We start from the raw sequence: 72,089 nt of genomic DNA on the forward strand, positions 1-72,089 counted from the left end.
GCAGGTTCCAGATCTTTTCAGCTGCAAAATATACCGTCATTTCAGAGGATTTAGCAGCGACACCATCGTTATGGCAAAACCTGATCTAAAGCCAAGATTGAAGAAGAAAACTGTGTCGAGAACGACGCGAGATCTAAAGATAGACATAGCTTCCCCACGCCCGGACACGCAAAGCAATGCCCACTGTAGCATATATGATACACTGAAATCACATGCGCTTAAAACAAATACTAGGTGGTAACAAAGCACGCTAAGCACTTCTAAAGTGGTCGCAAGGGCTTCCTGTTAATGATAGTCACATAAAGATGTCATTATCACCTTTGTTTTTTGATGAACCGCCGTAAAACGTCCGCACTCCGATTGCCATGCCGCTGGTGCTGGGTGCCGCCATTTTCAAAGACACTTCACTACCACGTGCCGCACACTTTCTATACTTCCCAAACGGGAAAATGTACACGAAGTGTGACGCGAACATTTGAATGCTATTTCCTGGGTCTAATGCAAAAACCACAGAGGTCTTCACACTTCATATCTTGTGTATTATATATGATACACAGGGCATTAGAGGGTTTAACTAAATCTATTTGTGAGTTCACTGTGTGTTCAGTTTTCTGCACTCATGTGGCTATGTGGCTGTTTTTCAATGTCACTAATTTTAGGCGTATTGCTGGTGGCCACATAGTGTTTGTTAGCTTCACATAATTTCTATTGGATTGGATTGGCAGTGTATAAGGATGTTCTGACATGGCCAGCTGCCTTTAACAAGTCATCTCTTCTGTGCCCAGCTAACTTTTGCTTATGGTGAGGAGAGCCAATAGCTCAGCTGAATAATAAAAAAATTACATGTTTTTCTATGAGCATAGGCAAGTGTCAATATATACACTAAAGTATACTGTAAGATATCTCGCAAATGCAGTAGAGTGTATAATGAGTGTGAATGTTCATAATTGCTTTTACATGTGCCATTGAAGACTAGTTTATTCTTTAATGCATTATTTATAGAAGCTGTGCGAAGGAGTTCTGTTGAGACCCACAAAATGGCGGAAGGGTTTTCCCTTTCATTGAGGTTGTTTATCATTTCTTCAATAAAGCTATTTATCTTCTTGAGGCTTCCAGTCTCTGGAAGTTCACTCGGCTTCCCTTTGTTCACATTTGTGAATGGCATGTGCAAAATATTAAGCAAAAATATGAAGCAATTTTAAAGGCTTTGTAAGTTCATCTAACAAGATTTAGTATTAGGTTATGCACAATTTTTTAATCATGACATACTCAATAGCAGCTGCCTCCAACTTGAGTGGTGTGTGTGTTCTCCTAGGTGGCGTCCGATTTTCTTTTCATGCGAAGTGCCAGAACGGGGCTAATGTTCCGTTTTTCTTTTTCAGGTCAATAACACCTTATAGAAGTTTGCCATTTCCTTGCAAAAGAGCCAGTCTTTTGACCGCAATAGCAGCCATGCAATTTTTTTGTTAGCACAGACTTTTTTTTTATGGGAAGCTACATGGAATAATGCAGAATAATGTTCAGACTCGAGGGATAGCTTGTTATTGGCTGTAACATGGCTATGGCATTTTTATGGGTAGGGCCAGTCCACATGTTAGTAGGTTTCCTGGTTGTGAATAATGATGAGCGTTGAGCAATACAATACCCCAGCAGCACAAATGTGACATGGGAAAAAATTGAATATACAACACACTGAGCACCAGTAACAGTCGGCTCAGAGGACAGGTCAAGTTTCTCGCAAGCCGTAACTTCTTGATTCTAGACGCTACTGCGATGGAAAGCACGGCAAAGCATGACATATTTAGGTTTTTATTATGTATCTGCCACAGTGGCATGGGTCACTGAGTAAAGAGTGCAGGCCCGTCCAGTTGCGGTCGCACAGTCGCTGCGCTTGAAGTGTACGCGCAGTGTTTAGCCTGTTGTACTCCTTTCAGGTATCAAGGGAAGAGGAAAGGAATGCCCGTTTGAGTCCGTGCTGCTGCACTCATGACATTTCAGAAGTTCGATGTGTGAATAGGGCATGCCAGTGTGCGCAATAATGCACGTTGGTGCATGCTCGTTTCAGTCTACATTGTGTGCGAAGCGCAAGCTGACCTGCGCTCTTGTGCAGAACACACAAAAGAGCGACCATTGCATGACTGTATTCCCGAACAGCACTTCGGCTGGGAAGGCTGCAACGGTGTCGAGCCTGCGGTATTCTGTACAAGCATGAGGGACAGAGTAACGGAGTGCTTGCCTCTGAGTGCATTACATGGAGGTTGAAGAGTCCGATGTCCGAGCAGGAGGCGTGGCAGTGGGCACACGCACACTCTTTATAGCCTGCGTTGTGTGCAAAGTTCTCGCTGACCTGCACAGCCCACGGAAGAGTGGCCGTCTGCACCGCCCACGGAAGAGTGCACCGTCGCACAACACTGTATTCCCGAACAGCGCCACGGCTAGGAAGTCCACACATGGTGTCAGAACAGTTGTACTCTGTCCAAGCATCAGGGGCAGAAGAGCAGAGCGCCTGCCTTTAGAGCGTGCTGGCACACTGCATAAAGGTGTAACTGTTTGACATTGGGGCAGGGCATGCCAGTTGGCAACACAGGGCATGAGCGAGCCCTCGATGCAGTCTGTGATACAATGGCGGTCAGGGTGCCATCAAATGCGGCTATGTAGAAGTTGCACTTCGACTCACGTGAGCGTAGTTTTTATACCAGTGCCAGGTTGGTCACAGAGGCAATTCCACTCTGATGATTGAAGGTATGTGTCCCAGCTTTGCAAAGCTGTGCACAAGTCCCAGCTCTACACATTAGTGAAAGACGACCTCCCAAATGTGATGTGCTTTGAATGCAGAGCACAGTTGCGTGAGAGTGTGGTGCCAACACATAACTGGCGGTGATGCCTGGGCACATGTATACACTGTCCACAGAAGTGTTGATGTGATAAATTTTGTGGGGTCTCGACGAGGCGAGCGCCTCGCCTTGCTCTTGGAGTGAACGGACACAGCAGACGTGGTCGGTACAAACCAAACAACATACATTTATTTAACTAAATTACAACGACGATATCGTCTGCCGAATGATACATCAATCGTAATCAGCTCACTAAGACATCCTTACACACAATCTCCATACACTCCAAAACATGACAAACACCTAATAACACACCCAAGGCGGCGTCACCAATGCTTGACTTACCACGAGGGCCCCCGAGGCGCAGGCCCGCGGTGCCCCGCGTCGAAGACCTACGCTAGAGACAACCGTTCGCGGCAACCGCCACACGCAAAAGAGACTCGCTCAACTCTCGGCCGTTACTAAGGCTCGCTTCCGCCAAGGGTCACTGCCGGCGCTACCCCATGATGATGGTGACGATAGTGGTGCTCAACGCGAATACAATGCCACCTATCCCCCGGCGGTGATCACTCGAAATGTGGCTTTGGGGCGAGACACGTGCACCACACGGCGCAAACAACTTTACAGGGGGTGTGAGCACCTCCACATTTTCCCAACCTTAAATCAAACCATATCTCGAAAACAAAAAGATGAGCTACACAAGCTTTAACAAAAAACAACAACATCACATGTCCATAATATTCCTGCACCACGACACCGCCGCCTGTCGACACTGCTGCACCTTCCGGCTCGACTTCACCTCAGTACCGGCCCCGCAACATCAACGTTGCCGTCAGCACAACGAACCGTCGCTAGCGCTGACATGTCTTTCAGTTGCGACCAGCACTGGCGAGGGCGCCAGACTGCAGGCAGTTGTGCAGGTCTCGGGCGTCTCCATCGCCCGACCTCACGACCACATTCCTGGCCAGTCGCGTTGACGATGTGCACGAGAGAGCCGGTCATGGATCACATTACTCCCGCTGCATATATTCCAAAACTCGACAGAAACAATACAGCAAGGCCAAGGGAAAGGAGCTTCAGGCTTTTTGCCCACGTGGTACGATGGTTAGTACTGCTAGCTAATACATCGGCGCGACCAATACGCCCATCAAAATAAGATAAAGTTCACTTTTCCTAATTCGTGCATCGGAAGATAAAGAAAAATGTGAGGGAAGCAGAGCGCTACATCTCAACGCGACGATCTACCTAGTTTTGCCACGTGCGACAGGCGCTGCGCAGGGCCTTAGGCCTAATAAGTCGCTCGACAACAACTGGCATCCACCCAGCACCCAGTGTAGGCGCAGAAGCAGCAGCCGCGAGGAGACATCCACTCTGTGAGATGGCCCTATCGCTCGCCGCACACAGCAGCCTACCGAGCGATCGGCATTCATCGCCCCGGGCGGTGTCACGACGCCCCGGCGTCAAGCCACAATACAAGTCAGAAACGACGCCCGGCTCCCTGAGCCCAAAGAGATAGCAGAAGCTATTTACAGAAAATTGGAGCCCAAAGAGATAGCAGAAGCTATTTACAGAAAATTGGACCACCCACGAGGCTTCCGTACTCACTTGCTTCGGGCCACGTGCTCTATGCCTTGCTCACCCCAGGATGCAGACCGCATGTCTCTCGTCCCAATTCAACAACGGTTTTGAAAACTAACACCAACAAAAAAGAACACTTGCGAGCAAAAAAAAAAAGTCAACCTGCCGACAAATTCAAACACGTTACAAAACCAATCTCCTCGCTTCTTAACAAAGCACACCACCAAAGCTAGCAAAGAAGTCCGCCCTAGGCCTACTCTACCCCGGCTCTTAACAAAAGCCTGTACCGAACCGCAAAAACTGTCGTCCGGTACTCCAAGAGCTCCACGTTGGGCAGCCAGTGTGGGGTCTCGACGAGGCAAGCGCCTTGCCGTGCTCTTGGAGTGAACGGACACAGCAGACGTGGTCGGTACAAACCAAACAACATACATTTAACTAATTTACAACGACGATATCGTCCACCGAATGATGCATCAATCGTAATCAGCCCACTAAGACATCCTTACAAACAATCTCCATACACTCCAAAACAAGACAAACACACAATAACACGCCCAAGGCGGCGTCGCCAATGCTTTACTTATCATGAAGGCCCCGGACGCGCAGGCCCGCAGTGCCCCGCGCCGAGGACCCACGCTAGAGACAACCGTTCACGGCAACCTCCTCGCGCAGAAAGACTCGCTCAACTCTCGCCCGCCACCAAGGCTCACTTTCGCCAGGGGTCACTGCCGGCGCTACCCCATGATGATGATGACGATAGTGGTGCTCAACGCGAATACAGTGCCACCTATGACCCGGTGGTCGTCACCTGAAATGCGGCTTTGGGGCGAGACACGTGCGCGACACGGCACAAATAACTTTACAGGGCGTGTCAGCACCCCCACAATTTGCAGTCTAGTGTACGCACAGTCACACTACGAACTGAACGGAAGTTCCGTGGGAAGAACGGCGGCATGGTACTTCCTGGTAGGTGTGAGATGGCGCAGCCCAGAATGCTGTTGCACTCGGACAGCACGCAATGCCAGTGTAGCTGAGCAGCAAATACTTCGCTCAAACATTCCCTGCAAGACATGGATGTCGTAGCTCTAGGGGGCGACCGCTATGAGCTCTGCCTGTCCCCGATGCAGTGAGCGGCAATTTCCCTGCAGTATGCGTGATCTAGTTTTGTGACATTCGCATCCCATTATTGGTTAGCACGTGGGTATAGGAGCTTCAATTTCACTTTCGCGTTTGACTGGCTATGCATTTTAGACTCTTCAATAATCATGATATCAACCTGTGTCATGCAATCGGCTTAGATTGATTTTTCACTCAGCTCAGGCTCGATATGGCCAGACTAGGAGAATCACTTTGCTATCACAGGTGTATTTCGGGAGGTGTCCTTTCCGGTTGTACAATTGTACAAAAGCATAGAAATTCGGGGGGCTTAGCAGGTAAGAATATGTACCTTGAAGCCCCGTGGCCTTCAGTTCCTTTTGATGTATTGTTTTTTACTCAAATTACCTTTGAATGTGATCATCTGTTGATCAATGTATAACTGTTTTGCTAAGATCGTATTGTGCCAGAGTGCCAATGTTAGTCTGGGAGGTGACTACATTCACATTATGTCTTCGCCACAAAGTGAAAGTACCAATTTAGTACATCTATTCTTTCGTGCCGAAGGCATAATCTGAAATGGGGTCACCTCCCTGTCTGGACTGCCAGGAAACCCTCATCATGCATTATTCAAGACTACCCTTTTCACTTTGTTGCACCACGCCTTCCTGTAACACCGCAAATGACATTGAGAGCTCTTTACACTTTCATAACCGCTACAAGTTTGGACATTTTTAGGTAGTCTATAAAACGTTATTCTTTATGACACCCAAAGTTTGTGATGTTAATGTGTATGGTATCAAATTGAACAGAAAGGAGCTGTCTTTCAAAGACAGTTTTAAACCACACATTCATTAACAACAGTTCGAAAAAATTATCCAATAAACAATAATGGTTACATGAACAGAGAAATTTCATAAAACCATCAACACTGCTCTGAACAGAATAAGCATAAAGGAAAACCTAAATATACATTTTCAGCACAAAGAGCACACAAATGTCCTGTAAATATAAGCACTGTAAATACAAAAGGTTGTGTGTAAAAAGAATAACATTACATCTGGCATCTTTCATGCCACCGGGCTAAGCACTCTCGTGATGCGCTAAAACACAGGTTTGGTGTGCATGTTTCACAGAAAACATTTGTTTTGTGTTCTCTTCATTAACTTCACAAGTAAAAGTCGACATCTCTCGCGGAGCGACGTGCGGCACACCGGAGCACAGCTCCAAAGTTCACTCCCGGCTGCCTCCGCGCACGAAACTGCACTCTCTGGGCTGTCGCCGGAAAGGGTCCGAAGTATCTGAAAACCCTGGAGACAAGAGCCCCTAACCTTCAGAACACATCAGATCAACTTACGCTGACACGTGCCGACCGTAACACGACCCGAGCGCAAAGCTGCTCTCACCGACGGAGGACCGCGGATGTTTCGGGGTGGTTTGGCCACGTATCTTCGTCCGTACTGAAATTATAAGTGTCGATGTTGTCTTCCGAGCCTCTGCTGTTGTCATCATTTGAAGATTCCAGCTCAGGTGCACGAGAATCATCCGAAATCCACTGTTTTCGTGAAACAGTCACACGCGATGCCGGCGCCATCATTGAAACTACGCACGCTCACCCGTGCATAAAGACTCTTTAAAAATCCCCAGGAGGTGACAATCAAAAACACAAAGTGAAAATACTATAATACTTCTTCTTTTACTTGTTGGATAGCGTAAGATGTCCAGAAATGCTCGGAACAGGACAAATATTGAAGTTGTAAATATCGACAACATACTATCGATGGAGATAGGCCTAGTCACGAAAGTGTTAAATAAAAAATAGATTAGTGTTATTATCCATGACCTTGAAAACAGTGCAAGGTGCACTGGTCACATACGAACAGATAAAACTGTTCACATGCTGACTGACATGGAAGCAGCACAAAACACCAAAGGCAAACATACAAACATGAACACATTGCCTTGCGTGCTAGTTCTGTGCCAGCCATGCTTGGCTTCGATGTTTCCTTGTTCATGGGCATGAAAAGGAGGCAGCATAATTCCAATCTAGGATGGGTTGTCCCATTGGCTCCTTTTTTTCCCATGACAGTTATTTCAACAAAGTTCACCTTTAAATTGCTCACTTTGCATAGGGCTGAAGAATATGATTTTTATACTTGAAGATATTGTCACGAGGTCGTGACGTGGCTGAAGACAGGAGACTTTATGTTGGGATTTAACTGTTTATTTGGGCGAACCTGTGCCCAGTAAACGGAAAGTCCAACCACAGTAGCAGTATTGCACAGATAGCAGTGAACGGAGCGTCGGCTGTCGATCAACTACTGACAAGCGGCTAAGCGCATTGGCATTTATGCTCTTGCCGTCGAATGTTCTAGCGTTATCGCTGGCGGTGGCGTAGGTTCCAGAATAATCTATACAGTTCGCAGAGTAGGCGTGATCTCATCGAAATGATCTACTACAGTCCGGAAACTTCTTGAAAACTGCAGGCGCGGTTAGCGCTGAGAATTGTGTAGTGTTTTGGGACGATAACGTCTCAAAACACTCACAGTCCACGTCGGCGTATCGGCGTCCACACGCAAACATGTTCACCGGGCTGGTATTCCACGAAGCGTCGTTGAAGACTGTAACGGCGGCTGTCGGTCGTCTGTTGATTCTTGATACGGAGACGTCCGAGTTTTCGGTCTTCTTTGGCGCGTTGAAGGTACTCACTCACATCGAGGTTTTCTTCGTCGGTGACATTGGGTAACATGACATCGAGCGTCGTTGCCTGGATCCTTCCATAGACCAATTTGTATGGAAATATCTGCGTCGTCTCCTGCATCCCCGTGTTGTTTGCGAAGGTAACGTAAGGAAGAATAACGTCCCACGTCTTGTGTTCGACATCGATGTACATTGCCAGCATGTCGACGATCCTCTTGTTAAGCCGCTCCGTGAGGCCGTTGGTCTGTGGGTGGTACGCTGTCGTCCGGCGGTGCTTTGTCTGGCTGTATGCCAAGATCGCTTGAGTTAAGTCGGCAGTAAATGCCGTTCCTCTGTCGGTGATAAGGACCTCCGGGGCGCCGTGACACAGGACGATATTTTTGACGAAGAACTTAGCTACCTCGGATGCACTGTCTTTGGGAAAGGCTTTTGTCTCGGCGTAGCGGGTGAGGTAGTCGGTAGCTACCACGATCTACTTGTTTACGAAAGCTGACGTCGGGAACGGCCCCAGTAGGTCCATACCAATCTGCTTGAAAGGTCGGCAAGGTGGCTCAATTGGCTGCAGAAGTCCCGCGTGCCTTGTCGGCGGTGCCTTGCGTCGCTGACAGTCCCAGCATGTCCTCACATAACGAGTGACGTCGGTGGTAAGACATGGCCAGTTGTACCTTTCTTGTATCCTCACGAGCATGCAAGAAACACCGAGGTCCCCTGCCGTCGGATCGTCGTGCAGGGCCTGCAGGAGTTCTGGTCGCAAAGCAGAAGGCACCACATGGAGGTACTTAGCTTGAAGCGTTGAAAAGTTTTTCTATTGTAGAAGACCGTTTCGCAGGAACAACGACGCAAGTGCGCGCTTGAATTCCTTCGGGACTTTGGCGGTCCTGCCTTCGAGGTATTATATTAGGGCCTTAAGTTCCGGGTCGGCCCGCTGTCGTTCAGCGAAGTCGTCGGTAGTTATCGTTCCCAAGAAGTAGTCGTCATCCGGGTCGTCGGGTGGTGGTTGGTCGACAGGCGCACGAGAGAGACAGTCGGCGTCGGAGTGTTTCTTGCCGGAATTGTAAATGACAGTAATATCACATTCTTGAAGTCTCAGGCTCCATCGTGCGAGGCGATTTGAAGGGTCCTTCAAGGTGGCTAGCCAACACAAGGCGTGGTGGTCACTCACAACTTTGAAGGGCCTGCCGTAGAGGTAGGGGCGAAATTTCAATGTAGCCCAGATGATGGCGAGGCACTTCTTTTCTGTTGTGGAATAATTGGCTTCTGCTTTGGATAGCGATTGGCTGGCGTAACTAATAACCTTTTCAAGTCCGTCAGCCCTCTGCACAAGAACGGCGCCAACACCTACGCTGCTTGCGTCAGTGTGTATTTCTGTCTCTGCGAATTCGTCGAAATGGGCAAGTAACGGAGGCATCTGGAGGCGATGTTTAAGCTCCTGGAAAGCGTGTTCCTGTGGCTTTTCCCACTTGAACTCCACGTCGGCCTTGGTAAGGTTAGTGAGAGGATCGGCGATGCGGGTGAAGTTTTTCACGAGCCGCCTATAATAGGCTCACAGGCCCAGAAATCGGCGCACCACCTTCTTGTCAGTGAGCGGCGGGAAGTCGGTGATGGCCGCTGTTTTCCCTGGATCGGGACGAACTCTAGATTTGCTATTGACGTGCCCCAGAAACAAGAGCTCCTCGTACGCAAATCCGCACTTTTCTGGCTTCAGTGTGAGTTCGGACGTCTTGATGGCTTGAAGTACAGCTTCAAGGCGCCGAAGATGCTCGTCGAAACTCGAGGAAAATACGACGACGTCGTCCAAGTACACAAGGCAAGTCTGCCACTTCAATCCTGCCAGTACTGTATTCATAACGCGTTGAAAAGTTGCAGGCGCTGAGCAAAGACTGAAGGGCATCACCTTAAACTCGAAGAGGCCGTCCGGTGTTAAAAATGCCGTCTTCTCTTGGTCTCTTTCGTCGACTTCGATTTGCCAATAGCCAGTCTTGAGGTCCACTGACGAAAAGTACTTGGTGTTATGAAGCCGATCAAGTGCGTCGTCTATTCGTAGGAGAGGACACACGTCCTTTCTTGTGATTTTGTTCAGGCGGCGATATTCGACGCAGAAACGTAGGGTCCCATCCTTTTTCTTCACTAATACCACGGTGGATGCCCATGGACTCTTGGACGGCTGGATAATGTAATCCCGCAGCATTTCATCAACTTGTCTCTTCATGGCCTCACGTTCTCGCGTCGAAACTCTGTACGAACTCTGACGGAGAGGTCTGGCATTTTCTTCGGTTATGATGCGATGTTTCGTGATTGGGGTCTGCCGAATTTTTGAGGACGACGAAAAGCAATCTTTGTATTGCAGGAGCAGGGCCTTGAGCTGTTCTTGCTTATGGTTCAGAAGTCTGGGATTGACATCGAAAGCTATGGGAGGGGCTTGGTTCCTCTGAGCAGGTTCCGCAGAATCGGCGAGGGCGAAAGCACTGGTGGCTTCGACGATTTCTTCGATGTATGCAACCGTTGTTCCTTTGTTCACATGTTTGTACTCATTGCTAAAATTCGTGAGCATAACCGTTGCTTTGCCTCCCCGCAGCTCTGCAATTCCTCTTGCGACGCAAATATTTCGGGTGACCAACACATGCTTACTGCTTTCAACGACGCCTTCCAAGTCAGGTGATTTCGGAGCGCCGACTGAAATAATGACGCTTGAGCAAGGCGGAATGGTGGCTTGTTCTTCCAGCACATTCAAGACATGGTTTCCTTACGGCGTGCGCAGCGGTAGTGCTTCTTCTGTGGATAACGTTATCGACTTTGTTTTTAGGTTGATGACAGCACCATGGAGGCATAAGAAGTCCATGCCAAGGATGACATCTCTCGAGCTACGCTGTAGGACTACGAAGTCTGTAGGATAAATACGGCCGTTAATGGTGACTCTCGCTGTGCAGATTCCTGCAGGCGTTACGAGATGACCTCCCGCTGTGCGGATTTCAGGGCCTTCCCAAGCTTTCCTAACTTTCTTTAACTTCGCGGCGAACGACCCACTGATGACGGAGTAGTCGGCTCCAGTATCGACGAGACCGGTCACACTGTGGCCGTCGATAAGAACGTCGAGGTCGCTAGTTCGCCCCGCCGCGGTGGTCTAGTGGCTAAGGTACTCGGCTGCTGACCCGCAGGTCGCGGGTTCAAATCCCGGCTGCGGCGGCTGCATTTCCGATGGAGGCGGAAATGTCGAGGCCCGTGTGCTCAGATTTGGGTGCACGTTAAAGAACCCCAGGTGGTCAAAATTTCCGGAGCCCTCCACTACGGCGTCTCTCATAATCATATGGTGGTTTTGGGACGTTAAACCCCACAAATCAATCAATCAGGTCGCTAGTTCGCCGTCTCGCATTGCTTTCCGTTTACCCGGCACCTCCACCAGATGTCACGAGGTCGTGACGTGGCTGAAGACAGGAGACTTTATGTTGCGATTTGACTGTTTATTTGGGCGAACCTGTGCCCGGTAAACGGAAAGTCCGATTACAGTAGCAGTATTGCACAGATAGCAGTGAACGGAGTGTTGGCTGTCGATCAACTACTGAGAAGCAGCGAAGCGCGTCGGCATTTATACTCTTGCCGTCGAATGTTCTAGCGTTATCGCTGGCGGTAGCGTAGGTTCCAGAATAATCTATACAGTTCACAGAGTAGGCGTGATCTTATCAAAATGATCTACTACAGTCCGGAAGCTTCCCGAGACTTGTGTAGTGTTTTGGGACGATAACAAAACTTGGGAAATGGAACGTGGCAATATAATGCCCTTGTAGAAGATTACTCGCACCTTAACTTTGTTACTGACTCTAATTGCAATCGCCTGGTAGGCACTTCTCTCACTGCGCATTTGCCAAGCAGGGAGGGCGGTTTGGGCAGTGTGTGCAGGAGCCTCAAAAGAAGACAACTTGACACATCGGTATTTGTTTCAAGACTAGGTTATTGTAAACTACGTCTAGAAAGTTGGAAAGGGCAGGGAAAGTAATCCGAGACTGTCCCACGGAGGCGCCGTGAAAAAGGTGCAGGCACAACCACTTCGGTCCACTGGGTATTGTGTCGGTGGTAGGTCGGCGTCTCCCTCATGACTCGTGTAATTGGACAGCGATGGTCAGATTTGTTAAACAAGCTTTATTTATTGGAAAGACATGCAGTGGCCTCTGGAGTTCTCAACAGCCCTGCTTCAAAAAAAAAGTAGCAGTTCCCAAGTAGCATCATGAATAACGGCTCTTTACAGCAGTTTTTAATTTTGTTTCACTGCTGTCAATCAGAACACCACTTTTACTGTTGTTTTTAATGCACTGTTGTTCCCAACGGACAACTCTCATTGTTGCAAAGCAGGTCAAAGCATTATGTGTGATGCATGGCATAGACACTGTGATGGTAGTAGCACGAATGTGAACCTATAGACTCACTTTGATCACGTTTTCTGGGTCAGTGAGTGTAAGAAGATCACCCATGTTTTCATAAATGGCGTGGAAGATTGGCTTTTGGTGTGGCTACCATGAATATTTCCTCGAGCCGATCTCTGAGATGGTCACTGTTGGAAAGTGCGGTAGTAGGGGTGGTGGTTGTCACCTAGGAATAGCGCATGATCACCAGAGCTGTGTGAAAGGAGTCATCAAAGAATTTCTCAAATGCATCTGCGAGACTCCACTCTCCGTCCAAGCACACCCGCTGTACGGAAGACGCCATGAAGCCGAGGAAAAAGTAAGTACTGACAATTTATTCACTGTCGAAAAACTTCAATAATGTGTCGACCGCCTCATAAGAGTACGTATATTAACTAGGCTCAGTAGTTTTGTTCAAAAATCGAATGCATCTGCGGGAGTGAGGAAACTTTCATCCTGTTCCTCTGCCAACCACTCACTTTGAGGTAGCTTTGTCTTCAAGTCTCTCTTGTCCCAGTTTGCGCTGGATTTTGCGACCTTTTTGGCTGGCTCACCCTCGTCGTCGTCACTTGATGCATTGTCCAGGCCAACAATTTCCGCTCGAAGGACGCTTCCAGGCAAGCGAGCCATGTCAGTGTCATTTTCATCCCCGCTTTCTTCGTCAGTCACTGTGGCTGCGAAATTGTCCGGCGGTAATATTGCCAGTGTGGAGGGCCCGCTGCCACCAGCATCAACAAGGTCTAACACATCGTTCAGAATTCTCGGTGGCGCTGTTTCCGCATAAAACACCGGACACGGTATTCCCTCCCTGAAAAAAAATCATAAAACGTGATCAGGTCGAATTCATATTATCTACTCAGCGTAAATGTTAGCCAGTGCATTTTTTGTATTATTGTAGAGAAAGAGGCGGGATCCATGCAGCGTGGCGAAAAAAAAAACGCGAACACAAGGGCATTATCACATCCTTTTCAAAATACCTGCCAAGAACAACAATTCTTCCATAATACACCAGATGGCGTAACATGTCTACTAGTCTTGCGTGAAAGAAGCACTATCGTCACTATTGTGCTTACCCACATCGTGAAACTACGTAGCGGTTGCTTCTGGGCACTTACACCCCCCCATGACGCCTAATTTGCGCAGTGTCCTAAGTATAGGACGGCTAGGTATTGCGCATTGTAACTTATCACTTCCTGCATTTTGAACAACACTACTGAGCCTAGTTAATATACGTACTCTTATGAGGCGGTGAACACATTATTGAAGTTTTTCGACAGTGAATAAATTGACAGTACTTACTATTTCCTCGGCTTCATGACGTCTTCCGTACAGCGTGTGTGCTCGGACGGAGAGTGGAGTCCACCACGCGGCAAAACGAAGGGCAAGCACAGTGTAGGCTTGCACACATCAAGGCGGATGCTTGTTTGAAGCATTGTAGGGTGGCGCTACTGTTCATTTAAAAAAGTAAAGATGTTAGCGCACATTAAAAAAGCGTCCTACATGTAGGACACTGGGCACATATGGGTTAAATAGCTGATGGTGCAAGAAGAATATCAATATCTTCTTTGAAATTCATTTTGGAAACGTTCCAACGTGCACATTTGCTTCTTGAAGTGGTACATTCTTCGATCATTTCGCAGTGTTGCTCCTGAAATGCCAGTATGGCCAACGGTGTCATGCTGGCTCAGCCTATTGAGCCCCGATCCGGTGGTTTCAGCTCGGCATGATGTGCGTGCTGTGCAATGCACGTTTTTTTTTTTCGCCGCAGAGAAGGAATTGCGTTTTCCGATTCATTCTTGGATGGAAACAAGAGAGGAGAATTCGCATGGTGAATATAGCTGACTTCCGGCTTCACCACGGCTTCACAGCGAGTGACGTTGAGGCGTCTCTTCAGTTGTTTCGTTCCTCCATGCTGTCGCCGGTTTATGTACTGCGGCGAATCTGCATATTACTGAGCACAAGCCTCACTACATCCTTTTTGCAGCAGCTGAACCAAGTCTAGCGCTCAAGGAAGCCGACTGCAAAAAAAGTTTGCACCTTTTTACAGAAAAAGAAAAAAATGTAGAATGCAGTAATAGGCGTTGTGTAAATACCTGTGAATTTTGGCAGCTTCTACTGATACCAGCTGATCTTTCATGAAGGCGTAGTAGGCCACCGCCAGGGCGTTGACATTCAGGCCAAAATCGGCTAATGCTTCATGTTCAGTGATGCACTGTCTCTCTCCTCACAGGTTAATAATTTTTTCCACTTCTTTTTAGCTCACAGACTCGACTGCTGTGTTCATGGGGCAGCTGTGTCTGCTGTTGCCCTTGTGATAACAGCAGAACTGCATGAACATTTGCACCGCACAGATCACACAGCGTGCTGCGCTGCAGGGCAAGATCACTGTACAGCAATTTTGTTTTCAAAGTGTGTGTCAAACTAAGCTTGCAGGGACTCTAATCCTTAACCTCTGCTCAAAACAATGACTTTCTAATTAGTACGCCTAACTGCTGAGCAAGATACCACAAGAAAAAAAAATCTCGGCCGCAGGTGGCTGCATTTCGTTGTTGGCGAAATGAAAAATTCCGTTGTCCTTGCCCTGTAGAGCACATTAAAGAACTCCAGCTGGTCCAAATTAAGCCAGAATCGATGGATGCGGTATTCCTCGCGATGAGAATTGGTTTTCGATCCCAAGTCTTGAAAAGTGGAGTTCTTACACTTCTCATTCTTCGCCCTCCGAGGTGTGCAAAGAACTAACTCCTTTGGTCACTTATACAGACATTCTACAGACTAGGCCATCTCCGCTATCTTCTAGCTCATAAAGACCTCCCTCGGCGTGATCCCGTCCTCTAGCGCAAGCTTCAGACGGGTGCTTTCCCAACACCTGGCTTTATAGAAGGTATACCCACACCTCGTGACACCACACTGTAAATACTGCTCACAATCGGCTACCCTCATACACAAGGCATGGACGTGCCCACAGTATGCTAATGCTTCTTATACAGAAGGTACATGGGAGTCCTTTCTGCATACCACTGACTCGGCCAGCAATGCCGAATAATCTCACGCACATTGGAGGCTGCAGTGTCCCAAGGGATCTCCGCTGACCTCCTCTATGCAGCGTAACCGACCTCTCGGCCGGTCCCTTCTTTTGGGAGTGATAAAGTTTTGATCATCATCATCACTGTGATGTTCGGGCTGTGGTGTGGTATAGCTTGTTCTTTTTGTTTTGCCGCACCAAGAACTTGAAGGGCTTTTTAGTGGCAACCAGTTTATATATGAAATAGTAAACATGGAAAAAGTGAACAACGTACTGTTACAAATAAGTTCAGTTTATTTACAATGAGCAATAAGTGGTCGAGAAGTCTACTTGAAATTATGGTCAGCGTTGTCGATCAGCGATCCCTCGCACCAGTCCTTCTTCCTCCTCTTTGTGCGCTCTTCCAATGTGCGTTGCATTTTCCTCCGGAGCAAGACGAAGCTCACCGAGCTAGTCAGAGTTATCCATTGTTGTAGGACTTCAAACGAACAACATGTACAACTTGCATGTTGCGCAAACGGCAGTTCATAGCTGTCACTTTCGCAAGGACATAAGTGACGTCACTAGAGCGGGTAATGACGAATGGACCGGAGTACTTGGAAGGGAGCTTCTGGTAAAGTCTCTTCTTTTGGACTTGTCGAGCGCAAGCGCCCCATCGCTATCAAGAAAAATGTGCTGGTCCCGTGGTGTATTATTCGAGTGATGTCACTTACGTCACTGAAAAAAAGACAAGGCCCAAACTAGGCAGAGCAGGAGGGTCATCCTGCAGATCCTGCTGTCCGGGGGTCGCACCGAATTGCTTGCTGGCAGCAGCCACAACCCCACAAGATAGATACCTGCCGCCAGCAGCTGTCAGTAACATGTTGTTCGAACAATAAAGCACAGGATACGGCTTGAAATTTACAATTAGTTATTCTCATGATCAGCTGTAAAAATTGCTCACTCTCATCTTCACAAACAATGTCATACACCCAAATGACACCCAAATGACTTGGAAAGAATTTCGAAGTCCACGGCCACTGGCTGATTTGAGCATCACGAGTTGTGCAGTTCCCGCGGCAGCCATGGTATGACACCCATGTGGGCACCCGTGGTCACAGTAAAAGTAAGCGGCGTATTTCAAAAACAAAGAAAGCGCTTAAGGTCATTACAGGTGCTGACGAACGAATTTCCCTCTCGTTGTCCCACCGTGTGCATAGCTTTCCCTGTGTGTACCCTAGTATATTTCAAGGATACTAAGAATTTTTCTGGTGGTCGGTTCGTGAAACAATAAACTACTTTAATGAATCTATTTGATGATTACTTTGAAATTATCTGCAGGGTAAATCTGAGAAAAGACAAAAAAATACCTGCTCGCAGTTTTAGCATCGCTTCACATCTTGCGCTGCGCTTTTAGCATTGTGAAAGGACAGTTTTCGAAAAGAAACAAAGCTCAGTTTTTTTTAACGACCCCTTTTTAAGGACACATACTATATTTAATATGTTCGACCACAGATATACTGTCAGTGTTGGTGGTGCGTTACATCACACCAATGCACTTGCATGCTTTCACAAGTGCTGCGATTGAGATGTCAGTGGTGTTATAAGGACACCATACACAGGTGGTACTGCCCACTTCACCCAGCCGTGCTGATGAATTGGGGTTTATGCTGTCGTGCTGAGAAACCGTTATTTGAGGGCAAATATTTGTAAGAAACTGTCCTGATAAACAAAAAGCTAGTTCACTAGACATGCCACATTGTTCCGACTACAGGTGAGCTTCCTTGACTGGTCATTTGTTTTTTCAAAATCACGGTAACAATAGTACCACTGAAAATAAAAGCACACACCCAGTGAACTTATTTTCTTTTATATCTACCTGTACAAATAATTTACCAGTGGCACCTCAACACCAGAGAGGGTGTTAATCTTGAAAAGCTTATTCACTTGTGCCCATGTGAGCCCTGCATACATGACATAAACCCTGACATGCAGTGTAGCTTGGGCTTTATTGATGTCTTGATTAGGCAGCTTATCTTGTTCCCACATGAGGTAATTCTTGGTGTTGTTCTTCGTCTCGACTGTAGCTCTCTTCGCTGTCACGGTCGGCCTCCATCTAGAAATCTTTCATAATGTGCCTATAATGGAGATCAGGATCGTCACGGTCCAGAAGTTGCCCATCATCGAATTGTTCCTCGAAAGTCTTCCGTTTAGGTGTCATTTTCATGGTGGACGTCACAGCACCCCGAAGTGACTCGGACATGGCAAACGCCTCGATGAAGGAGGAATCCCGAGACTGCACAGGATGGTGCAATCGGCTTGTGATCAGTCGGTGCGCAATCGTTCGGTCGGGAAGACAAGTCAGTTATCGGGTGTCTCCCGAGCAAATCAGGAGAGTTCGGTGGCATGTGATGTTAGTCTGTGCATGCCATCACTTTAATTACACAGTTACTTGGATTTTATTTAGCACTAAACAATGCACTTTTAGATTTATTGTACACTTAGATTTGACACATCAATACGGTTTAGGAACAACCATGACATGTGGTGTAAAGTCATGAGGTGAAATGAGAAGCAATGGAAAAAGAGAAATTTTCTGCAATATTACCTGCATAACATCGATCTCAGTCATGTGGTCGATGCTGATCTCCAGCATGGAGTGTAGGCCATAGTTGGCACTGTAGCTAAGGGAATCTAACCAGCAGTACATCCACTGGACACAAGTCTTTGAACATGCAGCTTTTTGTCATCATTACACACCTGAATGAGTGTCAACGTAACTTGAATATTTAACTCCTTAATATTGGGAACAGGATATTTTCCTCAACTGCCTGGACTTCGGCTTAATGGCTACATTTCAGTGCTTTATGGGGCAGTGCCCTTGCTTACGCGACAAAATAAGACATCAAGTCTCCGATGCGAACTTTTGTCAGTGCCCGTCTAGCACTGCCTCAGTCTGCAAACTCAGGGCCATCCAGGGAGCCTGCGAAGCGGTTGGGAGCCTCTGGCTTTTGCCCCCATTGCAGGTGAGACCATTAGTGAGCTCCTAGGAACTTCTCCATAGGACTCTAATAAGAGTTCGTCCGACGGATTGACTGAGGCTCTATATTGGATGCCATATGAAATGTAGGGCTCCAACCCTTTGCAGTCCGAAATAGTTACCTTTCTTCTATTCATTCCAGTGCAAAACTTAATAAATCGAAGCTGAAGTAAAAGAACTTTAACTAGTGATTTAAATATTATATGCAATGCTATGGGTAAACGTGAAGATTAACCACAAAAAAGCTTGAGCAGTACGAGCTGCTGCAATCCTGTTGTATTGTAAGGAGACACCTCACAAGGGTTTTACACTAATACTGAGTAAATAATGAGATAAAAGCATGGCTAACGTAAAATACTGCACTAAATCATGAAACACATTCATACTGAATGTGCCTAAATAGGGAGAGGTCAAACTTCAATATATCAAACAGTGCGGTGATCGTGAAATAGTTTGATATATCCAGAATTCTATATAAGAAATGTAAAAAGTGTTTCTAGAACTGTGAAAATGAGCCAACGAACCAATCGCATTGCAGTGATTCCTCACTTGGAGATTGAAGCAAGTTGTTTATTGGGTTGGCTTAAAATACTGAAAAAGGGTAGCCTGCTTATTTCTCACAATGGCGTGTTTGACGACTGCGTTATCACTGTAAACCAAGCAATGCACAATTTATAGGCTGCTGCCTTCGGTCGTGCGGCAGTGGTGGCATGCAAGTGCCAAAGCAACTACAATCTCTGATGATGTTGAGAGAGGGGCACCATCAGCACTTGCGGTATCCACCTCGGCAACTTCTTCATTTGGCTGCTCAGCAGTAGCTTCGCCGCCAATGCCCACATCGATCAGCCCAGCCGTTAATCCAGTGCTGCCATCATTCGTTGGCGGTGACGACAAAATCTTGGCCTATCCTGAGTGTCATATGCAAAATGTCAATCAGCCGACGCACGTGGAGCCCTAAGTGTGCAGATAATGCTCTTGTTCAGTGGTTACATCTTCTAAGTGGTGTTCCATGGCAGAAATACCCCTTTAATGTTGCTCAGCTGGGCATCGGTATGCTGTGTCGCGGAATTATCGACAATAAGACATGTCCTCTGTCCTTGACGTGCTAGGTTCGAATTTCACTCTTTCAGCCACTTCAAGAAGATATACATCGTCCTCCATGACTTCTTATACCAAGCATAAATCACCGTAATGTTGGGGCAGTTCCGCGTGCACCTCGGTGTTTGAAACTTGCCAATTACAAGGGCCGCAGCTTTGTGCCATGTCTGCAGCCGATAGGAAGGTCACATGGGCCTTGCCTTGCTTGGCTCTGCGGCCCTTGTCCCCGCCAGTGTCCAGCGTTTGTCGTGGAAGCATTTATCAGAATAGGCTCTTCTTACTGCAACAAAGGTTTGGTTCAGCTCCCGGGGGAAGTCCATGCAGAGTATGATCTGCCCGGAACTTTCGGGCAGTATAACAAGTGTAACCGACTAAGGTGGCGTGACGAATCTGTACTCTTGCTGTGCATTTGCCGATAGGCTTGAGAAGGTGACCGCCTGCTGTCCTAAGCATAGATACCGGCCATTGCATGATCACCTTGCGAAGTTCAGTAGCCAGTTTACTGCTCATAACTGAATAATCGGCACCGGTATCGACGAAAGCGGTGACCGGGCGACTATCAATAAAAACTAGTATGTCGGTTAATACAATGTTGCCGCTCTCAAACGAAGGCTTTTGGGGGTGAAGAGTAGCTGTCGTTGTTATCGTCATTGTTATTTACATAGTGATTGTTGTGTATATGGCCATCATCGTCAATATAACAGTCGTTATTTTCCTCGTCGTCGCTGTCAGATTGGCGCTGTGGAGAATGTTTACAAGTGCGATGATCAGCGGCCCTACCTCCAGAGGTCGCTGATCTTATTTCCCCGGCATGGGCTTGCGGGCCGCTGGCCTACGAAAGCTGAAAACGTCGGGTAGCGGCTAGGTGACATGAATCGTCAAGGAGGTAGTGAACAAGAGTGTTGCCTCATCGGGGAATGAGATCGGGCAGGCGGCAAAGATGGCTCAAAATACGTGAACTTGTAGAGCGGGAACGAGTGTTGGCTGGACAGATATTGCTGAATCTTTCGGCCGCTCTCCCTCGCGCAGATGGCTATCGTTAAGGAACTCTTGCAGGAGTTCTTTAGAGGGCGGGTGGTAGCAGTGTGTATGGGCTGCCTGGATTGCCGCAGTGCTTGCGCGTAAGTCAGGACTGGAGCTGCCACAGGTCTCGCTTGCACGAATGGCTTTGCCGCCTGGTGAACTCCATCGCGAACAATATTGGCGAGGAAAGTTACGGGTGGCCGTAACTATGTTTTCGGAAGTCGAGTGAGTTCTTCGCTCACGATAGTATGAACAAGATTACGAGGAGCATCAGTGTCTCAAGGCAACGCTGGGGCGGTTGCCGACACCGGGATGGGGTGGCACTCGTACGCTGAGAAGCGGCGCTGCAGATCTCGTTATATTGAAGTTGCTTTGTTGACAAACTCTATCACTGTTGCAGGAGGGCTTCGCACGAGTCCAGTAAACTGATACTTTACGCGGCACATCAGCAGATACACCTTTTTAGTGTTTCGACATATTTCATGAATTGGCAGGTTTAAAAAGCCACCGCATGTCCTCCACGAACATGGCTACGGTTTCATTCTGCTCTGAAGGGCCTGCTATGCTCGCTATTTCGGGACTGTTATAGGTTTCACGTATCTGCCGTTGGAATTCGTGCAAGGAAGTGATCGACAGCTCGTGTTTAATGAACCATACACGGGCAAAGCCCTCGAGGGCGACGAAGTACACATACCCTAGCTTCTTTTCGCTCCAACAGTCGGCATCGGCCACGCGATCGAAGTCATGGAGCGAGTGCTCCACGACCTTAGACGGGTCACCATGGAAGGGCCGGGGCAAGCGCGGTTTGTTGAGGAGCAGCGATTGACGCACCTGAACCGTACATCTCTACTGCCTGACTTGCGGTTGTGGTTAGCGTCGTCGGTGGAACTCGCGGGCCGTACTCTGAAGGTAGTGCGTGAAGCCATCGGCATTTGCGTAGCTTGTCTGGTTTCTATAAGGTTAAACCCGTGTCGAGAGCTTCCAACTCCAGGGCGTCAGAGTATATAGACGTGTATACCGAGCAGCTCCAACATTTGTCACAGACAAAACCACACAAGACCTTGTATTGGCACAGGTCTGTTTACTCAAACACCTCGTCATTTTTCAATCATTCCTCGCGCTAACGTCAGTTGTGACACTACCGTGGCAATATTAAGTACATCCGTTACAACTGATATGCTTAAACTACGCAAACCAATCTTATGGTGCATATAAGAAGCTATTCCTAGGAAAATTGTTTCCCGGGAACAGATGGTCGTCCGTCATGTTTTAACAAGCGAATGCACAACAGGGCCTGCTTTGATATCACGGATTTCCTAAACTGTGCTGGCATGGCAAAGCTGCTGCACGAAGATCTGATAGAATGGCAGGACAGGCTGGACATGGTGCTTGTTCGTATCCCGACCCTTTGGCACTTCTCTGCTTGCAGTTATCAGGATTCCCAGAAGAGGGTCTTATTTCTTTTTCCAACAACAATAAATATAACAAACAGAAGAGAAATCCACGCCATAAATATAAGTGCAGCGTAGTAATTACGACAATTTCAATTGGATCATAGTTGATTGAAGTGCTATAACCGTTGGTGGGTCCTAGTACAGAACGTGCATAGTACGAAGGGTGCGTGTGTTCGGATAATACAAACGCTGTCTGTCGCGCTGGTCTGGCGCTTAACGAGCTCCACGGCTGACCCAAAGTTCGCGGGACCGATCCTGGCCACTGCGGTCGCATGTTGATGGAGACACGATGCCAGAAGCCCCTGTACAATCACAGCCCCGAGAGTGCTGGCAACTCTTTTTGCAAAAGTGAATGTTGTTACCAGATTCCACTCCCTTTTCATAAGTGCTGGATGGAGTAAGTGGAATCTCTCAGATAGAGTTCTAGTACTCCGTCTGCGGAAGAGCAAACGACCTACATAAGTAGAATTAATTGTGATTCTTCTTGCATGGGGCGCATTTATCTCTCTTTCTGCTGCAGTAAAACGCTCTTGATGCGGTGGGATGCTGTTATTCTGACATATTTTTTCAATACCATTTTGACTGGAGTGAATGAACTCCCCTTCCACAAGAATGTATTCACTCTCGCTGCTGCAAAATTCTATTTCTCCCTCACAATTTTCGATCTACACTTGCGTTGACTGCTACAAATCTTGGAAGCAGTCATGTTTCTGTTGAGACTTCTGTCTACTTATTTTAAATCTTTTCGGCGCAAGCCAAGGCACTGTTAGGCAGTTTTTCAGCCACATAGTTCTGCAATGCTCTCTTTCTAAATGCGTAAACCCGCTCAGTGTTTATGCTCTGTGGTTGCCCATGACTTGCATTAGGCGCCCTCCAAGCATTTCAGTTGAAAGGGAACTGTACCCCTCTACAAAATGAAAACAAACACTTTGTTTTGTTGACATGATACCATGCTATTCTGGCATTTTGTAAATTGTTGTTGTTCACGAACATTTGAACGTACGGACAAACCGTTGCATTAAACGAGCACAGAACATACACTACTCAGGAAATGACCTTGTTTAGTGACAGTTCAGAGCATATATATCCATTGTAATTTTTAACTCCCCCCCTTGCTTTGTAACGTGTGACATTTCCGTGTCCTGGAAATAGAGGATAAATAGATTGATCGTATAGATTCCGAACAACCGACCTGGTTTGCTGACGTCGCTTGTGTTGTTCGAGATCACAATAATTCAGCACAATGGCACATCAGGCTACAATTGTATGGTGTCACGCCATGGCGCCGCACCCTGTAACCTAAACGTCACACACTCGATATTTATGCCCTTGAAGGTGAAGGAGCACAGCGGCCAGATCAGCACTTCAAGTTGCGGATACACGAAATAGTGACTGATATCGCACACGAATGGCGATGGCACCGACTGCAGTGCCAACACGCAACTTCCACGCTAATTCTGTCCGCCACGCTTGAACACTGGCTAGCAGACACTAAGTGCGAAAACCTGGCCGTATCACAGTCGCTGTATGCGCTAGAGTCTCGATGCTTTAACTCCGCGATGCAATGAACCAAGAACCCTTTTGAAGGGTGGCTGAATTGTAAAGGCGACGATGAGGAGACACCACAGACTCTTGAATTGGAACTCGCGCCAGCTGGATTCAGTCTCTTGTGCAGAACGGCATGCTGTGTTCGATTCGCGGCACACACTGAGCTTCTCGATAGACAAGCAAATTGCCGTAGTCTGGCACCCTCAGCAAATGTTGGGTGACTTACGTGACGATTTATTATATATCTTTTGGGAATTGTGCCCCGGAGCAGTCTAGAATTTCCCCAAAACCCAAAAAGGGGCAGAACGCTCGGTTCTGTGCAGGGGCAAATAGAAATAAAAATGCCCCGCTTTGGTGCGCACTGCTAGCGCCGCCTAGCATAACGCCCGCTCTTTGAATTTGCACCCCCCGTGTGTTCTGTCCGGCTTTTTGCGTCGTCTGCATTTTGATGAGAGCATCGGTAGATTGTTGATGAAAAAAAATATTCGGTTGTAATGACGAATCCTCAATTGGATGAAATTCTTTCGGGTAAGTCATTAACAGCTGAGAAAGTATTCACAATGCATGCAGTAGATAGGTAACGAGCGGACGACATCGTACGCGAGGAGCTAAACACTTATGTTATGTTTATGACGAACAGACCCACCAAAAGCAAATAGTACCCTGGCCACTTCCCTCATAGAAGCATCGAGGTGAAAAGCTCTTGAAGTGAAAAAGAGCTGGAGCATGCTGTTGTAGCTGTCCTCTGCAACGCCGAGTGCCCTTAGTCCGCGCATCTGCACTTGCAGGTCATCATGGAGTCGTCGCGAACATTTCAGGCTGATGTGACGGGCTTTAGGTCTATGAGTGCTTGCATATAATCTTGAATCAGCACCGTTAGGTTTGCGAACCGCTTTTTCAAGAGGTCGATGGCATCCGCGTAACATTCAGCTGTTGCTTGTAGCCCTGCTATTGCTCTTTCAGCTTTTTCTGACAAAAGTGCGTTGAGGAAGTTGAAGCGGTCGATATAAGATAGTTCGGGGTTCTTGTGATTGACTGCCTCGAACTGCTGTTAGAACGGCTGCCAATTTTTCTTTTACCGTCGAAGTTTATTAATTCCGATTTGGAAAGTTTCGCCTTTTGTGATGGAATACGAACTTCTGTGGCTAACCAATTTGGTGGGAGATTTCTCGATTGTGCTGCCTCATTGAAGCTTCGACATATTGCTTTGATTGAGCAGAGATAGCTGGCAATATTATGGTCGGTTGCATTCCAGCGCCTGCTTGAACTCTGCATCTGCGTCATCCTCTGATAAGTGCGGTCAGATGGCGGCGTTCACCCCACTGATCTGCTTCAGATGAAAAAGTAAACGCTTGATGAGCGCTCCTAACGGCAATGATGTCGGAGGCTTGTTCCTTTCGCACTATTTCTTCGGTGTCTTGTGTGATGCGGGTCACTTGAGTACGAAACAGCTGTTGTTTTTTCTTCACCATCACCATGGCTCTCTTTGATGGCGTACGGCTTGGGTCCGCTCGAGTTGGTCGATGTCTATGAAAAAATATTTCGTCCCGGCGTTTCAGCTCCAAAAAAAGGTAGTGAGCCCCTTGTATACGATATCGATCATGGAAGAAACAGTTTGATAAGAGTACACTGGAATAATTCACACAATTCAGAGGCACTAAAAAGGCACTTCCGAACACCACAAGGAAAACATCTCAGCGCCGTCCAAACGTCTTTACTCGATCGTTCTTTCTTTTCAGCTGTCTGCTCCACCACCAATTGGACCCTAGAGCACCTCGTTTTCGCCGACGGCCCCTCTCTTTCCCCGAACAGGCTCACTGAAGCGGCGTGACAAGACAGGCTTTGACGCCGAGTCCCCGTCAAAGAAACGAGAATGTAGTTTGCAACGTATGTAAAGCCACAGCTATCTTCATATCAGTGGATACAGAGAGCAACAAAAGCTTGTACATCTCACATCACGCAACGCTTAGACTTCGACTGATAATTAGGCAAACCGAATAAGCGCGCGCAAATATACAAGAAGAGTTTTTGGAGACAACGTGGTAAGTAGGGATCACGATGAATTTGACCACTTACAAGTTATTATGCATAATACGCAAGGCAGGTTGCGTCGTCGTGCTTAGCAGAGGACGTAGAGGCCAGTGAGCCATCTAATACAGTAATCACGGTGTGAAATGCGACATTGCATTTCTTTCATAAAACAACAATTATGCGTGTTTTCTCGAAATAGCTGCTTCATGCGCAACGAATCTACTCTCTAAAATAATGTTGGCGATGATCAACATGACTAAGTCGAAAGTGCTGTACTCGCAGATGGAAACAGGACACTCGGGGTGTGACGTTTAACTAAGAAACAAGACGACAATGAACACTTGGCTGGGCCTCGCCATGACGAAAGACCCCTGGCCGTTTATTTACTGGGCTTAAGTAGCCGCGCTCACAGCGGGGAAGGGGGAAAGAAAGCAAGGGAAGGAAAAGTAAAGCGCACAAAACGTTGGAGAGGAGGAGGAGACAATATCGCCTAGGGCGAATGCTGATAGCAGATAGTCCGGTCTGTTACATCTTCTCTTCACACACTTTCAAAACACTGATTTATTTTGCACTCATTTACTTGATGGAAGGATGGCCCGTAGTGAAGGCGCTTCGGTTCGCTGCGCTGGCGTCCTGACCTGCGCAGGCCAGCCAGTGGGCTTCCTGGAGTGTCTGGAGAAATGGTGGGGCTATAATCTTCCTCTGGCTGAGCTGGTTGCACCTGGTGACTTCCCAGTGGGTTGTCCGACGTGATGTTGCCGCGGTGTCCATCACTGAACTTCGTCGGGGGCCTCGCGTCGGGGGTTCGGATTACCCTCGGGGCTGACCTTGTCGAAGTTTTCGTCCGTTCGCAGCAAGTGCTGTCGGTTCCGTCTCAGGAGCCCATGGTCTTCCGTTCTTACCACGTATGATCGTGGTGCAGTCTCTTGTACCACTTTCGCTCGGCGTGACCAGCTTCCATGTTTGATCCGGACCACATTTCCGGCTTCCAAGGGTGGTAGTGGCCTGCCTCGGGAAGACTGTCGCTGTTTCCATACGGGTATGCCTCCGTGGACGTTGTATTCTGGAAGAGTGGCGTGCAGGCGGCGACCTTGCAGTTGTTCTCCGGGTGAGTGACCGCTGTCAAGCGAAGAAGATCGATAAGCCAACAGACCAAGCCATACATCACCCCGGGACTCATGGGTTTTCTTTAGAATACGCTTCACGATCTGTACTCCCTTTTCAGCTAAGCCATTTGACCGTGGGAACTCTGGATTTGAGGTGATATGCTCGAAGTAATATTGGCGCACGAAGGACGCGAACTCTCGCGATGCAAATTGAGGCTCGTTGTCAGTCGGTACAAACTTGGTTGGGAATGCCGTATCGCGAGAAGATAGCAGATATCTTGTCGATTACTTCCGCCGCCATGGTACCTCTGAGTTTCTCGACGTCAGGAAAGTTCGAATGGGCATTAAACACAACTACGTAGTGTTCTCCAGCGAATGTAAATAGGTCTATGCCTACGCGATGCCACGGTCGGTCGGGCGTTGGCTGTAGCAGGAGGGGTTCACTCGGTTGACTGTATGCGTACTTTCGACATACGCTGCACGTTCGCGCTCGTTGCTCAATGTCACTGCTCATTCCCGGCCAGAAAACCAGTCTACGGGCTCTAGTTTTGCACTTGTTCATACCCAAGTGGCCTTCGTGAATTCGCTCAAGAATTTCCGCACGCATTGATTTAGGCACCACAACTTTGCAACCCTTTAGCACCACTCCATTGACCACGGATAGCTCTTCCGCATACGGTTTCAGTACGCCGTCTATTGCCATGCCATCTTCCATTTGTTTCATGGTGCGGCTGAGAAGCGGACCTTCGAGGGTTTCCTTCTGCAGCTGCAACATATTCGCTTTGCTTATGATACTGGTGACTACTTGCGTTGTGTGGACGTCCACGTCCTCGACTTGGTCGCCTCCGCCAGTTGGTAGTGCGGCACGAGACAGCAGGTCTGCGAGTAACAGGTCCCTACCAGGTACAAACTGCAACAAAAAAATCATATTTCATAAGACGGATGAAAAACCGCTGTAGCCTGGGTGGCATATCTGCTATGTTCTTTTGAGCAATCGCAAGTAATGGCCTGTGATCAGTTTCTATCGCAATGCTTCGTCCATACACGAACTGATGAAATTTTTCACAAGTGAAAACAATTGCCAGTGTTTCCTTTTCTATCTGGGCGTATCGCTCTTCACTCGGCGTCAGTGCTCTTGAGGCTTAGGTCACTGGGCGCTAGTCGTCCCCGTGTCTTTGCAATAAGGCAGCGCCGATACCTGTTCCTGAGGCGTCCGCAGTTATCTTCGTGTTTCTTTTTTCATCAAAAAGAGCCAGCAACGGAGGCTTAGCGAGCGCTGCGCAGATCTGGTCCCATTCGCGCTCATGGGCTGTTGTCCACTCAAACACCGATGCTTCTTTCACCAGGCTACGCAGCAACGCCGTTTTGTCGCTCAAAGCTGGCAGGTACTTCCGAAAGTAGTTCACAACCCCGAGTAATCTGCGCACACCCTGTTTATCTTTTGGGGCTGGCATGGCACGGACGCTTTTGATTAAATCGGGACTAGGACGAATTCCATCTCTACTGATAACATCGCCAAGGAATGCAACCTGCGTGGTGCAGAACACGCATTTAGCTGGATTAAATGTCGGCCCTTTCTCTTGCGCCCGCCTTAGCAGTGCAATGACACGTTCGTCGTGTTCTTCCTTTGAGTCGCCCCATATTAAAACGTCGTCTACGTAGACGCGCACTCCCGGCAGCCCTTCGAACATCTCTTTAGAGTCTTCTGGAACACCTCGCTGGCTGAAGAAATTCCGAAAGGCAGACGCAAAATAGGTACCGCCCAAATGGTGTCGCAAAAGTGCATATTCGTGAAGTGGCCTCATCTAAAGTAATCTGATGAAAGCCGGCATTAGCGTCGAGCCGGAAGAAGTATTGTGCTCCTGCCAGCTCGCTCTCTATGTCCTCTCGTGAAGGCATAGGATAGTGCTCCTGCTTAATGCTCCAGTTCACTGCTCTAGGGTCCACGCAAATGCGAAGGGTACCATCTTTCTTGTGCACAACTACCAGGGGGCTCACCCAGTCAGTTGGTTCATCCACCTTGACGATGATTGAGGCCTTTTCCATTTGTTGCAGTTCTTGTCGCAGGTGTCCTTTCAACGCTATGGCTACTCTGCGGGCAGGCTGCACGACTGGAACGGCATCCTCTCGTAGCACCATTTTGTAGGGTCGCTTGACGCAGCCGGTGCCGCTGAAGAGGTCAGGAAATGCAAGCTGGAATTTCGTTTGCTCATCGCCTACATTCACGGCGTCCGTCGTCACCGGTACCAGACCAAACTGCTGGCATGTCTTTAAGCCAAGGATGGCTTGGCGCCCCTTTTTCACGATAAAGAACGAGACTGAATGCTGTGCTTCGCTTATCTCGAGGTCTTACATACAACGGCAGTGCAATCAACCACGCCAACGTGGTTGATTGCACTGCCGTTGTATGCGGTGAGGACAGCGGCGCTCTTTCGCGGAGTGCTTGCGTGGGCGATTCGGTTGAACAGGGTTAGGGGCAGCAAATTCGCCTGAGACCCGGTATCTACCTTGAATTGTATCTCCTGACCGGCAATTTTTCCGTGAATCTCCTATGTCTTCGGTGACGCCGCAAATGCTGATGCCCAAGATGTCAAAATTTTCATCGCTTTCTTCGGCTTTGTGAACCTCGCTTATCTTGCGCGCATTGTTGCAGCATGCGGCGAAGTGATTTCGTTTTTTGCATGTATACATGCAAAAAACGAAATCGAATTGTAACAAAGTACATGCCCCCGAGCGGTGCCCGGCGTATTCCATACGCCGGGCACCGGTCGGGGGCATGTACTTTGTTACAATTTCGACGCCGAGTTCCATGCGCAAACTTCGTGCGGTGTGTGCGGCGTGTAAAGTCAACGTGCAGGCTTTCATTTGACCTTGCTGCGCTCTGAATGGCAGCAAGCTTAGCGGCTTTGCAAATTTCTTCTACTTTCTGCAAGTTTAAGTCTTTGTCACTCAGCAACTTTTCTCGAAGTTTCGCAATATTTGTCCCAAACACCACTTGATCCCTGTTCATGGACTCTTCAAGCGTACCGAAGTTGCACAGCTTTGCTTGCTTTTTTAAGCCCCGTAGGAACCGCTCAAAAGGCTCGGCCTCTTCCTGTGTTCGCAGTCGAAAAATGTGCCTTTCGTAGACTTCATTACCCTGGTCGACACAATATTCTTAAAACTTGCGCACTAACGTGTCATAACATTCTCTGTTCTCACCTGCGGCAAACGAGAAGTTGTTGTAGACATCGAGTGCCTCGTCCCGCGCGGTGCTCAGAAGAATCGCTGCTTTTACGGCCGATGGGCGGGGCTTCTCCGGTTCCGTAGCGGTGATGAACAGCTGCAGCTTCTGCTTGAATACCAGCCAGTTTTTTCTGATGTTGCCGGACAATTGCAGGGGTTCCGGGGGCTTGACGAGGTCCATTTCGAACGTCAGGACCACTTCTGACACCATGTAACGTTTAACTCAGAAACAAGACGACGATGAACACTTGGCTGGGCTTCGCCATGACGAAAGACCCCTGGCCGTTAATTTGCTGGGCTTAAGTAGCCGCGCTCACAGCGGGGAAGGGGGAAGAAAGCAAAGGAAGGAAAGTAAAGCGCACAAAACGGCGGAGAGGAGAAGGAGACAATATCGCCTAGGGCGAATGCTGATAGCAGATAGTCTGGTCTGTTACACCCGCCACTCTGTGCAGCGCCGCTCGTGGGTGCTCCTGCAACTAAGCTGTTGCATCGTGGTATAAAGTGAAGGGGAGAACATCTACGGAGCAGCATTTTTACATCCGGTAACCGACAATTCGGTGTGCAGTTCAGCATGTCCGCACTGTCAGCGTGGCGCCCTAAGGCGGGCCTTTTCTGCATGCCGACCGAACAGGCTACCCGGTGTGCACCTTGCACTTTACCGTGTGGCGGTGCTGATTACTCGCTCGTTCTGCGCGCTTTAGCAATGCGCCTCGCATGCTACTCAAGTAAAACCCAACATCCAGCTAAAATTTTGCGCCTTAGGTGCGTTGGTAGATGTGGTAAACATCTCCACAAAAATATAGAAATTTTACTTTGTGTTTTTTGCCAAATGTGATTTTGCCAAATGCGACTTCTGCCATTCTTCACCTCCGCCCAGAGGTTGTCCGACGAACATTTGTGCAGTGGTCGGCGCGAAAGGTTCTTTTAACTTCAGCCCATACATTTTCAATGATACTCATATCCGCGCCTTGCGGAAGGCATTCCAATTCCATCACTCACCTCTCCTCCAGCAGGCGCTTGATTGATACTGCGGTGTAAACGGGGCTCCGGTCGGGCTGAAATGAAAACGGGCCATCCTGAAACGGTCCGTTCAGAGCGTATGGCAGCAGCAGGGTGTCCAGGAGATCTCTGTAGGCTGCGGCGTTGAAGCGACCATCCAGGCTTACCAACGGGCCCAAGCCGTCTTTGGAAATGGACCCCCATACATTGACGCTGCAGCGGCCGCTGCTTGCCATGCGATGCAGATGGGGTGCGTCGAACCTGGAGAAAAGAATTGGGAAAAACACAAAAATAAATAACTTTTACTCAATTCCGTCAGCTATTGATAACTGAGACGATAATGGGCCTTGCTCTTGATTGTTGGTAGACTGCACTGATTTTAGTAGCCAATTATACGAGTGGCTTGCCTCAAACGGAACAAGGTACACGTGGAATGTTTTAGGATGCTCAATTGCGCGTTACGGAGTGGGCGGACCATATAACAAGTAGCTTTTTATCAAAACGTATACCTATAGCAAACATCAGGCCATCTATCTTGCAAAACGAGAATGCAAAGACAGGTAAAGAGATGAATGATCTTTAAGAGAACCTATGTAACTCGCGCACAGTGGACACTTTAACTTGCCTCGTGCCTTGCGTGATCCACGTTCGTTGCTGCTGATCCCACTTTGAAGTGAAAGTGCTCTAGTGTGAAAAAATGACTTCATTCCACTCTTTCACCGTCCTGGATCGATGCTGCTTCACAAACAGCAGTCTTTTGACCGTTGTACCGGTGCACATCAGCGCTAGCCTTGTGTCAGTGAGAGAAAAGACGAAGTTCGTGTGTCGCGCTCTCGGCCTCCTGTTTTCTGTGTTGCAGCTGATTTGCTTGCCCTGACGAGTTTCTTGCTGAAACGCCTCCGAAGAACATGCTTGTTACATTTGGTGGAGCGCTGCTGGGTCGTTCCCCTTTTCGTCCTGGAGCTCCGCAACCGGACTTTACTATCTGCCCCCGGAATGGCCAAGGACGCCACTCCTTCTCAAGCACCACCTACGGTCATGTGTGCTGGGACACTTCGTCAACATGACCCTCCGATGTTCAGCGGCACCAACGAACTTGACGTCAAAGACTGGCTGGTAGAGTTTGAGCGTGTTAGGCTGGTAGAGTTTGAGCGTGTTAGCAGTCCCAACAAACGGGATGACCCTGCTAAGTGTATGCGCGTCAGCTTCTATCTTACCAAGGTGGCGAAGCTATGGTATTATAACCATGAAGCCGAGTTCACCACCTGGTTGGCATTCAAGAAAATCATTGCTTCGTTCTTCGGTCAGCCTGGATTGCACAAGCTTCGCGTAAACGTTGCCTTTGTGTCAGAGCCCAAAAGAACTGTGAGACGTTTACGAGTTATATTGAGGACGTCATCGATCTGTGTAAGCGCGTGAATGGATCTATGGCGGAGTCTGACAAAATAAGGCACATACTGAAAGGAATAGATGAAGATGCATTTAATATTTATTTATCTATTTATTCAAAATACCTTACAGACCCAACAGGGCATTGTGTAAGGGAAGCATAAAAGGAAATACATGAATTGGTACAATTTCCATACAAACAATAACATGAACTAATTTTCAATTAATATACAAGTCCTAACAAAAGTAACAATGAGAAAATAAGAATAATAATTTTAATAGAAATATAACAACAATGAACATTAGATGACTATACTCGTGAGATAATGATGTAAAACAAGCTAAAAAACAAGCACAAATTGTGAAAAGACTTTCTATTATTCAAAGGAAAACATCACTGACTAAAACATAACAGAACTGAATGGCATGTTAGTATTCAAACCATCAAACAAAATAAGTATAAAGTAAGAGAAAAAAAAGCGAGATACTAGTAGTGAATAAATGCGTAGGTGCCGATTTTGATATGAATAAAACGAGCAGTTAATCCTGGAAATGGGTGAGTAAAAGGTGCCGGGATTTTTCCCGATAGCGTTCAGCTATGATTTTATCCGGAAGGCTGTTCCACATGCGGATGACACGGGGGAGTGCAGATGAGTTAAAAATGTATGTTTTACCGTACATGCATGTGAATGAAAGTTGATTATTTAGTCTCTTTGATATGAATGCAGATGTTTGCAATGTCATTGATAATGGCCTTGTTTCATGTACGTATTTATGAAATAATGAAAGGAAGTTTAGTTCACGTCGGCTGCTCAAAAGGGAAAGTGATGTTTTTTTTTTAATTTGTGTTATGCTTGCGCTATGATCGTAGTTTTGCGAGATGAATTCAGCGGCTCTATTCTGGATCGATTCCAGCATGTTAGTTAAGTAGCTGTAATGAGGGGACCAAACTGCAGAAGCGAATTCTAGCTGAGGGCGAACAAATGTTATGTAGGCCAAAGCACCTATATTTGTGGGCATCTTTCGTAGATTGTAGCGTATGTAGCCTAATGATCGTGAGGCATCACTGCAGATGTTGATGATGTGGGTAGTCCAAGAAAGGTTAGATGTGAAGGTTACACCTAAATATTTAAGAGTCAACACTAGATACGGGATTGCCATTATTAAAGTAAGAAAACTCAGAGTTACAATGTTTGCGAGAGAAGGACATTACTTTACATTTACTTGAATTACGGGACATTAGCCAACTATTACTCCAATTGCTGATGAGGGCGAGGTCATTTTGAATTATTACGTGATCACAAATACTAGTTATTGCTCGGTAAGTTATACAGTCATCAGTGAAAATGCGCACTTGTGAGGATAAATTACTTGGTAAGTCAATACTATACATAAGAAAAAGCAAGGAACCAAGAACACTCCCTTGTGGCACACGAGAACAAACGTATGAAAGTGGGAATGAAAAATCATTAATAATAGTGAATTGTTGCCAGTTAGTAAGAAAGTTCTGTATTTATGACAGAGTTGATTAATCTATACACAAAGAACAGAGTTTAGAGATTAAGCGGCAGTGAGCAACACGATCGAAAGCTTTGGAAAAAATCCAGAAAATGACGGTCGATTTGCAAGTTTAGATCTAAGTGATGATGTAGGTGAGTCGTGAACAATGATAAATGAAACAATCATGAACAATGATAAATGAAACGCCTACAATAAAGTTCCTTCGGCACAAGGAGAAAGTCTACGACGTTACGGTCAGCATGCTTCACTCCCGCGACACCAAGCCTAGAAAACCACACTCGCGCACACCGTCGTTGCGGTGACCGCAGCACCGGGCAACGTGTCGTTGAGTCCATCGCAGTAGTGTCCACGGTGAGACACGCCTTCTCGTGTAGCTCGCTGGCTCGAGCTTACGTCGATGTCCCGCACCCTAACATCTTGCTGGCGTCCAGGTCACGCTCGACGGGGGCGAGCGCCCAGGACACGGGGTCGAAAGCCCCGACAACCATCGAAGCCTGCTACGTACGTTCGCTGCACCAGTCTTCTTTCTTCTCTTCTTCCTTTTCGTTTCAATTCCGCGCTCAGGGTTTTGCCCCTACGGCTCGCTGGTTGCAGTCATCACATTCTTCCCCCCCGTTTCAGAAAGTTGCACACACTTTGGCTGCTGTACGGTTGCACTAGTCCACAGAGCGTGAAACTTGACGATACAGAAGGATGAAGACATGGTGTCAGATAGGCACTTTGGTGTCTGACATTCATACGGTTCAAAGTTCGTTGCCGGGTCGAAGTTCAGACGCACATGTTGGAGACGGAGTTGCACCAATGCTGTAGGCTGGAATGCCTAAGTATTTCACCGGCACTTAGGGAGCACTTCAATATACACTCGAAGATTTTTCGGCATAGAAGTGCACCATTTGCAGCATTCGTTCCGATGTCACATTGAATATATTCTCTTCGTTTCACCAAAGAACATGTCTTGCACAGATTTGACGGGAGCCTATCTAAAGAGTGGAGAGCGGTTCAACTTATTCTGTTGACATATGACATGTCACGATACCTAAGAGGCGCAAGTTGGCATCACAAATGTATACATACAATGGGAGCACCGGTCAGTTGGGCATCAATGCATCAGGTTGATAGGCCGATTCTTTTTTCTTCCAAGGGCTTGCGCAGAACCAGCCTTCTTCATTTCGGCTCGCTTCTGGGTAACGCGGAGCCTTATAGATGCTGCTAAGGTCCGACCACCAGTACTCAGCCATGAATTCTGTACCTGAGTATCCGGCTGTGTGGTACCCACAGCACGGCAAGCTTCCTTTGGATGGATGTCCATCGGTTCCGAAGTGGTACTGATAGCCATATATCGGGCTCATGACGTTCCTAACTGCTCTAGTGCTTTGGGGGTTCAGGTCTTTCTTACCCGACCTTTGACATTGCGGCTCTATTTCAGGAATGTCTTCAGGCACTTCCTTTACCTTGAGCTTCTGAACGATCATTTCAGCCGGCAAGGTAGTTTTTTGACTCGAACCTAGCATACACTCCTCTGGCGTGCTTTCGTGAAGTACATAAGCTTCCTGCACGTCAACAGTACCATGGTTACTGGCTGCATCCTCCTTCACATCACTCCTGCTACCGCGACCACTTGGCGGTTCTGAAGTCACAGACTGAGATCTGTTTGCAACAGTGTTAGTTTGAATAACAGGTCCTAAAAGCGGAAGGCAAAGACTAACTTGCTCTCTATCACTGCGAACTCTGTTGTCGCCACATGCCCGCTTCACACCTGCAGTTGCAGACTGTGTATCTGGAGCAACAACGTCAAGTTCTTTATCATTCACGTTTTTGCGTGTCAGCGAACCAGCGATATATGTCTCGTATTGGTGAGGTTTTACCCTATCCACCTCATTAGCCTCATAACGGGCTTCTTTGCATCTTGCAGTCTTTCGTATGTATGAGATAGCCGTTCGTATTTCCGACAGTAGCTTCTCTCCTTCCCCTTTTGAGCGCTCATAGTCATAATGATCTTTGCAGATGTACTGTAGTTCGAAATGAATCCTCTCGCCTTCCTCTTCGAGTTCTTCTCGCAACATTCACTCCAAATCGGAGCAAGACCAACCGACCTGCTCTCCAATACATATTAGTCTTTGCAAGTTAACAGGCATCTTGAGCATGATGGATTTTCGGCGGGAAGATGGTAGTGCCGATCCTGGCAAGGCTCGCCAATTGGGGTGAGTAGGGGGTTTTACTCAATGGCCCCAGGTCATCCGACGCACTCAAGACAACCTGACAACACGACGACGTTCTTTATATCGGACGAGGACAAAAATACACGCGAAGAAATCTCACAATAACACCAGGACGACACGAGGTTAAAGGAAGTCTACTGGGCAAGTTCTTGTCCATGCGAGACGTAAGTCTACATCTTAACACTCCACGTACTTAACTCCCGCATCACCAAGTTTTCAAAACAACACTCACGCGCACCGTCGTTGCGATGACTGTAGCACCGGGCAACGTCGCGTTGAGTCCGTCACGGTATTGTCCACGGTGGGAACACACCTCGTATAGCTCGCTGACTCGAGCTTATATACGTGGATGTCCTGCACCCTGACATCTGGCTGGTCATGCTCGACCGACTCGTCTTCTTTCTCGCTGTCGTCTGATGACAGCCCAGAATGCGATTCGAGCGTCGCTCCCACTTCGTCGTCAGTCAGCTCCTCATTGTCGAAGAAGCTGTTGTCTAATGTGACGAAGTCAGAGAAGCTGTCTGCCCCGAATGCCTGCCTGACTTGAGGCCACACCGACGGGTCTGTTGTTTCATCTGGGTTAGATGAATGTTCATCTGCACTGTCGTCACTGCTGTCATCATGTTGTAGAAAACCAGCTTTCCGGAAGCAATTTTTAATTACTGTAGCACTGACTTGCTGCCAAACGCTGGCCAACACTTCCACATGAAATCCGACGCCTATATTCTACGCTCGATTATTCTGCACGTCAAAGAGCAGGCGTTCGACAAGGCGAGTACGATAGTCAGCCTTCAGAATATGCACGACTCCTTCTTTAATCAGCTGCAGTAACGAGGTAGCATTTGGTAGAAAGTAGGCCAGCTCAATCGCTTCCATCTAGGGTGGCTTCATGTGGCTGGAGCAGTTGTCCAGAAAGAGTAGCACCTTCCTCTTCTGCTTTATCATCTCCCTGTAGAACTGCAATAGGCAGGCGTTGAAGATGTTCATCATCATCTATGCCTTTGTATTAGCAATCCACTCAACTGGCATGTTCTTTACGTGCCGCAAGTGCGAGGCTGCTTGGCTTTCCCAATCACCTACAGTTTTCTCTTCTTGGTGCCGGTCATGTTAGTACAACAAAATAACATCAACAAACGCTTCTTGGAACGCTTACCATCGTGACAGCGACTGCCGGAAACTGTGTAGGTCCTATTCGGCTTGGCCTTTTAAAATAATTCACTTTCATCTGCATTGAATATGTCCTTCTCACTGTATCTTGCAAGAAGTGCTTGTAGCTCCCCCGCAGTGGTGCCTGCGCAAGTAGGCGTTTGGTGTGTAGCGACACCACGGACCCGAGCTAACGGGGGAGTTTCTACTCCCTCCCACGCCTAGCCGTGCGTGGCTTTGCCGTGTCTGGGGAAAAGGGGATCCTGGGGGATGAGCCAACGCTGGGTGATTGGACCGTTAAGGCCCCCCGGCAGAGGCAACACACCCCTTTGGCCCCGGCTTCACGTAGACGGCACCCCTGGGCTGACCCACTCAGGGGAAATCGGCAGTCGCCTGTTCCTATCTCTCTATCCCTACATCTTCGTCTTTCTTACTTTTTTAGCTTTCCTGTCTACTTCTCTCTTCTGCTTACTTCCATTTTCTCGGCGGCAAGGGTTAACCCTGTGCAAATAGCCTACCTTGGCCTAGGCGCATTGGGTTATAGCAGAGTTGTACGGCTGACGTCTGCAAGCTTTCAGCGTCCGCAAACTTACAGCGTCCCCTCGTTGGGCTCCATGGTGGGTGGCCGCCAACGCTGCTGAACAACATACCATTAGCATGCACAAAGCATTCCCTTTACTTAGTGATCGTGCCTCCTCACAGCGGGTACGCACAATTTTTTCATCCGGCCAAGGCAAATCTTTCCTCATTTTCACGTTATACACTGCGAAAAAACTAACAAGCAAGCCAGAACTGTATCCCCCTTCGTAGTGGCTAGGTGCCTAACTGAAACTCTTGGTGCCGGGTGCAAGGTTACCAAAATGGCCAGCAGACATCTACTCCTTGAAATACGTGACAAAGACCAATCTGATAAACTGAACACCCTCACAACAATTGGAGACACACCCATCAGTATTACGCCACACAGGTCCGTGAACTCATGTCGCGGGGTCGTATCGGACGCAGATTTGCTTGACCTGACCGAAGCTGAACTTTTGGAAGAATGCAAGAGCCAGAACGTGACAAACGTACAGCGTATTATTATAAGAAGAGATCAAAAGGAAATACTAACCAAACACTTAGTACTGACCTTTGCTGCGAGCGATTTGCTGGAAACAATTAAGACTGGGTATACAAAGGCATCCGTGAGGCCATATATTCCCAACACCCGCCGTTGCTTCCAATGTCAGAGATATGGCCACAGCTCGCAAAGCTGTCGTGGCCGGAAAACTTGTGCTCTGTGTAGAATCGTGGGCTATGCGTCCGACAACTGCGAAGCACTTGCACACTGTGTGAACTGTGTAGCGGTAATCATGCCGCATACTCACGTTCCTGTTCTTTCTGGAAAAAAGAAAAAGAGATCATCACTTTAAAGATAAAAGAAAACATTACATTTAAAGAAGCAAGAAAAAGAGTCTCGCCATTTTATGGCCCCACATATGCTGATGCGGCGCGCCAGGGAGCAGTGTCGCACCAGCCTGCTACTCCTTCGGCCTGCGCAGAGCGAGCCATTGGCTGTGGCGCCTGCCCCCATGGCGGCAGTAGTTGAGGCTACTCCGCCTACTATTGAACAGAGACCTGAGACTCCAGGGTCCTAGGGTCTCAAGGCCTCACCTCGCCAGGCGAGGCCCAAGCTTCGAAAAACCAGCTCGCATGAGCAGGCATCCAGTGCCTCCGAGGAGGCAATCGATACGGCGGCCACCCCTGGTGCAAAAAGAGCGGCGCGGCTCTCTGGAGCGCGCCAAGAGTACTAAAAAGCTCATAACAGGGCCTGATAATAGCCTTGTTACTCGAGCTCGACCTTTCAGCTTAAACAAGTCACTCCCTTAACGTACCCACGTACCTCCAGCACTACTTTACTTCCAATATGGAAACACAAAGTATACATTGCAACGTCAGAGGTCTGCCTAAAAACCTCGACGACGTCCAAGAGCTTTTATACAAACACTCACCTCAAGTGCTGTGTGTACTGGAAACACACCTAAAATCCTCCAATACAAATTTTTTACGTGCTTACGTCATATACCGAAAGGACCTAGATAATTCTGTGGCATCATCCGGTGGCGTAGCCATTATTATTAACCAAGGAGTAGCGTGTACACATTTAACACTCCAGACATCCCTTGAGGCGGTGGCTGTCCGAGCGGTACTTTTAAACAAACTCGTCACCTACTGCTCTTTGTATGTACCTCCCCACCAACGTCTTGAAAGATGTGAATTCCAGTCTTTAATAGACAAACTGCCTGAACCTTATTTGCTTCTTGGGGACCTAAATGCACATAGTGGAATGTGGGGTGATTCTCGCTCTGATGCACGAGGTCGTCTCATTGAACAATTTCTCTTCTCTTCCGGTGCCTGTTTGTTGAATAGGAAAGAGCCAACATACTATAACGTTGCCAACAAAACTTACTCGTCTATCGACCTCAGCATCGTATCACCTTCACTCCTACCCTACAGAAACGGAAAATCATAAATAATCTATATGAAAGTGACCATTTTCCTGTAGTGTTGAGTTAACAAACAACATATGAATGCCCTCTACATGTTTCCAAATGGCTTATAAACAAAGCAGACTGGGAACAGTTCCACAACACTACACGTTTGTGTTGGACAGACATATGTAAGTTAAACATAGATGAACGTGTGCAGTACTTCACAGCTTTTCTAACTGACGCAGCAGCCAGGTGCATACCGCAAACATCTGGAATGCCCGGCAAACGACACGTCCCATGGTGGAACACAGAGTGTCGTAATGCGCGAAAGGAGCAGAACAGGGCATGGAGGTTGCTTCGGCACTCACCAACAGCCGAAAATCTTGACACTTTCAAGAAAATAGTCTCAAGGCAGGAGAACGCGTCGGCAGGCCAGAAGAAAAAGGTGGCAGAAGTTTTGTCAGGGATCAATTCATACACACAGGAGGCTAAAGTCTGGAACATGGTCGGTAGGATAGCAGGAAAACAAGTACACACACTTCCACTCGTAAACACTCAAGGTGAGACCTTGGAAGATCAGACAAACTTCCTCGGTGCACACTTCGAACAGGTATCCAGCTCGTCCCACTATACTGACACCTTCCAAAAATACAGAACAAGAATAGAAAAGCAGAAACTCGAACACAAATCGACTAGATACGAGGCATATAACCAAGCTTTCTGTCTAGCTGAGCTCCGAACATCTCTAAACTCCTGCAGTCCTTCTGCCGCAGGTTCTGACCGTGTGGTGTATGAAATGTTAAAAAACCTACCAGCCGAAACACGAAAAACCTTACTTTTTTTGTACAATGCTATCTGGTTTTCTTGCACTATCCCTGCCTCCTGGAAAGAGGCTATTATTATTCCCATTTTGAAAGAGGGCAAGGACCCTTCTTTAGCTTCAAGTTATAGGCCTATTGCACTTACATGCTGCTTGTGCAAATTCTTCGAAAAAATGGTAAACTGCTGACTTGTACATATCCTTGAAACAAACAATTTGCTCGACCCATTTCAGTGCAGGTTTCGAGAAAATAGATCCACCACAGACCACCTTGTTCGTATCGAGGCACAGATCAGAGACGCCTTCGTCCATAAACAATATTTTCTCTCTGTGTTTCTCGATATCGAAAAGGCTTATGATACAACATGGCGTTTGGGAATTCTAAGAGACCTGTCCCTCCTTGGTGTGCGCGGAAGAATGTTTCACATAATCGAAAGTTACCTGTCAAACCGGACATTCCGTGTCCGTGTGGGCAGTGTGCTCTCCTAAACGTTTGTCCAGGAAACAGGCGTGCCACAAGGTGGTGTGCTTAGTTGCACACTTTTTAATTATCAAAATGAATTCTTTGCACTTGTCCATCACCGGCAATATGTTCTATTGTACATATGTCGACGACGTTCAGCTTGGCTTCAAGTCATGCAACTTGGCCATTTGTGAGCGGCAGGTACAGCTGGGTTTAAATAAGGTCTCCGAATGGGCAGATGCAAATGGATTTCGACTTAACCCACAAAAAAGCACGTGTGTCTTGTTCTCTCGAAAAAGAGGCATGCACTCGGAACCTGACATTCGACTGAACGGGCAACGTGTGTCTGTCAAAGCCGAGCATAAATTCTTAGGCTTAATCTTGGACAACAAGTTGACCTTCGTACCGCACATCAAGTATTTAAAAACAAAATGTTTAAAAGCCATGAATGTTATAAAAGTGTTGTCACATACTACGTGGGGTAGTGATAGGCAATGCCTCATGAACCTCTATAGAAGCCTCATTCGCACCCGCTTAGATTATGGGGCCCTTGTCTATCAGTCTGCTACTCAAAGTGCCTTGAAGATGCTGGACCCCGTGCACCATTTGGGCATCCGCCTTTCTACGGGTGCTTTTCGCACCAGCCCCGTAGAAAGCCTTTATGTTGAGTCAAATGAGTGGTCGCTTCATCTGCAGAGAACTAATATGTCCTTTGTTTATTTCCTTAAGGTGAAAGCAGACAAGAAGCACCCCTCATACTCTACAATTAATGATTTGTCGAGCTCAACTCTGTTTCAAAACAGGCCTTCGATGAGGCAGCCCTTCTCAGTTCGCCTGAAGTGTCTAGCTGAAGAAACTGAAGTGTCACTTGAACACAGTTTAATGGCTCCTGTAGCATACCCGCCACCGTGGCAGTGGCAGACTATAGACTGCGATGTGTCTTTCCTAGAAGTTACAAAATATGCACCTATTGCCCATATCCGAACATACTTTCTGGAACTTCAACACAAATACACACGTCCTGAGTTCTTCACAGATGCCTCCAAGACTAACTCCTCTGTGCCCTACGCTGCTGTCAGCCCATCCTTTTCGGATGCTGGCCCTCTACATCCACGCACAAGTATCTTCACAGCGGAAGCTTACGCGATACTGGTGGCAGTTAAACACATCAAATAATTACAAATACAGAAAGCAGTAATATATACAGACTCTCTCAGTGTGGTAACGGCTCTTCACAGTCTTAAAAAACAAAAAAAATTAGTCCTTGTCTCACTTTACTCCATTTTGTGCACACTCTACACACTCAAACAACATGTTGTAGTGTGCTGGGTGCCAGGGCACCGTGAGATCCAAGGCAACGTGAGGGCGGATCAGCTCGCAGCATCCGTCCATGAGAGCACCGCCATTACATCCATATCAATCCCGGCCCTTGATCTTAGGCCGACTCTCAAACGAAACTTCAGGGACTTCTGGCAGAGCAAGTGGGATACACACACACAAAACAAACTACACGTTATCAAGCCACACCTTGGCCATTGGCCACCTGTATCAAAATCACGTCTAACAGAGGTAACACTAACAAGACTCAGGATAGGACACACATACACGACACACACACATCTTTTGTCCGGTGGTGATCCATCATTGTGTGATAAATGTGGTGAGGCATTAACAGTTCTTCACGTTTTAATTCAATGTAAACAGTTAGACACTCTAAGAAGACAACACTTTCCATTATCCTACCGACAACATATACCTCTACACCCTGCAATGTTCGTTGGCAGGGAACCGCTTTTTAGTAATAAATCATTGTGAGTGTTTTTAGAAGAAATTCATAATTTTCATATCATATACCCCGGCATTCCGTAGCACAACCTCTCCAGAGAGGTTTTTGCTGCGGTGGCTACACAGGAAAGCACTTGCCTCACGGCCCTTGGACGCAAGGGTATGAACGTGTGAGGTACTTGTGCTAATGCCATACATGTCCACCATCGTTTTTCATTATCACCAGCTTTTGTCACCTATTCACACCACACACACCTTTCACGGCATGGTCATGATTTTATTACTTGTATGTTTTTACCCGCTTTGCTGCGAGGAATTTTATGGCCCTTATACAGCCGCTAATCACAATCATTGTCCACATTCCTTGTCCCATGAACTGGCCCTCTTTGGCCATCAAATGGCCCTTGCACCTAAAAACACCATATATCATCATTCGGCTTAATGGCTACATTTCAGTGCTTTATGGGGCAGTGCCCTTGCTTACGCGACAAAAAAAGCCATCAAGTCTCCGATGTGAATTTTTGTCAGTGCCCGTCTAGCACTGCCTCAGTCTGCAAACTCAGGGCCATCCAGGGAGCCTGCGAAGCGGTTGGGAGCCTCTGGCTTTTGCCCCCATTGCAGGTGAGACCATTAGTGAGCTCCTAGGAACTTCTCCATAGGACTCTAATAAGAGTTCGTCCGACGGATTGACTGAGGCTCTATATTGGATGCCATATGAAATATAGGGCTCCAACCCTTTGCAGTCCGAAATAATTACCTTTCTTCTATTCATTCCAGTGCAAAACTGAATAAATCGAAGCTGAAGTGAAAGAAGTTTAACTAGTGATATAAATATTATGTGCAATGTTATGGCTAAACGTGAATAACCACAAAAAAGCTTGAGCAGTACGAGCTGCTGCAATCTTGTTGTATTGTAAGGAGACACCTCACAAGGGTTTTACACTAATACTGAGTAAATAATGAGATAAAAGCATGACTAACGTAAAATACTGCACTAAATCATGAAACACATTCACACTGAATGTGCCTAAGTAGGGAGAGGTCAAACCTCAATATATCAAACAGTGCGGTGATTGTGAAATAGTTTGATATATCCAGAATTCGATATAAGAATTGTAAAAAGTGTTTCTAGAACAGTGAAAATGAGCCAACGAACCAATCGCGTTACAGTGATTCCTCACTTGGAGATTGAAGCAAGTTGTTTATTGGGTTGGCTTAAAATACTGAAAAAGGGTAGCCTGCTTATTTCTCACAATAGCGTGTTTCGCAACTGCGCTATCACTGTAAACCAAGCAATGCATAATTTATAGGCTTCTGCCTTCAGTCGTGCGGCAGTGGTGGCATGCAAGGGCCAAAGCAACTACAATCTCTGATGATGTTGAGAGAGGGGCACCATCAGCACTTGCGGTATCCACCTGGGCAGCTTCTTCATTTGGCTGCTCAGCAGTAGCTTCGCCGCCAATGCCCACATCGATCAGCCCAGCCGTTGATCCAGTGCGATCAGCCCAGCCGTTGATCCAGTGCGATCAGCCCAGCCGTTGATCCAGTGCTGCCAGCATTCGTTGGCGGTGACGACAAAATCTAGGCCTATCCTCAGTGTCATATGCAAAATGTCAATCAGCCGACGCATGTGGAGCCCTAAGTGTGCAGATAATGCTCTTGTTCAGTGGTTACATCTTCTAAGTGGTGTTCCATTGCAGAAATACCCCTTTAATGTTGCTCAGCTGGGCATAGTTATGCTGTGTCGCGGAATTATCGACAATAAGACATGTCCTTTGTCCTTGACGTGCTAGGTTCGAATTTCACTCTTTCAGCCACTTCATGAAGATATCCATCGTCCTCCATAACTTCTTATACCAAGCATAAATCACCGTAATGTTGGGGCAGTTCTGCGTGCGCCTCGGTGTTTGAAACTTGCCAATTACAAGTGGCCGCAGCTTTGTGCCATGTCTGCAGCCGTTAGGAAGGTCACATGGGCCTTGCCTTGCTTGGCTCTGTGGCCATTGTCCCCGCGAGTGTCCAGCGTTTGTCGTGGAAGCATTTATCAGAATAGGCTCTTCTTACTGCAACAAAGATTTGGTTCAGCTCCCGGTGAAGTCTACGCAGAGTACGATCTGCCCGAAACTTTCGGGCAGTATAGCAAATGTACCGACTAAGGTGGCGTGACGAATCTGTACTCTTGCTGTGCATTTGCTGATAGGCTTGAGAAGGTGACCGCCTGCTGTCCTAAGCATAGATCCTGGCCATTGCATGATCACCTTGCGAAGTTCAGTAGCCAGTTGACTGCTCATAACTGAATAATCGGCACCGGTATCGACGAAAGCGGTGACCGGGCGACTATCAATAAAAACGAGTATGTCGGTTAATACAATGTCGCCGCTCTCAAACGAAAGCTTTTGGGGGTGAAGAGTAGCTGTCGTTGTTATCGTCATTGTTATTTTCATAGTGATTGTTGTTGATATGGCCATCATCGTCAATATAACAGTCGTTATTTTCCTCGTTGTCGTCGCTGTCAGATTGGCGCTGTGGAGGATGTTTACAAGTGCGATGTTAAGCGGCCCTACCTCCAGAGGTCGCTGATCTTATTTGCCCGGCCTGGGCTCGTGGGCCGCTGGCCTACGAAAGCTGAAAACGTGAGGTAGCGGCTAGGTGTCATGGATCGTCAAGGAGGTAGTGAACAAGAGTGTTGCCTCATCGGGGAATGAGATCCCGCAGGCGGCAAAGATGGCTCAAAAGACGTGAACTGGTAGAGCGGGAACGAGTGTTGGCTGGACAGATATTGCTGAATCTTTCGGCCGCTCTCCCTCGCGCAGATGGCAATCGTTAAGGAACTCTTGCAGGAGTTCTTTAGAGGGCGGGTGGTAGCAGTGTGTATGGGCTGCCTGGATTGCCGCAGTGCTTGCGCGTAAGTCAGGACTGGAGCTGCCACAGGTCTCGCTTGCACGAATGGCTTTGCCGCCTGTTGAACTCCATCGCAAACAATATTGGCGAGGAAAGTTACGGGTGGCCGTAACTATGTTTTCGGAAGTCGAGTGAGTTCTTCGCTCACGATAGTATGAACAAGATTACGAGGAGCATCAGTGTCTCAAGGCAACGCTGGGGCGGTTGCTGACACAGGGATGGGGTGGCACTCGTACGCTGAGAAGCGACGCTGCAGATCTCGTTATATTGAAGTTGCTTTGTTGACAAACTCTATCACTGTTGCAGGAGGGCTTCGCACGAGTCCAGTAAACTGATACTTTACGCGGCGCATTAGCAGACACACCTTTTTAGTGTTTCGACATATTTGATGAATTGGCAGGCTTAAAAAGCCACCGCATGTCCTCCACGAACATGGCTACGGTTTCATTCTGATCTGAAGGGCCTGCTATGCTCGCTATTTCGGGACTGCTGTAGGTTTCACGTATCTGCCGTTGGAATTCGTGCGAGGAAGTGATCGACAGCCCGTGTTTAATGAACCATACAGGGGCAAAGCCCTCGAGGGCGACGAAGTACATATACTCTAGCTTCTTTTCGCTCCAACAGTCGGCATCGGCCACGCGATCGAAGTCATGGAGCGAGCCCTCCACGACCTTAGACGGGTCACCATGGAAGGGCCGTGGCAAGCGCGGTTTGTTGAAGACCAGCGATGGACGCACCTCAACCGTACATCTCTACTGCCTGACTTGGGGTTGTGGTTAGCGTCGTCGGTGGAACTCGCGGGCCGTACTCTGAAGGCAGTTCTTGAAGCCATCGGCATTTGCGTAGCTTGTCTGGTTTCCATGAGGTTAAACCCGTGTCGAGAGCTTCCAACTCCAGGGCATCAGAGTACATAGACGTGTATACCGAGCAGCTCCAACATTTGTCACAGACAAAACCACACAAGACCGTGTATTGGCACAGGTCTGTTTACTTAAACACCTCGTCATTTTTCAATCATCCCTCGCGCTAACGTCAGTTGTGACACTACCGTGGCAATAATAAGTACATCCGTTACAACTGATATGCTTAAACTATGCAAACCAATCTTATGGTGCACATAAGAAGCTATTCCTAGGAAAATTGTTTCCCGTGAACAGATGGTCGTCCGTCATGTTTTAACATGTGAATGCACAACAGGGCCTGCTTTGATATCACGGATTTTTTAAACGGTGCTGGCATGGCAAAGCTGCCGCACGAAGATCTGAAAGAATGGCAGGACAGGCTGGACATGGCGCTTGTTTGTATCCCGACCCTTTGGCACTTCTCTGCTTGCAGTTTATCAGGATTCCCAGAAGAGGGTCTTATTTCTTTCTCCAACAACAATAAATATAACAAACAGAAGAGAAATCCACGCTATAAGTATAAGTGCAGCGTAGTAATTACGACAATTTGAATTGGATCATAGTTGATTGAAGTGCTATAACCGTTGGTGGGTCCTAGTACAGAACGTGCATAGTACGAAGGGTGCGTGTGTTCGGATAATACAAACGCTGTCTGTCGCGCTGGTCTGGCGCTTAAGGAGCTCCACGGCTGACCCGAAGTTCGCGGGACCGATCCTGGCCGCTGCGGTCGCATGTTGATGGAGACACGATGCCAGAAGCCCCTGCACAATCACAGCCCCGAGAGTGCTGGCAACTCTTTTTGCAAAAGTGAACGTTGTTACCAGATTCCACTTCCTTTTCATAAGTGCTGGATGGAGTAAGTGGAATCTCTCACATAGAATTCTAGTACTCCGTCTGCGGAAGAGCAAACGACCTACATAGGTAGAATTAATTGTGATGCGTCTTGGATGGGGGGCATTTACCTCTCTTTCTGCAGCAGTAAAACGCTCTTGATGCGGTGAGATGCTGTTATTCTGACATATGTTTTCAATATCAATTCGACTGGAGTGAATGAACTCCCCTTCCGCAAGAATGTATTCACTCTCGCTGCTGCAAAATTCTACTTTTCCCTCACAATTTTCGATCTACACTTGCGTTGACTGCTACAAATCTTTGAAGCAGTCGTGTTTCTTTTGAGATTTCCGTCTACTTATTTTAAATCTTTTCGGCGCTAGCCAAGGCACTGTTAGGGAGTTTTTCAGCCACATACTTCTGCAATGCTATCTTCCATAAATGCGTAAACCCGCTCAGTGTTTATGCTCTCTGGTTGCCCATGACTAGCATTAGGCGCCCGCCAAGCATTTCAGTTGAAAGGGAACTGTACCCCTCTACAAAATGAAAACAAACACTTTGTTTTGTTGACATGATACCATGCTGTTCTGGCATTTTGTAAATTGTTGTTGTTCACGAACATTTGAACGTACGGACAAACCGTTGCATTAAACGACCACAGAACATACACTACTCAGGAAATGACCGTGTTTAGTGACAGTTCAGAGCATATATATCCATTGTAATTTTTTAACTCCCCCCTTGCTTTGTCACCTGTGACATTTCCGTGTGCTGGAAATAGAGGATAAATAGATTGATCGTATAGATTCCGAACAACCGACCTGGTTTGCTGATGTGGCTTGTGTTGTTCGAGATCACAATAATTCAGCACAATGGCACATGAGGCTACAATAGTATGGTGTCACGTCATGGCGCCGCACCCTGTAACCTAAACATCACACACTCAATATTTATGCCCTTGAAGGTGAAGGAGCACAGCGGCAAGATCAGCACTTTGTGTTGCGGATACACGAAATAGTGACTGATATCGCACACGAATGGCGATGGCACCGACTGCAGTGCCAACACGCAACTTCCAAGCTAATTCTGTCCGCCACGCTTGAACACTGGCTAGCAGACACTAAGTGCGAAAACCTGGCCGTATCACAGTCGCTGTATGCGCTGGAGTCTCACTGCTTTAAGTCCGCGATGCAATTAACCAAGAAACCTTTGGAAGGGTGGCTGAATTGTAAAGGCGACGATGAGGAGACACCAAAGACTCTGAATCCAGCTGGCGCGAGTTCCAATTCAAGTCTCATGTGCAGAACGGCATGCTGTGTTCGATTCGCGGCACACGCTGAGCTTCTCGATAGACAAGCAAATTGCCGTAGTCTGGCACCCTCAGCAAATGTTGGGTGACTTACGTGACGATTTATTATATCATCTTTGGGAATTGTGCCCCGGAGCAGTCTAGAATTTCCCCAAAACCCAAAAGGGGCAGAGCGCTCGGTTCTGTGCAGGGGCAAATAGAAATAAAAATGCCCCGCTTTGGTGCGCACTGCTAGCGCCGCCTAGCATAACGCCCGCTCTTTGAATTTGCACCCCCCGTGTGTTCCGTCCGGCTTTTTGCATCGTCTGCATTACGATGAGCGCATAGGTAGATTGTTGATGAAAAAAATTTTCGGTTGTAATGACGAATCCTCAATTGGATGAAATTTTTTCGGGTAAGTCATTAACAGCTGAGAAAGTATTCACAATGCATGCAGTAGATAGGTAACGAGCGGATGACATCGTACGCGAGGAGCTAAACACTTATGTTATGTTTATGAAGAACAGACCCACCAAAAGCAAGTAGTACCCTGGCCACTTCCCTCATAGAAGCATCGAGGTGAAAAGCTCTTGAAGTGAAAAAGAGGTGGAGCATGCTGTTGTAGCTGTCCTCTGCAACGCCGAGTGCCCTTAGTCCGCGCATCTGCACTTGCAGGTCATCATGGAGTCGTCGCGAACATTTCAGGCTGATGTGACGGGCTTTAGGTCTATGAGTGCTTGCATATAATCTTGAATCAGCACCGTTAGGTTTGCGAACCGCTTTTTCAAGAGGTCGATGGCATCCGCGTAACATTCAGCTGTTGCTTGTAGCCCTGCTATTGCTCTTTCAGCTTTTTCTGGCAAAAGTGCGTTGAGGAAGTTGAAGCGGTCGATATAAGATAGTTCGGGGTTCTTCTGATTGACTGCCTCGAACTGCTGTTAGAACGGCTGCCAATTTTTCTTTTACCATCGAAGTTTATTCATTCCGATTTGGAAAGTTTCGCCTTTTGTGATGGAATACGAACTTCTGTGGCTGGCCGATTTGGTGGGAGATTTCTCGATTGTGCTGCCTCATTGAAGCTTCGACATATTGCTTTGAATGAGCAGAGATAGCTGGCAATGTTATGGTCGGTTGCATTCGAGCGCCTGCTTGAACTCTGCATCTCCGTCATCCTCTGATAAGTGCGGTCAGATGGCGGCGTTCACCCCACTGATCTGCTTCAGATGAAAAAGTAAACGCTTGATGAGTGCTCCTAACGGCAATGATGTCGGAGGCTTGTTTCTTTCGCACTATTTCTTCGGTGTCTTGTGTGATGCGGGTCACTTGAGTACGAAACAGCTGTTGTTTTTTCTTCACCATCACCATGGCTCTCTTTGATGGCGTACGGCTTGGGTCCGCTCGAGTTGGTCGATGTCTATGAAAAAATATTTCGTCCCGGCGTTTCAGCTCCAAAAAAAGGTAGTGAGCCCCTTGTATACGATATCGATCATGGAAGAAACAGTTTGATAAGAGTACACTGGAATAATTCACACAATTCAGAGGCACTAAAAAGGCACTTCCGAACACCACAAGGAAAACATCTCAGCGCCGTCCAAACGTCTTTACTCGATCGCTCTTTCTTTTCAGCTGTCTTCTCCACCACCAATTGGACCCTAGAGCACCTCGTTTTCGCCTACGGCCCCTCTCTTTCCCCGAACAGGCTCACTGAAGCGGCGTGACAAGACAGGCTTTGTCGCCGAGTCCCCGTCAAAGAAACGAGACTGTAGTTTGCAACGTATGTAAAGCCACAGCTATCTTCATATCAGTGGATACAGAGAGCTACAAAAGCTTGTACATCTCACATCACGCATTGCTTAGACTTCGACGGATAATTAGGCAAACTGAATTAGCGCGCGCAAATATACAAGAAGAGTTTTTGGAGACAACGTGGTAAGTAGGGATCACGATGAATTTGACCACTTACAAGTTATTATGCATAATACGCAAAGCAGGTTGCGTCATCGTGCTTAGCAGAGGACGTAGAGTCCAGTGAGCCATCTAATACAGTAATCACGGTAATGTGAAACGCGACATTGCATTTCTTTCGTAAAACAACAATAATATGTGATTTCTCGAAATAGCTGCATTATGCGCAACGAATCTACTCTCCAAAATAATGTTGGCGATGACCAACACGACTAAGTCGAAAGTGCAGTACTCGCAGATGGAAACAGGACACTCGGGGTGTGTGCCCGCCACTCTGTGCAGCGCCGCTCGTGGGTGCTCCTGCAACTAAGCTGTTGCATCGTGGTATAGAGTGAAGGGGAGAACATCTACGAAGCAGCATTTCTACATCCGGTAACCGACAATTCGGTGTGCAGTTCAGCATTTCCGCACTGTCAGCGTGGCGCCCTAAGGCGGGCCTTTTCTGCATGCCAACCGAACAGGCTACCCGGTGTGCACCTTGCTCTTTACCGTGTGGCGGTGCAGATTACTCGCTTGTTCTGCGCGCTTTAGCGATGCCCATCTCATGCTACTCAAGTAAAACCCAACATCCAGCTAAAATTTTGCGCCTTAGGTGCGTTGGTAGATGTGGTAAACATCTCCACAAAAATATAGAAATTTTACTTCGTGTTTTTTGCCATATCTGATTTCGCCAAATGCAACTTCTGCCATTCTTCACCTCCGCCCAGAGGTTGTCCGACGAACATTTGTGCAGTGGTCGGCGCGAAAGGTTCTTTTAACTTCAGCCCATACATTTTCAATGATACTCATATCCGCACCTTGCGGGAGGCATTCCAATTCCATCACTCACCTCTCCTCCAGCAGGCGCTTGATTGATACTGCGGTGTAAACGGGGCTCCGGTCGTCCTGAAATGGAAACGGGCCATCCTGAAACGGGCCGTTCAGAGTGCATGGTAGCAGCAGGGTGTCCAGGAGATCTCTGTAGGCTGCGGCGTTGAAGCGATTATCCAGGCTTACCAACGAACCCAAGCCGTCTTTGGAAATAGACCCCCATACATTGACGCTGCAGCGGCCGCTGCTTGCCACGCGATGCAGATGGGGTGCGTTGAACCTGGAGAAAAGAATTGAGAAAAACCCAAAAATAAATTACTTTTACTCAATTCCGTCAGCTATTGATAATTGAGACGATAATGGGCCTTGCTCTTGATTGTTGGTAGACTGCACTGATTTTAGTAGCCAATTATACGAGTGGCTTGCCTCAAACGGAACAAGGTACATGTGGAATGTTTTAGGAAGCTCAGTTGCGCGTTACGGAGTGGGCGGACCATATAATAAGTAGCTTTTTATCAAAACGTATACCTATAGCAAACATCAGGCCATCTATCTTGCAAAACGAGAATGAAAAGACAGGTAAAGAGATGAATGATCTTTTAGAGAACCTTTGTAACTCGCGCACAGTGGACACTTTAACTTGCCTCGTGCCTTGCGTCCTCCACGTTCATTGCTGCTGATCCCACTTTGAACTGAAAGTGCTCTAGTCTGAAAAAATGACTTTATTCCACTCTTTCACCGTCTGGGATCGATGCTGCTTCGCAAACAGCAGTCTTTTGACCGTTGTACCGTTGCACATCAGCGCTAGCCTTGTGTCAGTGAGAGAAAAGACGAAGTTCGTGTGTCGCGCTCTCGGCCTCCTGTTTTCTGTGTTGCAGCTGATTGGCTTGGCCTGACGAGTTTCTTGCTGAAACACCTCCGAAGAACACGCTTGTTAGATTTGGTGCAGCGCTGCTGGGTCGTTCCCCTTTTCGTCCTGGAGCTCCGCAACCGGACTTCACTATCTGCCCCCGGAATGGCCAAGGACGCCACTCCTTTTCAAGCACCACTTACGGTCATGTGTGCTGGGACACTTCGTCAACATGACCCTCCGATGTTCAGCGGCACCGACGAACTTGACGTCAAAGACTGGCTGGTACAGTTTGAGCGTGTTAGGCTGGTAGAGTTTGAGCGTGTTAGCGGTCCCAACAAACGGGATGACCCTGCTAAGTTGATGCGCGTCAGCTTCTATCTTACCAATGTGGCGAAGGTATGGTACTACAACCATGAAGCCGAGTTCACCACCTGGTTGGTATTCAAGAAAATTATTGCTTCGTTCTTCGGTCAGCCTGGATTGCGCAAGCTTTGCACCAAACGTCGCCTTTGTGCCAGAGCCCAAAAGAACTGTGAGACGTTTACGAGTTATATTGAGGACGTCATCGATCTGTGTAAGCGCGTGAATGGATCTATGGCGGAGTCTGACAAAATAAGGCACATACTGAAAGGCATAGATGAAGATGCATTTAATATTTATTTATCTATTTATTCAAAATACCTTACAGACCCAACAGGGCATTGTGTAAGGGAAGCATAAAAGGAAATACATGAATTGGTACAATTTCCATACAAACAATAACATGAACTCATTGTCAACTAATATACAAGTCCTAACAAAAGTAATAATAACAAAAGTAATGAGAAAATAATAATAATAATTTTAATAGGAATATAACGGCAATGAACATTAGATGAGTATACGCGCGAGATATTGACGTAAAACAAGCTAAAGAACAAGCACAAATTGTGAAAAGACTTTCCATTATTCAAAGGATAACATCACTGAATAAAACATAACAGAAGTGAATGGCATGTTAGTATTCAAACCATCAAACAAAATAAGTAAAAAGTAAGAGAAAAAAAAGCGAGATACTAGTAGTGAATAAACGCTTGGTGCCGATTTTGATATGAATAAAACGAGCACTTAATCTTGGAAATGGGTGGGTAAAAGGTGCCGGAATTTTTCCCGATTGCGTTCAGCTATGATTTTATCCAGAAGGCTGTTCCACATGCGGATGATACGGGGGTGTGCAGATGAGTTAAAAATGTATGTTTTACCGTACATGCGTGTGAAAGAAAGATGATAATTTAGTCTCTGATATGAATGCAGATGTTTGCAATGTCATTGATAATGGCCTTGTTTCACCCCGCAGGGGCACCTGCGCAAGTAGGCGTTTGGTGTGTAGCGACACCACGGACTCGAGCTAACGGGGGAGTTTCTACTCCCTCCCACGCCTAGCCGTGCGTGGCTTTGCCGTGTCCGGGGAAAAGGGGATCCTCGGGGTTGAGCCGACGCTGGGTGATTAGACCGTTAAGGCTCCCCGGCAGAGGCAACACACCCCTTTGGCCCCGGCTTCACGTAGACGGCACTCCTGGGCTGACCCACCCAGGGGAAATCGGCAGTCGCCTTTTCCTATCTCTCTCTCCTTACATCTTCGTCTTTCTTAGTTTTTTAGCTTTCCTGTCTACTTCTCTCTTCTGCTTACTTCCAATTTTCTCGGCGGCGAGGGTTAACCCTGTGCAAATAGCCTACTTTGGTCTAGGCGCATTGGGTTATGGCAGTGTTGTACGGCTGACGTCTGCAAGCTTTCAGCACCTGCAAACTTGCAGCGTCCCCTTGTTGGTCTCCGTGGTGGGTGGCCGCCAACGCTGCTGAACAGAAATAAGACCGGCATGCATGGAGCATTCCCTTTACTGTCTGATCGTACCGGCCTAAAGCGGGTACGCACCGACGACATAAATTTCTTCGACCAGCCAATAGAAACTTTTCCCCACTTTCACGTCATTCACTGTGAAAGAACCGAAAAGAAAGCCAGCACCGTATCTCCTTTCGTAGTTGCCAGGTGTCTTACTGAAACTCTCGGGGCTGGATACAAAGTAACCAAAATGGCTAGCGGAGGCCTTCTTCTTGAAATTCGGGACAAAGCACAATTTGTAAAGCTAGACAGCCTCTCCAGCCTCTCAACGTTTGGTGACGTACCGATCACCGTAACACCACACAGATCTATGAACATCACTCGCGGAGTGGTATCTGATGCAGACTTACTTGACCTGACTGAAACTGAACTTTTGGAAGGGTGGAAGAGCCAAAATGTCAATAATGTACAGAGAATCATCATCAGAAGAGATAATAAGGAAATACCAACGAAACACTTGATACTCACGTTTGCATCCAGTAAACTACCAGATTCCATTCAAACAGGGTACACGAAGACATCTATCAGGCCGTATATACCAAACCCTCCTCGTTGCTTCCAATGCCAGAGGTATGGCCATGGCTCTAAAACCTGTCGTGGTCGCCAGACTTGTGCACAATGTGGAGTCCTAGGTCACGTGTCTGAGAACTGCAAACAACCGCCACACTGTGTAAACTGCGAAGGAAACCATGCCGCATATTCACGCTCCTGCACATACTGGAAAAAAGAAAAAAGAAATAATTACATTAAAGGTGAAGGAGAACATATCATTTAAGGAAGCACGGCGAAGAGTCGCTCCATTCTATGGACCTACATACGCTGATGCGGCGCGTCAGGGGGCACCGCCGCACCAGCTCTCGCCACTCCTTCGGCCCGCGCATACCGAGCCGGCGGTTGTGGCACCTGCCCCCAAGGCGGCTGTAGCCCAGGCTACACCAGCTACTCCCAAACAGAGACCGGAGACTCCAGAGTCTTCGGGTCTCAAGGCCTCCCCTCACCAGGCGAGGCCCGAAATTCGAACTAAAAGCCCGCACGTGCGGGCATCCGGTGCCTCCGAGGAGGCAATGGATATGTCGGTACCCTTGGTGCCGAAAGAGCGGCGTGGCTCCTTGGAGTGCGCCAAGAAAACAAAAAAACAAATAACAGGGCCTGGTGACGGCCCTGTTAGGTGAACTCAAACTCCCCGTTTAAACAGCCACTCGCTTTTCGTACACACAGCATTTTTTTACATTCACCATGAACACTCAAATTATACAATGGAACGTCAGGTGCCTTCTCAGAAACCTTGACGACATCCAAGAACTCTTACACGAACCTTCACCAAAAGTGCTGTGTGTACAAGAAACACACCTAAATTCAAAACACACAAATTTTCTTCGTAAATACGTTATTTTTTGAAAGGACCGTGATGATGCCTTGACACCATCCGGAGGTGTTGCCATCATAGTGAATCAAGGAATTGCATGCACACACTTAAAACTTCAAACAACCCCTGAGGCAGTGGCTGTTCGAGCGCTTCTTTTTGATAAACTGATCACAATCTGCACTATTTACATTCCTCCTAGCTATCAGCTGCAAAAACTTGATTTACACTCTTTAATTGATGAACTACCGGAACCTTATGTTCTCCTTGGAGACTTTAATGCGCATAGCAGGCTATGGGGTGACTCTCGGTATGACGCGCGAGGTCGACTGATTGAACAGTTCCTTCTCTCGTCCAGCGCGTGTCTCCTAAATCGAGAAGAACCAACCTATTATAATCTCGCTAATAACACCTACTCCTCCATAGACCTAAGCATAGTATCTCCATCTCTTGTGCCTCTACTCCAGTGGAAAGTCGTCAGTAATCTGTACGGAAGTGACCACTTCACCGTAGTTTTGAGCACAACTACAGCAACTGAGTGTCCACCCAGTGTTTCGAAATGGCTCATAAACAGAGCCGACTGGGAACAGTTTTATACCATCGCTCGTATAGATTGGAGTGACATATCTACTTTAAGCATTGATGTTGCTGTCGACTACTTCACAGCTGTTTTGATTGATGCTGCAATAAAATGCATCCCACAAACAAATGGACACCCTGGAAGACGGCGTGTGCCATGGTGGAACTCTGAATGGCGAAACGCGTGCAAACAGCAAAACAGAGCATGGAGGCTGCTTTGGAACTCACCGACAGCCGAAAATCTTGACACCTTCAAAAAATAAAGTCTCAAGGCAGGAGAACGCGTCGGCCGGCCAGAAGAGAAAGCTGGCAGAAGTTTTTGTCAGGGATCAATTCATACACACAGGAGGCTAAAGTCTGGAACATGGTCGGTAGGATAGCAGGAAAACAAGTACACACGCTTCCACTCGTAAATACTCAGGGTGATACCTTGGAAGATCAGGCAAACTTCCTCGGTGCACACTTTGAACGGGTATCCAGCTCGTCCTACTATACTGACACTTTCCAAAAATACAGAACAAGAATAGAAAAGCAGAAACTCGAACTCAAATCCACTAGATACGAGGCATATAACCAAGCTTTCAGTCTAGCTGAGCTCCGAACATCTCTAAACTCCTGCAGTACTTCTGCCCCAGGTTCTGACCGTGTGGTGTATGAAATGTTAAAAAACCTACCAGCCGAAACACGAAAAACCTTACTTTGTTTGTACAATGCTATCTGGTTTTCTGGCACTATCCCTACCTCCTGGAAAGAGGCTATCATTATTTCCATTTTGAAAGAGGGCAAGGACCCTTCTTTAGCTTCAAGTTATAGGCCTATTGCACTTACAAGCTGCTTGTGCGAAGTCTCCGAAAAAATGATAAACGGCCGACTTGTACATTTTCTTGAAACAAACAATTTGCTCGACCCATTTCAGTGCGGGTTTCGAGAAAGTAGATCCACCACAGACCACCTTGTTCGTATCGTGGCACAGACTAGAGACGCCTTTGTCCATAAACAATATTTTCTCTCTCTCTTCCTCGATATCGAAAAGGCTTATCATACAACATGGCGTTTTGGAATTCTAAGAGACCTGTCCCACCTTGGTGTGCGCGGAAGAATGTTTCATATAATCGAAAGTTACCTGTCAAACCGGACATTCCATGTCCGTGTGGGCCGTGTTCTCTCCCAAACATTTGTCCAGGAAACAGGCGTGCCACAAGGTGGTGTGCTTAGTTGCACACTTTTTATTATCAAAATGAATTCTTTGTACTTGTCCATTCCCCACAATATGTTCTATTGTACATATGTTGACGACGTTCAGCTTGGCTTCAACTCATGCAACTTGGCAATGTGTGAGCGGCAGGTTCAGCTGGGTTTAAACAAGGTCTCCAAATGGGCACATGAAAACAGATTTCGTCTTAACCCACATTAAAGCACGTGTGTCTTGTTCTCTCGAAAGAGAGGCATGCACTCGGAACCTGACATTCGACTAAACGGGCAACGTCTGTCCGTCAAAGCCGAGCATAAATTCTTAGGCTTAATCTTGGACAACAAGTTGACCTTCGTACCACACATAAAGTATTTAAAAAGAAAATGTTTAAAAGCCATGAATGTTATAAAAGTGTTGTCACGTACTACTTGGGGTAGTGACAGGCAATGCCTCATGAATCTGTATCGAAGCCTCGTTCGCACCCGCTTAGATTATGGGGCTGTTGTTTATCAGTCTGCAACTCAAAGTGCTTTGAAGATGCTGGACCCCGTGCACCATTTGGGCATCCGCCTTTCTACGGGTGCTTTTGGCACCAGCCCAATAGAAAGCCTTTATGTTGAGTTAAATGAGTGGTCGCTTCATCTGCAGGGAACTTACATGTTCTTTGTTTATTTCCTTAAGGTGAAAACGGATAAGAAGCACCCCTCATTATCTACTCTTAATGATTTGTCGAGCTCAATTCTGTTTCAAAACAGGCCTTCGATGAGGCAGCCCTACTCAGTTGGCCTGAAAAGTCTAGCTGAGAAAACTGGAGTCTCCCTTCAACACAGTTTAATGGCTCCTGTAGCATATCCGCCACCGTGGCAATGGCAGACTATAGACTGCGATGTGTTTTTTCTAGAAGTTACAAAACATGCGCCTATTGCCCATATCCGAACATACTTCCTGGAACTTCAACACAAATGCACACGTCCTCAGTTCTTTACAGATGCCTCCAAGTCCAACTCCTCTGTGTCCTACGCTGCTGTGGGCCCATCCTTTTCGGATGCTGGCCCTCTACATCTAGGCACAAGTATCTTCACAGCAGAAGCTTACGCGATACTTGTGGCAGCTAAACACATCAAACAATTACAAATACAACAAGCAGCAATTTATACAGACTCTCTTAGTGTGGTAAGGGCTCTGCACAGTCTTAAAAACAAAAAAACCCGGTCCTTGTCTCACATTACTCCTTTTTGTGCACACTCTACACACTCAAACAACATGTTGTAGTGTGCTGGGTGCCAGGGCACTGTGACATCGAAGGCAACGTGAGGGCGGATCAGCTCGCTGCATCCGTCCACAAAAGCACTGCCCCTACACCCATATTAATCCCGGCCCTTGATCTTAAGCCGTCTCTCAAACGAAACCTCAGAGACTACTGGCAGAGCAAGTGGGATACACACACACAAAACAAACTACACGTTATTAAGCCACACCTTGGTCATTGGCTGCCAGTATCAAAATCGCGTCATACAGAGGTAATACTAACGAGACTCAGGATAGGACACACATACACGACACACTTATATCTTTTGTCCGGTGGCGACCCACCATTGTGTGATAGATGTGGTGAAGCACTAACAGTTCTTCACATTTTAATTCAGTGCAAACAATTGGACACTATTAGAAAACAACACTTTCCATTACCCTACCGACAACATATACCTTTACACCCTGCAATGTTTGTCGGTAGGGAACCGCTTTTTAGTTATAAATTATTGCTAGCGTTTTTAAAAGAAATTCTAAGTTTCCATATCATATACCCGGGCATTCCGTATCACGATCTCTCCTGAGAGGTTTTCGCTGCGGTGGCTACACAAGAAAGCACTTGCCTCACGGCCCTTGGACGCAAGGGTATGAACGAGTTAGGCACTTGTGCTAATGCCATACATATCCACCATCGTCTTTTATTATCACCAACTTTGTTCATCTATTCGTAATACACACACCTTTCATGGCATGGTCATGATTTTATTACTAGTATGTTTTTACCCGCCTTACCGCGAGGAATTTTATGGCCCTTATACAGCCGCTAATCACAATCATCGTCCACATTCCTTGTCCCATGAACTGGCGCTTTTTGGCCATCAAATGGCCCTTGCGCCAAAAAACACGATATATCATCATCATCAGCTTTAACTCCGCGATGCAGAGAATCGAGAACCCTTTCGAAGGGTGGCTGAATCGTAAAGGCAACGATGAGCAGACACCACAGACTCTTGAATTCGAATTCACCTGCGCTGGATTCAGTCTCATGCGCAGAACGGCATGCTTTGTTCGATTCGGGGCACACACTGAGCTTCTCGATAGACAAGCAAATCGCCGTAGTCTGGCACCCTCAGCGAACGTTGGGCGACTTACGTGACGATTTATTATATCATCTCCGGGAATTGTGCCCCGGAGCAGCCTAAATTTCCCCAAAACCCAAAAAGGGGCAGAACGCTCGGTTCTGTGCAGGGGCAAATGGAAATAAAATGGCCCCGCTTTGGTGCGCACTGCTAGCGCCGCCTAGCATAACGCGGGTGCTTTGAATTTGCACCCCCCATGTGTTCCGTCCGGCTTTTTGCATCGTCTGGATTACGATGAGCGCATCAGTAGATGTGATTGTTGATGAAAAAGAAAAACGGCGAATTACGGGGCCCCAAAAGGCCCTGTAACCTGAAGTGACACTTATTGTACACACAGCACCACGCATCTCTAAAATGACACATATAATACAGTGGAACGTGAGAGGCTTACTGAGGAACCTCGACGATATCCAAGAACTTTTACACAAACATACCCCAAAAGTGCTGTGTGTGCAAGAAACACACTTAAAATCAAGACACGCTAACTTTCTTCGAAATTATGTTATCTTTCAAAAAGACCGAGATGATGCTGTCGCCTCATCCGGTGGTGTTGCCCCATTTGTTAATCAAGGAACAGCCTGTACACGTTTACCCCTTCAGACATCCCTGGAAGCAGTAGCTATCCGAGCTATCATCTTCAACAAGTCGGTAACACTTTGCAGTATATGCATACGGCCACACCATCAACTGACTAAACACGAGTTTCAGTCGCTGATAGCAGAACTTCCAGAACCGTATCTCGTCCTAGGGGACTTTAATGCTCATAGTAGCCTATGGAGTAACTCTCGCTGCGATGCGTGAGGTCGCCTGATTGAACAGTTTCTTTTTTCTTCCGGTGTGTGCCTTCGAAATCGGAAAGAGCCAACATATTACAATATCGCTAACAATACGTACCCAGCCATAGACCTCAGCATAACATCTCCATCACTCCTGCCTCCACCAAAATGAAAGGTCATTAATAATCCATATGGCAGTGACCATTTTCTTATCGTTATCAGCACACCAATAACCAATATATGTCCTGCACATGTCCCCAAAGGGCTCACCGACAAAGCCGATTGGAAACAGTATAAAAAAATGACTCCTAACTTGGACTGACATGGAGGGGTTAAGCGTAGAAGCTCCTGTGAGCTACCTGACAGCATTTTTGATTGATGCTGCAACGAAATTTACACCACAAACATGTGTACTGTCAGGCAAACGACGAGTCCCATGGTGGAATAATGAGTGCCGTAATGCACGCAAAGAACAAAATAAGGCATGAAAGTTGCTTAGAGACTCGCCTACAGCCGAGAATCTTATAAACTTTAGGAAGATCAGGTCGCAAGGAAGGAGGGTGCGCCGACAGGCGAGAAGAGAAAGTTGGCATAAATTCTTATCAGGCAATAATTCATACACAGACGAGGGGAGTGTCTGGAACATGGTTAGTAAGGTAGTAGGAAGACAAGTACGCACACTTCCTCTAGTGAACACACAAAGGGAGAGCTTGGAAGACCAGGCAAACACTCTTGTTGCGCACTTCCAGCAGGTCTCCAGCTCATCACACTATAGTAAAGCGTTCCAACGATACAAAACCAGAATAGAAAAACAGAGATTAGAGCGCGAACCCACAACACATGAGACATACAATGAATATTTCTGTTTGGCTGAACTACAAGCCTCACTTACCTGTTGCAATAAATCTACCCCAGGCCCGGACCGTGTGGCATATGAAATGTTAAAACACCTGCCCACTGAAACCCAGAAAGCTCTCCTCTCTCTGTACAATGCAATATGGTCTTCCGACGAGCTACCCTCAGCCTGGAAGGAAGCTATCGTTATCCCAATTTTAAAGCAAGGCAAGGACCCGGCCTCAGTTTCCAGTTACAGGCCAACAGCGTTAACCAGCTGTCTTTGCAAGGTGCTTAAGAAAATGATTAACAGGCGCCTCATGCACTTCCTTGAAATTAATGGCCTACTTGACCCATACCAGTGTGGGCTTCGAGAGGCTCGGTCTACCACTGACGACCTTGTTCGTATCGAGGCACAGATTCGCGACGCTTTTGTTCATAAGCAATTTTTTCTTTATGTGTTCCTCGATATAGAAAAGGCATATGACACTACATGGCGCTTTGGCATATTGCGAGACTTGTCACATTCAGGTGTGCGGGGTAGAATGCTGTCAATCATCGAAAGCTACCTGTACAACTGTACATTAAGTGTCCGGGTTGGCACTATCTTATCTCGAATATTTGCCAAGAAACAAAAGAGCCACAAGGAGGTGTATAGAGCTGCACACGTTTCTTCGTTAAAATGAATTCCTTGCACCAACGTAATATATTTTATTGCATATATGTTGATGACCTAGAGATTGGTTTTATATCGTGCAACATCTCAATATGCCAACGTCAAGTACAACTAGGATTGAACAAGGTTTCTCAATGGGCAGATGAGAATGGCTTTATACTCAACGCGCAAAAGAGCACTTGTGTCTTGTTCAGCCGAAAGAGAGGCCTCCATTCTGACCCCGACATTGACCTGCATGGTCAACCTCTGTCAGTGAAGACCAAGCACAAGTTTCTTGGGCTCATATTAGACACTAAACTAACCTTCATCCCACACATCAAGTATTTAAAAGACAGGTGCTTAAAAACAATGAACATTTTGAAAGTGTTGTCGCGCACTACATGGGGTATTGACACGAAATGTCTAATGAATTTATATAGAAGCCCCCGCAGGAGCGCCTGCTCAAGTAGGCATTTGGTGTGTAGCGACACCACGGACCCGAGCTAACGGGGGGTTTTGGCTCTCTCCCACGCCTAGCCGTGCGTGGCTTTGCCGTGTTCGGGGAAAAGGGGATCCTGGGGGTTGAGCCGACGCCGGGTGATTGGACCTTTAAGGCCCCCCGGCGGAGACAACACACCCCTTTGGCCCCGGCTTCACGTAGACGGCACCCCTGGGCTGACCCACCCAGGGGAAATCGGCCGTCGCCTTTTCCTGTCTCTTTCCTCCCACATCTTCGTCTTTTTCTCACACTTTTATCTTTCCTGTCCTCTCCTCACTTCTGTTGTCTTCCGATATTCATGGCGGCAAGGGTTAACCTTGTGTAGGTATCCCACCTTGGATAATTACATTGGGTTATAGTGACAGCGTACGGCTGGCGTCGGGAGGGCTTGTTTCAACAAGTCCAACCGCGTCCCATTGTTGGGCTCCGTGGTGGGTGGTCGCCGCTGTTACCGAACACATTCATACTTGTATGGCTTTACAAGCATCAGCCGACCTTGATCGGTCTCGTAAGAGAGGCCGCACCGAAGCAAGTTATCACGTCTCGACAGAAACTAAAGTTACTTTCGCGAAATACCACATTATCCACAGTGACAGCACACCTCTAAGAAAATTATCCCCATTTTCGGTGGCCAAGTGCCTAAAAGAAAAATTAGTACCCACATACAAAGCATCCAAAATGTCAAGCGGTGACCTCCTTTTGGAGCTAACCGAAAAAGACCAAGTGCCTAAGCTATCCCAACTAACCAGCATTGGAGAAACAGCTGTCACCGTTTCGGTCCATCGCTCTCTAAACACCAGCAGGGGAGTAATCTCTGAGAAAGACTTCTTAGGCCTTAGTGACGAAGAGCTCCTCGAAGGTTTCCAAGACCGAAACGTCATCAAAGTCCAAAGAATTGTAATCCGTCGCAATAATCAGAAAGTGCCCACCAAACACGTAATACTAACCTTTGGAACATGTGAAATGCCCACCTCTCTTAAGGCTGGGTACCTAAAAATAAACGTCAGACCCTACATTCCCAACCCCAGACGCTGTTTCAAATGTCAAAGATTCGGACACGCCTCGCACTCTTGCAGAAGCAAAGAAACATGCGCAAAATGCAGCGCAAACGACCACAAATCAGAAAACTGCTCATCCTCACCCCACTGTGTTAACTGTGACGGGGAACACCCAGCGTATTCCCGGTCATGCCCATGTTGGAAAAAAGAAAAAGAAGTGATCGCTCTGACCGTCAAAGAAAAAATATCATTCAGCGAAGCGCGAACACGGCTATCATACCTTTACCACAGAAGATACGCCGATGTGACGCAGTTGGGGGCAGCGTCACAAAGGCCTCAGGAGTCGACCGTTGCCACACCCAGTGGTCCTGTGGTGACTCAAACCGCCCCCGTAAAAGAAGCAGCGCCAGCTGCTCCATGCACATCAAAGGGCCCGCAGACTCCGGTCTCCTTGGGCCCTAAACTCAATAGAGTGCCAAGGCCTGAGATCCGTTTTTCAGCGCCTCACTCTCGATCTTCCAGTGCCTCAGACAAGGCAATGGAGATCGACCACAAAAATCCGGTGTCATTGACACCGAAGGACAAGCGCTCTCTCGAGCGTACCAAACAGGACAAGGACAAAGTCCCAGTAACCACAATAAGTAAGCGATAACCGTAATGGTTATCGTATTTCTCTCAATTTCTATTTCTTGATATTGTCACCAATCATCTTTTATACCGATCAATCCCCAGAAGTATATATACTTAACTTTATTCCGCCATAGCTTTTATCGTACATTGGAACTGTAGAGGCTTAATTCATAACTCAGGTGACATAAAGGACATCATTAACAAATTCTCACCAGTAGCCTTTTGCCTCCAAGAGACAAATCTTGGTGCAAAACACAGCAATTTCCTAAAAGGCTTCAAAGTTGCCCGAAAGGACCACGAACATTGCAACCGTCTTTCAGGAGGAGTAGCCATAGTGGTGCAGGGCAGCACTCCTACGCGAGATGTCAAAATAAACACATCTTTCGAGGCCGTAGCCGTCACCATCCTATCATACAAAACCATCACCATCTGCTCACTGTATATCCCACCTCACACCCTTTTCACCACCAAAAACCTAGAAAATCTAGTGGAACAGTTGCCAAAACCATTTATCTTAGTTGGGGATTTCAATTCTCATTCAACCCTTTGGGGTAGCAACAAAACTGACGCAACAGGGCAAGCCGTGGAAGATTTCATTTTATCAAATGACATCTGCCTTCTAAATTCCGGTGCTTTTACCTACTTTTCACCAACCTCGCGCACTTTTAGTTGCTTAGATCTCACCATGTGTTCATCGTGTATTTTTAATAATTTTAAATGGGACGTCGTCAACACGTCTTATGGTAGTGATCATCAACCCGGCATCATAAAACTCATACCATCTTACCCAACTTTAACAAGCAGGCCACGCTGGTAGAAACTACAGCTCGCGAACTGGCCAGTTTTCACAGAAAACGCTAAGCTCGATGAAGTTTTCTCATCGGAGCTTTCTGTTGAGGAACTAAACGAAGAGTTCGTCAAAGTTTTAATCTTAGCCGCAGAAAAAGCAATACCGCAATCATCCGGCATCGTACGCAAGAAATTCAACCCTTGGTGGACAAACGAGTGTACTGATGCCAAAAAAAAACAACAAAATAAGGCCTGGGGAATTCTACGAAGATACCCCACCTACACCAACCTCATCAACTTCAAACAGGCAAAAGCCAGAGCCCGATTTATTCGAAGACAGGCAGAAAAGGATTTATGGCAAAAATACATATCATCAGTTCAGTCACATCTAAACACATCTGGGACCAGGTCAGGAAGTTCAAGGGAGAGTACTCCTCCGACACAATACCACTGCTTACAAGTCCAGACACACAATCAACACTAGAAGACCAGGCCAATCTATAAGGAGAACACTTTTATAAGGTATCATGCTCAGCAAAATACACCAATACATTCCTGAAATATAAAGAAAATGCAGAAAGACAAAGATTGCCTACTAGCAGTACCTCAAATGAAAGTTATAACCTTCCGCTTACGCTGTATGAATTAAACAGGGTGCTTTCTGTCGGTAAAAATATGGCAACAGGGTCTGACCAGATACACTACGCAATGTTCGCACACCTATCTCAAGCATCCGAGAAGGCACTTCTCCAATTCTTCAACAAAATATGGGACTCTGGCATAATGCCTGAAGATTGGAAAAAAAGCCATAGTCATACCATTCCTAAAACCTGGTAAACCCCCAACAAACCCAAGTAGCTATAGACCCATTGCATTAACAAGTTGCATTGCAAAAACGTACGAAAGCATCATGAATATTAGACTTACCTTCACTCTGGAATCGGAGCACCTAATAGACGCACACCAGTGCGGATAAAAAAAAGGCTGTTCCACCACTGATCACATTGTTAGGCTGGAACAAGAAATACGACAAGCATTTCTACACAAACAGTTCTGTCTCTCGGTCTTCTTTGACTTAAAGAAAGCATATGACACAACTTGGAGATACGGAATTCTCAGAAATCTAGCTAACTTAGGGATTCGTGGAAGAAGGGCTGAACTGCTTACACAATTTTTTATCGAATAGAACTTTTCAAGTACGTTTGGGTACTGCACTATCACGAATATTTGTCCAAGAAAATGGTGTACCACAGGGCTGCGTTTTGAGCACCACCCTGTTTATAGTGAAAATGAACTCCATCAACAGGGCTACACCCCATACAGTCATGCACTCCATCTATGTTGATGATCTCCAAATTGCATGCTGAGCCTCCAGCCTATAATCCTGCGAAAGGCAACTCCAAATTACAATAAATCGGCTTAAGAAATGGGCCGACCAAAATGGTTTCCGCTTTTCAGTCCAAAAAACCACAGCTGTTCTCTTTACGCAAAAAAGAGGATTGTTCCCTGAACCCGCGCTCAAATTATACAACATCAACTGCCGGTAAAACAAGAACACAAATTTCTAGGAATCACATTCGACCGAAAACTAAACTTTCTGCCACACATAAATGCACTGAAAACTAAGGCAAACAGAGCACTCAACGTGCTCAAAGTACTCTCGCATAAACACTGGGGTTCTGATCGACTCTGCCTTATACGTATTTACCGATCTCTTGAACGCAGCATTTTATACTACGGAGGCATAGTCAACGAATCGGCGCGACACTCATTCATCCGCCGTCTTGACCCTATACACAACCTCGGTCTCCGTCTGTCAAGTGGTGCTTACAGAACATCACCTGTGCAAAGTCTATACGTAGAATGCAATGAGCCCCCTCTATGTGATCGAAGAGCATTACTAACCTTGTCATATGTTTTAGGAATAAGGTCGTCACCTGAACACATCTGCTATGAAATTGCCGCAAAATGTGACTCGCGCTCACACTACCTCAACAAACCGAACCTAATCAAACCACTTGTCCTACGTTTCGAGGAATACTGCCGCTTTTATACCATCCCTGATGGATCACTATATGTCGCTATTAAACCACCAAGACTGCCACCATGGTTCGACCTGTCACAGCTATGCGAATTTTCACTAAGCCGTTTCAACAAAAAAAGCACCCCACCAGAACACATAATCCAAGAATTTTATACACTTCAGCACGAATATAGGGATTACGAAGAATTTTACACAGGTGGCTTAAAAACGGAGGACCACGTGGGTATTGGGATTGTGACGACGAAAAGCGCAATTTCCGTGAAAGTACCTCGCAGTTTTTCCATTTTTTCAGCTGAAGCTTATGCCTTGAGTGAAGCACTTCGGAAAATCATCGCTGAAAAATACAAGAAAGCAATCATATACACCGACTCGCTAAGCACACTACAAGCACTACATATAAAATCCGAATGTGAGTCTATAGTGGGCGACATTCTAAACATGGTATACTTAAACAGCCAGGCAACCTGCATCCGTTTCTGCTGGGTCCCAAGTCATGTTGGGATACCCGGAAACGAAAAAGCAGATAAGTATGCTTCCCAGGCAGCCCATAAAACAGTAACAAAAGTAAAAATTCCCCTTAAAGATATCCAGAGAACAATTCGCCTGGCCCTACTAGCAAAATGGCAAAAGCAATGGGACACGTGCACGAACAATAAGCTCCACCTGGTGAAACCCACACTCGGGGAATGGAAGACCTGCCGTCACCAGCAACGGTTTATTGAAGTTGTATTATGCCGACTTCGCATTGGACACACACACTTGACACACTACTTCTTACTCGCAAAAGAAGAACAACCAACGTGTGAAAAATGCCAAGAAGCGTTAACACTTTTGCACATCCTAATCACATGTCCTACTACTGAAACACAGAGACAAAAACATTTCAGCAAGCTATACAAACAACACGTACCTTTACACCCTGCTTTGTTCCTAGGAGATGACCCTCTAGTACCTCTGTCTGACTTGCTAAACTTTCTGAAAGAATGTAACCTGTTAAATAAGCTTTAAAATCTCATCTTTTTAGTGTCCATTCCTCAAAGTCTTGTGTCTGGCGCAGCATAGCCTTAGCTGCTTTTGCGCCATAAAAACCAAATTAGCCTAACCTTTCAACTTAGCTGAGCTACAAACATCACTAAACTCCCGCAGTAATTCTGCCCCAGGCTACGACCATTGATTGATTGATATGTGGGGTTTAACGTCCCAAAACCACTATATGATTATGAGAGACGCTGTAGTGGAGGGCTCCGGAGATTCAGACCACCTGGGGTTCTTTAACGTGCACCCACATCTGAGCACACGGGCCTACAACAATTCCGCCTCCATCGGAAATGCAGCCGCAGCAGCCGGGATTCGAACCCACGCCCTGCGGGTCGGCAGCCGAATACCTTAGCCACGAGACCACCGCGGCGCGGCCAGGCTACGATCGTGTCACGTATGAAATGTTGAAAAACCTGCCGCTGAAAACTTTACTCTCCCTTTACAATGCTATCTGGCACCATCCCTGCTTCCTGGAAAGAGGCTATTGTTATCCCTATTTTGAAACAGGGCAAGGACCCTTTCTCAGTTTCAAGTTATAGGCCCATTGCCCTTACAAGCTGCCTTTGTAAACTTTTTGAGAAGATGATAAACCGCCGACTTTTACACTTCCTCGAAACACACAATCTGCTCGACCAATTCCAGTGTAGGTTTTGAGAGGGTAGAATCACCACCGACCATCTGGTGCGTATCGAGGCACAGATCCGAGACGCTTTTGTCCACAAACAATACTTCCTCTCAGTGTTTCTCGATATCGAGAAGGCTTAGGACACAACATGGCGTTTTGGCATATTAAGAGACTTGTCTCACCTGGGTGTGTGCGGTAGAATGCTTTCCATAATCGAGAGTTACTTGTCCAATCGGAAATTCCGTGTCCGTGTGGGCAGTATTCTCTTCCAAACATTTGTGCAAGAAACGGGAGTACCGCAAGGTGGTGTACTTAGTTGTACAATTTTTATTATCAAAATGAATTCCTTGCACCTGTCCGTTCCCCGCAACATGTTCTATTGCACATATGTCGATGACGTCCAGCTTGGCTTTAAGTCATGCAACCTTGCAATGTGTGAGTGGCCGGTTCAGGTAGGTTTAGGCAAGGTCTCCAAATGGGCAGAGGAAAGCAGGTTCCGAATGAACCCACAAAAAGGCACGTGTGTCTTGTTCTCGCGAAAGAGAGGCATGCACTCAGAACCTGACATTCGGCTGATCGGGCAACGTCTGTCAGTTAATGCAGAACACAAATTCTTAGGCTTAATCTTGGACAACAAGTTGACCTTCGTACCGCACATCAAGTATTTAAAAAAATATGCTTAAAAGCCATGAATCTTTCAAATGTGTCGCCACTTACTACGTGAGGTAGTGATAGGCAATGTCTCATGAATCTGTATAGAAGCCTCAATCGCACCCGCTTAGATTATGGGGCCATTGTTTATCAGTCTGCGACTCAAAGGGCTTTGAAGATGCTGGATCCCGTGCACCATTTAGGCATCCGCCTTTCTACGGGTGCTGTTCGCACCAGCCCAGTAGAAAGCCTTTACGTTGAGTCAAATGAATGGTCGCTTCATCTACAAAGAAAAAGTATGAAAAAGAAAAAGTGTAGTACAACTTCCTCGAAACAGAAGATAGTAGTAGTAGATAATAGTACAACTTCCTCGTGACGCGTGAGCTCACAAGGGTAGCATAAACCTTCGGTTTTCACCTAAAACATGCATATCTAAACGTAGTCGGCTTTCTATCTCTAAATTTTATTTCTAAATATATGTACCATTCATTTGATGGCTGATCCCCCTTGGTGGGTTGTACCAGGACTTTAAGAAACAGCCAACATCTAGTCACAGAAATTAACCGCCGACTTCTTGGCCAGGCCCTCTAAGTGGGTAAGAGCAAGAACAGAAGGACAAAGAAGCTAGCAAACTGCTTTGCGCTGCTGACTTGGTTGGTCTGGGTTGTCTTGCCATCGTGGCACCTTGCGCCCAGCTTGGCCCCATGCCTCTTTTGGTGTACGGTGATCTCAAGAAGAAAGGACGGAGCAGGAAACAAAGGACAAACGCAGAAACTGTTTTTCGTCCCAACCCAGACGACACTGTGGCGTCATATATTTTGCTGACAAAGCCAATGCGACGTGGCCACCGTAGACGCACGGCTCGTCTTATCATCACGAAATCAGCTTAGGTTGGATGCTGTATTCTCCAAACGCTCGAACAGCTGCCTCCACGATTGTTAGCATCGATGTCACGAAGCATAAACAAAACATATAGCGCTATAGCTTACAAGTGAGCGGCGGCTCCATCGCCAAAGCTGGTTTTGTGGAAACCTGTAATAACATCGTGGTATCGGTGTTTCGGTTCCGGAACGTGTTTTTGGGCATTGCGCATATGTATATATAGCAATGCTTGTGTCATATAAAAGGAGTTCCTGCTTGGCTACCGGCTGCTGCGTACTTCTTGTCGGCCGGCGCTTCGGCGCCTTGCCCTGTGTGCTCCGTGCGGCGCGTCCGCCGAACGATACTACATTTTGGCGACGAGTATGGGATCCGCGAGCATCCGGACGAAGGTGGACATAGGATGATTTGCTATTTGTGCTACCATGTTCAGCACCCTGGATACAGCCCACCGATACTCCATTTCTGCGGATCACCAGTTCGTGACCACCGAGACCATACATACTGGGCTACGCGTCTGACTCGTTCCCCCAGTTCGGCTACCCTACTCCAAAGTAATGTACGCTGCGGTACCTCCGCCCGTGGTCCTGCAGCTCCTTGATAGGCCTCATATTCCATGGCGACAGTGGCGTCCGGTTCTTCCAAGTTTACATCGATGCCGCTGTCAGGGACACCACGCCGGAAGCACAAGAAGGCGTTGCTACTGAACGCGCTGGGCGTTGAATGTTTGAACTCCTACCTGCTTGCTGTGGAGGATGAACCGATTCCGACAGTAGACCATACAAGATCAGCGGACGCCGTGCAAGACGCGTATGCTGCAACGCTCCAGCAGTTGGACGCGATTTTCGATGAGCAAGTCGATCCGATGTGCCTACGTGCCTCTTTGAAGACGCTACGGCAACAACCGGCCGAGGCTGCAGTGCAGTACGTTCTAGAAGTTAAGCAGCTTACTCGACTCCGCAATTTTGGTGCGAGTACCGACATGCTCGCGTTCGACCAAATTGTAGAACCAATCGCGTCCCCGAATCTTCGGAGAAAAATTCTGAAGATGGGAGCGAAATTCCCCATTTGAAGGGCCCTACATCTTGCCATAGAAGAGGAGCGCGTCGAACGCACTTTACAACAGCTAGATGCCCTTTCATGCGACGCTGTTTCGTCGCGTCAGACGGGCTTGCTCTCTCGATTTCGTGCCGACTGGTTGTGTCTCCGCGATCTTCGACAACAGCGCAGCTCTGGCCAAGTGGCTCAAGGCTGACAAGAACTTGAGCTGAGTGGTGCCACGTCCGCGGACTCCTGCGACCGTGTCCATCTTTCCTATCTTCTTGCTTTTGGGTGTCGCTGTCCCTGTGCCAAGCTCTCTCCTTCCTTCTCTCTATCTCTATACCTTTAATCTTATCCGTTTAATCCCTCCTTACCCCAATCCCTCTTGAGCTACTGTTGAGGTGTCGCACTCTGATGCAGACAGTTAAGGCCAAACCTCATAAGCGCGAAAATGCACGCGACAGCGACAAGCGACGAAACAGGGCGTTCGCGCGACGTGTCGCGTGCTCGTTTTCGCGCGATCGCTCGGTTCTCCAGATTTGGAAACCGTCGCTCATCGCCCCGAAGTGCTGGGCTCAAGCAGCCAATAGAAAAAACCGGAAAAGGATATACATCAGTGACGTACTGCTGGTTGTTTTCACGTGCTTTTCAGCGTTCTCTCACAACTACCACAACAACATGGCCAACGGCGATGAGCGCAACGCGTACAATGAGCGCCTCATTGAAGTGATCGAACG

This window comes from Rhipicephalus microplus, chromosome 3 (assembly GCF_043290135.1).
Source record: "Rhipicephalus microplus isolate Deutch F79 chromosome 3, USDA_Rmic, whole genome shotgun sequence".
NCBI classification, from domain to species: domain Eukaryota; kingdom Metazoa; phylum Arthropoda; class Arachnida; order Ixodida; family Ixodidae; genus Rhipicephalus; species Rhipicephalus microplus.